The 69838-nt window shown below is 38.6% G+C and overlaps 7 protein-coding genes across 18 annotated transcripts in view; 5 read left to right on the top strand and 2 right to left on the bottom strand.

Moving 5' to 3' along the window:
- The window catches only part of LOC111268662 (GILT-like protein 1), a 23496-nt gene extending 16352 nt beyond the window's left edge, over positions 1-7144 (top strand). For all 3 annotated transcript variants that reach the window (XM_022847788.2, XM_022847787.2, XM_022847789.2), the window contains 6 exons: positions 613-717; positions 1077-1167; positions 3133-3251; positions 3443-3502; positions 3944-4048; positions 6068-7144. In XM_022847788.2, the coding sequence (XP_022703523.1) occupies positions 613-717; positions 1077-1167; positions 3133-3251; positions 3443-3502; positions 3944-4048; positions 6068-6148 (561 nt within the window). In that variant the 3' untranslated portion in view covers positions 6149-7144. The remainder of the gene's footprint in view (positions 1-612; positions 718-1076; positions 1168-3132; positions 3252-3442; positions 3503-3943; positions 4049-6067) is intronic.
- A 2147-nt stretch (positions 7145-9291) lies between these two features.
- bonsai (28S ribosomal protein S15, mitochondrial) lies at positions 9292-13830 on the top strand. 4 transcript variants are annotated; one of them, XM_022847786.2, is made up of 6 exons: positions 9292-9462; positions 9941-10310; positions 10647-10780; positions 11464-11611; positions 12434-12554; positions 13452-13830. In XM_022847786.2, exons 2-6 carry the CDS (start codon positions 10045-10047, stop codon positions 13617-13619), a joined length of 837 nt encoding a protein of 278 aa, XP_022703521.1. In that variant the 5' UTR covers positions 9292-9462; positions 9941-10044; the 3' UTR covers positions 13620-13830. The 4 variants fall into 4 exon arrangements, with proteins under 4 accessions (XP_022703521.1, XP_022703520.1, XP_022703519.1 ...); XM_022847785.2 differs by having other exon boundaries at positions 9934-10310; XM_022847784.2 differs by having other exon boundaries at positions 9292-9587.
- Positions 13831-13929: 99 nt separating this feature from the next.
- Positions 13930-23187, bottom strand: LOC111268660 (uncharacterized). Of its 3 annotated transcripts, none has more exons than XM_022847778.2 (9): positions 22699-23187; positions 21937-22014; positions 20940-21392; positions 19116-19190; positions 18474-18548; positions 17140-18036; positions 16791-16928; positions 16295-16378; positions 13930-15587 (listed from the first exon to the last, which is right to left on the bottom strand). In XM_022847778.2, exons 1-9 carry the CDS (start codon positions 22721-22723, stop codon positions 15484-15486), a joined length of 1929 nt encoding a protein of 642 aa, XP_022703513.1. In that variant the 5' UTR covers positions 22724-23187; the 3' UTR covers positions 13930-15483. The 3 variants fall into 3 exon arrangements, with proteins under 3 accessions (XP_022703513.1, XP_022703517.1, XP_022703514.1); XM_022847782.2 differs by having other exon boundaries at positions 20973-21392; positions 22699-23186; XM_022847779.2 differs by having other exon boundaries at positions 17140-18033; positions 22699-23185.
- Positions 23188-25746: 2559 nt separating this feature from the next.
- Positions 25747-32985, bottom strand: LOC111268668 (mitotic spindle assembly checkpoint protein MAD1). 3 transcript variants are annotated; one of them, XM_022847810.2, is made up of 13 exons: positions 32778-32985; positions 32257-32401; positions 31580-31862; positions 30982-31128; positions 30442-30785; positions 30044-30175; positions 29730-29871; positions 29196-29345; positions 28667-28942; positions 28154-28343; positions 27656-27829; positions 27205-27349; positions 25747-26815 (listed from the first exon to the last, which is right to left on the bottom strand). In XM_022847810.2, the coding sequence occupies exons 3-13, from the start codon at positions 31802-31804 to the stop codon at positions 26674-26676; spliced, it is 2067 nt and encodes a 688-aa protein (XP_022703545.1). In that variant the 5' UTR covers positions 31805-31862; positions 32257-32401; positions 32778-32985; the 3' UTR covers positions 25747-26673. The 3 variants fall into 3 exon arrangements, with proteins under 3 accessions (XP_022703545.1, XP_022703544.1, XP_022703546.1); XM_022847809.2 differs by having other exon boundaries at positions 31580-31858; XM_022847811.2 differs by lacking the exon at positions 32257-32401 and having other exon boundaries at positions 31580-31858.
- Positions 32986-34092: 1107 nt separating this feature from the next.
- Positions 34093-38110, top strand: DCTN2-p50 (dynactin subunit 2). 2 transcript variants are annotated; one of them, XM_022847812.2, is made up of 8 exons: positions 34093-34200; positions 34316-34469; positions 35137-35331; positions 35472-35607; positions 36133-36323; positions 36707-36970; positions 37271-37417; positions 37694-38110. In XM_022847812.2, exons 2-8 carry the CDS (start codon positions 34332-34334, stop codon positions 37826-37828), a joined length of 1206 nt encoding a protein of 401 aa, XP_022703547.1. In that variant the 5' UTR covers positions 34093-34200; positions 34316-34331; the 3' UTR covers positions 37829-38110. The 2 variants fall into 2 exon arrangements, with proteins under 2 accessions (XP_022703547.1, XP_022703548.1); XM_022847813.2 differs by having other exon boundaries at positions 34126-34200; positions 34305-34469.
- Positions 38111-44620: 6510 nt separating this feature from the next.
- Positions 44621-53225, top strand: LOC111268653 (protein kinase 4). 2 transcript variants are annotated; one of them, XM_086971766.1, is made up of 8 exons: positions 44621-44673; positions 45270-45374; positions 46069-46141; positions 46778-47840; positions 48235-48436; positions 49571-49769; positions 50410-50514; positions 52230-53225. In XM_086971766.1, the coding sequence occupies exons 6-8, from the start codon at positions 49620-49622 to the stop codon at positions 52404-52406; spliced, it is 432 nt and encodes a 143-aa protein (XP_086827892.1). In that variant the 5' UTR covers positions 44621-44673; positions 45270-45374; positions 46069-46141; positions 46778-47840; positions 48235-48436; positions 49571-49619; the 3' UTR covers positions 52407-53225. The 2 variants fall into 2 exon arrangements, with proteins under 2 accessions (XP_086827892.1, XP_022703500.1); XM_022847765.2 differs by lacking the exons at positions 44621-44673; positions 45270-45374; positions 46069-46141; positions 46778-47840; positions 48235-48436 and having other exon boundaries at positions 49403-49769.
- A 13458-nt stretch (positions 53226-66683) lies between these two features.
- Positions 66684-69838, top strand: part of LOC111268652 (uncharacterized) — a 4275-nt gene continuing 1120 nt past the window's right edge. Inside the window, exons 1-3 of the mRNA XM_022847764.1 lie at positions 66684-68623; positions 69226-69408; positions 69712-69833. Coding sequence (XP_022703499.1) covers positions 68618-68623; positions 69226-69408; positions 69712-69833 — 311 coding nt within the window. The 5' untranslated portion in view covers positions 66684-68617. The remainder of the gene's footprint in view (positions 68624-69225; positions 69409-69711; positions 69834-69838) is intronic.

Raw genomic sequence — 69838 nt, 5'->3', positions numbered from 1 at the left:
ATCGTATCTATTACGGGCAAAATAAGCGGCTTCGAATTGCTTGTGTCATGTATCCAGCTTTGTACAAATAAAAAGCCCAAATGATTTAACGTCCGAAAACTAACCAGAGGAAATACTGAAGTGGCACATTGAAATGTAAAATGGAAGAATTCAGCTTATTTAAGGATCATGCAGTGATTTAGGGTTATGGCAATTCGTAGAAGGAAATTTTCTGATTGCAGGAAAACCCAAGCGTGAACGAGCTAAATCAAAAACAGTCTTATTGTCGTATGGTTTGCCAATTACTGTTACGTGAATTGAATGAAATTGTTTACGAAACATCCTTAACTTTGTAGTTTCTGTACATCAAATTTTCTTAACGTTTTAGCTCACTTTAATATTATAGTATTGGCTATAATAAATTATTCGTTTGTTACAGCCGGTGCCGCAGTCTTAGTTAAACATTCGTCCAGAGGAATGGCCCCTTCCAGTACGAAGTGTGCTTGTGTCCTGTTTCGAATCTAAACAACTTCTGTCCTTCAGCTTACTAGGCAAACGCGCCATCCCGACAACAGCTGTAAATTAAATGTTTTACCTCCTATAATAACGCGCTTACTTTTTTGTTATTTCCAGGCCGCGGCAGTGACTCGAGTGGAGATACTTTATGAGACGCACTGTCCCGATTCGCAGCAGATCATGAGGGAAGGCGTCAAAAAGAGTTTGTCTTTGCTTCCCGAGGTGTGTTTATGCGCAGTGGCTTACCGCGTCTAGGTTAGCCTTGTGCGGACGGTCGGTTGATTCTTAATATCATTAGATGAAGCCTCAATATGTACCTAACGCCATGCCTAAGGAATTAACATAACTATATCAAAAATGAAAGATTAAAATATGCCGGGGCCATTCGTATAGACTGCTGCTATTCGCTTTCACAGACTTTGTAATCGATATCGAGCCTTTATCAGTAATTTATTTTCCTTACTTTACAACCTTTAGTGATGATTATAAAGTGCGCAGCTCATCTATGCGCTAGTCATATGACTGACAACTTGGAACTTACGTTTGCTTGATTGTGCTTCAATTTGACGTGTTTGTCTTAGGTGGAGTTTGTACTGGTTCCCTACGGTAAAGCATCTACCAGCGGAGAGGGCCCTTCACTACAATTTCAATGCCAACACGGTGTCAAAGAGTGTAAGTAAACCCAAGTTGCTACGTTGGGTCGACTAGATTTACTGGTTTCATCTACATACAATACATAAAACGGGGCAAATCTGAGAATAGGTTGAAAAAAGAGTGCAACACCAGATTGCTTCCTTTTTTTCCGTTCTTTTTTTTGACAGATTTTTGCTTTACCTTTCACATCTATATAAAATACGTCATCCCGCGAATCTCACTTGAATCGAACAATTTTATTAAGTTTAAATGCACTGCTGTAAATATTCATACAAATAGAAATCACTACTAGCACCATTAGTCAGGTACTAAAGAAGAACGGCTAGAGCTTTTTTTGCCCAATAATTTCCCAAGTATTTAAATGATACACCTATTATCATGAAACTGCTTATTATTATGCAAAACGTTATTTACCTTCGTTTTGACTTACTAAGTCGTTGAGAGACCGTTTCGTTGAATGTGTTTCGCTTGTATAGGTTGTGAAAGCACAAGTGTGAGTGATTTGTAGACTGAGTACCCACTATCAACCGCTTGATTGTAAAGATACGATGTTATACCAGACATACACGTCTTTTGTTCGTAGACTTGGTCTCAGGATTGTATTAAAGCATAAGCTCTACAAGGAATTGTAGGAGCTACAGTGACGTTATGGGCTGGCTTATACCAGCGCGTGATTCAACGTAAAATTCTACGACTAACAGCTATGAACATAGGTCACAGTTGGCAACGGAATAGTTGTTCTTTGCGAGTGAACTATTTACGCACACACATTACACTTACAAGTAGGCTTAATTGTAGATATACTCTGTGCAACTCCAGTGTAAAAATTTGTTGAGCCTTCCAAGAACTGAACTTGCTTCTTATCGCGATGTAAAATGCCAATATGATATCAGTACACGTTCCATACAAACTAGATAAAAATACAGGTATGTATGCAAATGAAATATATATGCCATGTTGGAAGCGTGCAACACTAATACTTTGAAAAATTCCCTATTGGAAGCGTACATTTTTTTTCGTTGCTACCCTTCGAATATCTAAAGTGCGTAACGAATTTCGGTAGCCTTAAAATTGTCTAGGCGGTACTACTACGATAGGAGCCTATGACGTGCTTGCGTTCTACCCTTCAGCATTACAGCCTTCATATGGCCTATTCTTATGGGATTTATCTTACTCTTTCCTTACTGTGGAGGTATTTCCTTGAAAGAAGCCCTTCCGTAAAAATGTTTTGTGCAGTTTTCCAAATTCGAACCCACGGCATATTACACAAATTCGACATACTATACCAGTCTCGCTATTGCCTGACGCCTGTCGCCAAGAAAAGGCGTACTTTGTGGTTGTATATCTATAGTACATAAGTGGACTCCTTGACAGTGCGTGGATAGCTATTCATATGGGATACAATGTCAAGGGCAGAGTTAGATGAAAATGAACTTGGATAAATTAGTGCAATTTTTTCTAAGAATCAAGTCTGGATACCAGCGAATTAGCATACATTGGCCGTTAGAATCCCTGCTAGCCATCCCTATTTCGCCCTGATACATCCAATTTGAAAATCTTCTCAAATTTAATGAAGGAACGAACGAGCTTCGTTATATAGTACTAATTAAAAGATCGTATAGTCACGGAGTACGCGACACACACTGCTCGGACGAGTTCTGTAGAATATTCCAAAATGCTGAAGTGTTTCGGGTTTTACGTTCAATACCGATGTTTTAGATTACTTCGAGCGTGTGGCTTCACTATTAGCATGAGACAGGACGTGCCTATACTCGGTTTCAAACCCAAAACCATCTTACGTACCCCTGAGCATAGTAGGTATTTTTAATCTAGGGAAAATTGGTTTATTTCGTCGCCTACGATAACTGAATACTATATCAGGTTCAGATAATTTAATTCTATCTTCACTTATAACTATTCTAAGCTTTTAAGCTATCGGTTTGGACCATAAACTCTCCAACAATATCCCAAATTTCATTCCAGGCGAAGGCAACACCTTCCACGCCTGCGCCATCAAATTGCACCAGAACAAAAAGCAGGTGATCGAATTTGTCATTTGCACGATGAGTTATCGGCAAGACGTGCGGCAAAACATTGAACAGGTAGAAACCATCTATTTAATTTTGTCCTAATGTGTTCCTACTTGTACAAGAGAAACTGTTTAGACATTATTATTCATTTGTTTTTGCCTATCATAATCGGCGTTTTTTGTTCGCACTATCGCAATCACGAGTCTTAGTCCACTGAAATTTTATGCGATTTCTACTCTATTTCGTATCAATTTTTTTTTCAGTGCGCCGCCAAGAACTCTATTAGCTATGAAGTTCTACATGCATGTGCGAAGGGTCAACAGGTGAGTCAAAAAAGACTTAGGGAAATTTTTAAAATAAACAATTTTATTTTTAATTATGTACCTTTGTCAGGTTCGCGGTCATAGTAGATTAATGTGGAGGTGTTATTTACCGACAACAAGCCTCAAATCTAGAGGTACTTTCCACGGCAGTGTAAGACCTTGGCCTGTTATTTCTAAATGCTGTACCCGCTAAGCTTATCCGTCCCTCTATCATAGCCCTAAATGGGTATCTGTCTTAATATTGCTTCGATTTGTGGCGCCTACGGTGATTTTTAAAGAAACAAAACTAGGGAGAACGAGAGTTCATTGAGTGGGTTATTTTGCGTTGGATATATGTGCGTGATAGCTCCGATATGAAAATTGCGATTTGAATGACATACGTGTACATCTAAACTCGTGCGAATAAGGGACGATTTATATTTTTTAATGCTAACTTTTCAGGGCAAGGACCTTCTGGCCAAAATGGGTGTAATGACTCAAGCCACTGCGAAGGAAATCAACGGTGGAAGCCAGCTCGATTTTGTGCCGTCCACTCTCATTGATGGAGTATGTATTTTGCCAAATAAGTTTCTGATGAAATATGCATTAACAGAACGGCTGGTGAAAGAATAGGTCGTTATGGGTATTCTATGTTTCAACGATGTTTCGTTCAACGCGCAAGTGTATCGGACTAAGACCTGCCTAAATTTTATCAAAAAATATTTTTTTTAAGAGATTTGGAAATTGCAAATAGTTATAACTCTACACAATGATCTAAATATGTATTTTGATAACCAAGCTGAATGCAAAGAATAAGCGCTAAATATAGATGAACTCAATTGGGTGTAATACATTTTCGTGTAGACCGTTTAGCTTTCCAATATTATTTTCTCACGATACATACTGACACCTTTGCACTAGCTACGTCTAAGCTATTGTCTGCAGTGTTAAAACGTAAAAATAATTAGATTATTTTGTCGTTATTGAACGGTAAACCCGTTCACAGAATACAACTGCTTTTGGGTTAAATTAGCATTTCGCATCAATTCGTTAAAATAACCTCAGAAGAAGCAAGAAAGCTATTGAACCCTATGTTTTTTTATGCGATTCGTTCTTAACAGTTGAGGTATGTTTTAGGAGCAGAACATAACACACGACCAAGTCTAGTACTATTCACGTGGACGGACCACTTATTCCGTTTTAAAGACGACCTTTTTTTTTACAATGACACACATTTTATGTCGAACTAGCAGACATTTCATCGTATAATTCTATGGTCAGCAAAATTGCTAAGGGGTATAACTTCGATGTTATATGAGAACGGCATAGCTAATCGGTTGCGGAAAAGCGGATCAGGACATTGAATTTAGAGCTGGTCAGCAAATTTTCTCAATGTGGCCTTTAGTCGAAGACCGAGGGACTAGGATTTTTGTACTTGAAACGTATCTGAACTAAAGCTGTTTATTGTTTAATGATTATGTGAACGTCTAAAACGTTGCCTAAGGCATCATTTTTGACTCAGATAAATATGCTAAGGTTTGTCGTTCTGTGCACCCTCAAAATTGTGTTTCTAATGGTGATCGGGTATCATGGCAATTCGTTCATACTATTCAATACCATACGTTAAATTAACATTTGAAAGGTACAGATTTTCTAGCGCTTCAGATTTATCTAGCGTCCGCTAGGCAATTAACGACAATTTATAGCTGCAAATTCGCTACAAGCCAATGTTTTACCTCTGTCTCGTTTTAGTTGAGTTGTCCAGATTATTCCATTATGGATTCTTCTGTTAGTTGCTGGATAGTTGCTAAATATCATTATATGGTAATAAGATGTTCTGCGTTCAGTTAATGTCAGTCAATGTTACTAACAATCAGCTGTGAATGTTAACGTTTGTACTGTAACTATAGATTAGACTACTATCTAAAACTTTACAATTTGTAAGCGCCATATACAACGCCACTAATCTCTAGTTTTTTGCTTACAACAATAAGTTTTTACTTTATTTGAATATGTATCATTTGTTAATATCGAAGCATACGCCCTACACCCCAGATCTGGCTTCTCAGTATGCAGCACTTGCGAGATGCGGGTAACAGTGAGGCTTTTCAGCCCCCGCAGGTTGCTCGTGGAAAGCCTGGTAGTAATGATCGAATACTGTGAAGCATTAGCGGCAGTTAAACATCTGAAGGCGCTTGCTGCCTCAAGTAATTTGATTCATTTCATTGTTTGGGTTTTTCTTTGAATTATTATTGCCTGTTCATGTATGACATATTATGATTTGAAGAGAATAATTACAAATTACTTTCTTATTCAAGCGACTGGGAAAGAACATAACCCAAAATGACTGAGCTTAAAATTTGGCAAGCTGATCTGTTTGTTTGAAACGCGATCCACATATATATATATATATATATATATATATGAGTGACAGAGAGAGAGAGAGAGCATTTTGTTAGTGTAAAGCATAGAATGTAGGTGGTTGTTTTGAAACTTTATATATTAACCAATGCATGCATTTTTGGTATACTTGTTTTAAATTATGATACTAATATTTCTCTTTTTCTTTTAAAAATCCCTATTAAGGAGCCGTTCATCTTCGAAGCGTACAATGATCTCTATAAAACAATTTGTGTTCGTGCCAAGCAGAAGCCCTCAAGGTGCTGAGTAAATCTAATTACGCCGCAGACTAGAACCTCACTGCACTCTGAGCATTACATCGTGCTATTATCCTTCGCTAGATATATATATATATATAATAGGTAACGGATCAAAATTTTATTTTTTAACCGGGCAGTAAAAGTCAGGAAACAAGGGAAAGACACAAACTACCTAGTAGCAAGAAAAAATGTTAGACTTCATTATTCCATCTTTGATAAAGTGTCATTCTCTTTCAACAAGAGTTTCGTTTACAGCTAGATCTGTTTCACCCGTCATGAATTATTGGTGTGAGTCAAGGTACAACTTCTTCATCACAATTATCCAACTGGCCGGTGAATTTTTTACTGATGAACAACGGAACTGTTACACTTGTATATCAACTTGCATGTATAAATGAACCAATAGGAAGAGTCAAATCTCCAGTGTATTTTTATCGACTAGCAAGCGGCTGCTAGGCTTTTTGAATATAGCTATTCTGTTAGTGTATTTAGCTCGGCTATGGGCTCAACAGAAACGCCAAATTATGTGAATGCATATATGCGATATTGCTACTGTCTATACCATAATGATAATAATTATGACAGCTTCTTGCCAATATAAATAAAATAGGCGACCATTAATTAGTAGGTACGCGTATGCTAAAAGGGAATGAACGTTAATTAGCCAATGAATTCTACGAAACAGGCACACAGTTACACTGCTAGAATAAGGATGTACCCAATGCAAGATAGCCGTTGTCAAAGCATTATCCGTGGACGCAATTTTTATTACATCCTTCTAATGTATATTTATATATATATATATGATGTAAGTTAAGGGACCTGAAGAGCTCCTGGAAATAATCGATAAAGTTAAAACTGTTGACAGGTAAAAAGGGTTGTTGATTATAAAATAATAATAGTAAAGTAGTATTATTAGTATATAATAATGTGCAGCGAAGCATTTAGGGTAAAATACCTGTGTACAATATAAAGAATTAAATAAACGAGCAATTTAAGCCGACATTGATTTTAATTTAAAGGATACAAACATTAGAAAATACAAGAAACGTTTTCAATACTATTTAAATCGTTGAAAAAAACGACAGAATTAGGTTAATTTATAATATGTCAAATAACGGATATTTCAGTAAAGAAGCACAACTGAATATAGATTAACTATTACTTCTACGAAGCCAGTGGCCGTTTAAAATGCGAGGCTTGCGACTGGAAAACAAATGTGTCCTGCTAACTCCATCAAAGGGCACTTGAGCGTACATATTTTGTAGAATGTAAAACGGGACGGTTCTAGTGAACAAATAACCGAGTTCGAAATAAGGGGTACTTCAAAGGACTGGAGTAAGAATGGAAAAAGAGTAAGATAATGTGTAATAGAGAAAAAAAAAGCTATGTGCATATCGGTACAGATATATGTTCTTAATAAAGAAAAGAAGGATGCGAAAATTTAAGCCATAAAAAATGTCTTTTTGCTTACCATTTCTAGCGTATATATATACGTAGTACACTAGGTAACTACTCATTTAAAAAAAATAGCTGAACATATTGAGACAGGCTAAAGAAGAAACTACATAAGGGAAACAAATACGTTGAGCACAATAATTGCGATGAGATAACTGTTATCGTGTGTTCGACCCTTTGATCTTCGTTAGCCTGGGGAAAAAATCTTTTAACGCCAAAATAGGCATGGGGGAGGCCGCAGTTCGTCCTGTACTTCTATTATTATCGGCCTAAAGATATATTTGTTGTAAAGTATAAAACAATATAAGTCATTTAGTATGAAACGTAACGATTATGAATCTCATGTTTTAGCATGACGATATTTTCGAACGGTGCGACACAGCTTTTGTATTAGAGATATACTCATACTTTTCGAAAATTTAAAAAAAATTCGAAATCGAAAAAAGTTCCAAATTTAATTCAATCCTTCATAGTTATGGCACAGGTTACGTTGAACAGTGTTGTGTGTTAATTTTTGGTAGGTATAAGCGGAGGCCTATATATTCTTATATTTAACAATTTACAGGCGACTTATATCGCAACATATAGATTTAGTAACTTTATACAGGTAAAATACAAGAAGAACAACATGATCGAGGGTTAGTCAAAATACACACAGGCTTCGATGAACGACTTGTGATTTATTTCTTTACAGTTGCACCCATCTATATTAGCAGTCTGCTATACAACGTAATTAAAAAGGACCATCGGCGCTTTGGAAAAAGACAGCCATGATTATTATTGACATCTGCCTTATGGCAATGCCACACTCGGCACGGTATTGCATGCTGAGAAGAAATATGAATTTCTCGATGAATTCAAATATTTTTTTCCGCTTCACGTAACTGTTTCTCCTTTTCCCTGAGATGCGTATTAATATCAATCCTTGAAGTTAAATAGAAGACATTACTTCCTTGAACATATTGACGGTAAACGCTTGCACCAAGTCTCAACGATTTTATTTCGGCCTGCTGAACTTCAAGGATTTGGCGTTCACGATTCAGTTCCTTAACATCCATAGCATGCAAGAAATACGTGAAAAAGTAGTTGATGACCTCAAGTGACAAATGTGTATTTAACAATGTATCCTCACTTTTCACCTCACAAAAATGCCACGTCAATTAAGCACTTCAGAAAAGCAGATTAACTGTGTTCAGTATGGGCTTACTGTGGCGGTACAGTGGAAGATAGAGTAAATGCTTGGTATATATTATTTTTAAATCGAGGTTTTTGTGATAGAAGTTTCATCGTGAAAAAGCACCTCGAACAATCGGTGCAATCCGTGAATATCAGAATGACGGATCGTTTTTCCTTAACAGCGAATTCGATGCTTCTATGCATAAATAGACATTATTCGTTAAATAGCCTGATTGATTTGTTTACTAATAAAGGATCAATTTTAGCACAACCTTCTTCATGTGCTGCATTTTCCTTTCGTCAGTAAGATAATATCACCAGAATTAGCCATTCTATTACGACATTATTCTCAGCTCTATCCAGGTGATTAAAGCCACATCAAATTGTCAGCTCCAAATAATGGAATGGTAGCAGAAACGTTTTTAGGTAGTACTTGTCGCGCACACTACTCCGTACCGTCCACACCGGCGGATCTTTGCAGACTTGATATTCAGATCAATATAAACACAGCCACATGTATTTCAGAAGGATCGTATCTGTTCTATAATAAAGGCAACACTGTGCGCGGTCGTTTCGGACCGGTTTCGAATGTTAAATAGTAGTGGTAACAATCCACTTAAATATCTCTGGATAACCAGTCTTATTCTAATTTGATAGATTCACCATTCGATTTTACCGTAAAAAATTGTAAGAAGAGATTTTTTTGGAGATTTCATTGAAGTGTAGCGAATGTAGATGTTTGTGACATAAAATGCACTTTGAAATGTTGTATTTAATATGGCACAAATGAATTTCGTTTATTGAACACCTTGGTAGGTTTTACTTAGTAAACGACTGTTGTTTTTACCACTTGATTTTCTTGTATGTAATTGAAAAATGCTTTGCGTATACCAGCTTTCATATTCGTGTACACACGGTTCCGTAGTCCGGGCACGTTCCTACTAAGAATGATATTTTAATTAAAAACATAATACATAAATATATTCACCAAATATTCTTTGATCCAGTGATTCACTGATGTTCCCTACCTTATTGATTATTATTACCTTATTCTTTAACAAATAAGGAAAGAACGCGATAAATTTTTAGTGTTTTTCTGCCGACAGTGAAGAACTAACATAAACTTTGCACTTTTAATCCGTTGTATTCTAATTTGAGGAAAAAGTCGGGACTGCGGCGTGGACCAGTGCAGCGCCACACTGAGAACAGTCAGTTTTTCACCTGCTACGTGCTCTTTGATTGTGGCTTAAGGTCACTGTTATTTTCAAGATGTTGCGGCAAACGTTCTATCGAGCCATACTCATGGAAAAGGCAAAACTAGGAACCAGAAGGGCTAATGCCTTGTTCGAGGTTCCAGTTCGGTATACTCGTACATTTCGTTACCCTAAAGTCACCTATCTGCCATTTGACTGGGATTACCCCCCAAAGAAGGACTACATAGATCTTTCTGGAGATCGGACCATGGATATCGGGTTCACTAAGGACGTCTTGAAGCGGCCCAAACTCCCGTTCTCGCGGTTACCTGAAATAGACGAGTGAGTACTATTAGTTAGTGTAGCGGCAACTCACAGCCAGCAGTTACTGATAGACAAAGATACAGATACGTATGCTTCCTACAAGCCAAAAATTTGCCTAGAGCTATATGTACGTTATTATTACCACTATTATTAATAATATTAGTTTATGTTAAGGTGAATATTAGTTTATGGTAAGGTGAAAGAAAAGTGAATGGGTTATAAATTGAAAACACAGCATAATGACAGTCTTCTTTTTATTTCTTTGTGAAATCTGTTTCTTATTTGATTATTCATCGAGTATCTAGCTTAAACTGCTAAATGTTAACATCTATTGAAAACGTTTATTGGTTTCAGAGCCCCCGAAGAGATGAAGAAGATTTTCAGCGTTGAATTCGCATCCTACAGTGACCAAAGAAAGTCTATAAAAGACGAGTTCTTGAATCGAGTCCGGCGACACCCATACGATACTGAATCGTTTGAGTATAAAAGTGAATCGTTACTTTTACTTTTTTTGACATTTTTTCAGCTAATAATTATTTTGTTCTGCATACCTTTCAATTTACAAACTTTATCAGTGAGTGATGGTGAACTGGGGTTCGACTGTATTTGTCAGAATCTGTCCTGCAGAGGTGCGATAATTATGCTATGGTATCATGAAAAAGGGAAATATCTCTCAAATTAAAAACAAAAAATAAATTAAGCTTTAGATATTACTTCGTCTATTTGTTTGCATTGTATAGAGTAATTTTGTTGTAATGCTGACCAAAGTATGATATGATCTGATCTGATCAATATCGGATAAGTAAACATGTTAAGCATAGACTAATAAATACAGGGCAGGTTATCCAGTATTATAGATCACCCGTTCGAGATTAATCATATTTGGTGAAGTTGCTTCAGCCTTCTTACATATCTCGCTTATATGTACGGAACAGATAGAATCGGGGCAAGATTTCTGACGCGATTAAATGTTTGTTTTCGTTGACGTCTACCTAGTCTCCTTGGTAAGGGCGATGGATAATTGAATAATTTAAAGTATAATTATAATAGTGACAAGGATTTGGCAAATAAAATTATTATAATGTCTGATTTCCACATGTATACGTTTCTTGAGAAAGCCAAAATCAATATTTTGTATGCGCTAGTAACTTTTTGTAATTTCTACTTACAGTCGCAAGGGACACCTTCTTTATACGCTCGTTTAAGGAGGTCTATAAGACATCATTCAAAAAGTCAAAGGTCTGGAAAGTCAAGTTGTTAGAGGCAATCAGCCGTCGCAATAAGCAGTTGAAGCAACTGGGACGATATGACTTCGAGAGGTAAGACAAACGGTAAAAACTGTGGGTAAGTGCAAATCAACGGGATCCTTACACCTTTAATATCTAAACAACCTAAGAGACACAGATATTAGGGCATAGTTTTCAGCCATTGTAAACATTTTCGCTATTGTATTTATCTAAAATCTTTGAGCTTAGTTTAGAGTATATTACGTAAAAGAGTAGATAATGCGCAGCACGTTACTTAAACCTTGGTTAGGCTATAACAACATGACTGATGAGATTCTTTATTAAGTAATTAGCAGTTAGTAAAAAACATTACTAATAATTCTAAAATAGGCATTTATGTATGTATTACTTTTATGCATGTACGTAAATCTCTGTGAAGTACTTGATTAAAGAATAGGCGCCGCCCAAAAAACCCGGGAACTTGTGTAAGAGTCCGATGAACATAATCCGAGTGACAGACACTTATTTAAGTGACGAAATTTATAGGTCCTCATAAGGTAATCATATATAAGGTGACTCATTATTTCACTTCGAACTTGAGAAGAATCGCTTTATGTGAGTGGGTCTATATGTCTTCGACTTCGTTTTCGAGGACGACTGAATTCTTGCTACTAATATACAATAAAGTAGCCTACACCATACAGAATACAGTAAAAATCCCTCGAAGATGTCAAAAACGGCATTTCAGTAGTATGAAAAATGTTCTTTGTATTTTACTTTATTTTTTAGCTATTCGGAGACTTTTTTTCGAACAATTCATAGACTTGCCTAACCCTCAATAGTAGTACAAAGTATTTTGTAAGTAGTTTGGCCTATAAGTATCATAGAACTTCGCCTTGTTTTCGTCTTGCACAGGTACGAGTTTGTAAAGCAAGTACTGGAAATTGAGCACTCGTATGCGCCTTTAGAAAGAACAGCTCCTAAGGTTACTCGCAAAAGCGAGCTTCGACGACTGACAACCGAGCATGCCGAGAAGGTACGATTAGAGAATAGAAATGGAAAGTGCTATCTATTAAAAACGATAGTAGCATGCTTTTTGTCCTCTGATATGTTCGTACGGCCGTGGAACAGTGAACCGTCCTATCACGCGTGGCGGTATTTTGTCTGACATCTCAGCCAGACGCAATTGAGAGAGAGTCCCCCTCAGGACGGAACTTCTTGGCGGGTACTTTAATTTTATTATTGTGATTCTTATATAAGGCCTTAGTTGGGCATAAAAATTTGAAAAAAGTTTTATACAAACTAAAAAAGGCTGAAAGCGCCACACGGATCGTCTTTTACGTAATCGTGAATATGACGCCAGCTTTCAAGGTTGCTCGCAAAGATTTCGACACTCTCGAGACAGCTGGTGGTCGGCATGATCTAGCGCATGGCGATATACCCGCAAGCCACAAATATGCGAAAGCTAAAATCTAATAAAAGGTTCAAACAAGAACGTAAAAGGAAGGCGACCGTCTGGGACGCTGCTGAACCAATATAGAAAAAAAAACGATCACTAGCAATCTTAATAACTGAACCCGGCAACAAATCCGTGATCTTGGTTGCGTCTCTATGCGAAATCGCAATAATATGCAAATGGTTTCAATAGCGTTGAAAAGAAAGGGCATATGACTGACGTTTAGCGAGGGTGCAAGTCCCACACAGTAGCTATGCCTAGGGCTTGGAGTTCGTTATTTTGTACTTAGTATTATTATTATTATATAATTTTCTACATATTTCAGCACGTGCTAGAAGGGTTTGAAAATTCTTTGAATAAATAAAATGTACAATTAATGTTTCCAGGCTACCTTGTTTAAAAGTTTTAGATAAAATACTTTCTAGTAATTTATTCGTTACATTAGACACACCGTTACCGTTGTTTGTTGTTTTACAGATTAAGCAGGACAAACTTACGGCTTATCACGAAAAACTTAAGGTTCTCCAGAAGGAGTTCGAGGTCGAAAAACGTGAAGCCGAGGAGTTCATTGTAAGAGAGATTGCGGAATTAAAACTAACTGATGAAGAGGTTAAGAGCCTTGAATATGAAAGAAAGATATTTTAGTGAAACAGCGACGCTGCACATTATTACTGTTGCTTCGCTAACCTTTTATGTTTAAACGCTATTTTTGTGTAAACAGCTAATTTGATATTAGATTGATGAACTTCAATATTTAAATCATAGATTCTTGTAGATTATATCTTCATTTGTCTTCGATTGTAAGTGGGTTTCCTCAGATTTGAAAATAAATGTCTCCTCGTTTTACAAGTCGCAATTCGGACTGCTTTTATTTATCGCAAAAAAACGCGAGAGTGTCTTTTATATTAGATAGCTTTAATCGTATAATGTTTGAACATAAATAATGGACCAGGAATAGTTGGAAATGTTTCTTTTCAAATTATTTTATTTATTATCACTTAGCTTAGTGGTTATTGGTCGACACGGCACCTAGGGCCGCCCGCTCGGGTCATTGCTGTGTTTTAAATTGATCCAGCATAATTAAGCTCTCACAATGAAAATAGACCTGAAATTAAACGCTTGATTTTGAAAATCCATATATGAATTTGCGATAACTGTGGAACACGTGTTTCTATATTTTCTGATTAGCTATCATTGACCTACCCTCTATTCGATCATAGCCGAGGTATGCAACAGGCCAAATACGAAATTGGGTAGTAAATGACTTAATGAATCTTGTACGGTATTCTTTATTTTTATTTTACACAAGAAAAGTATTTCTATTTCACAATAGAATCAGCGCTTATTATCGCTTAAATAATTATAAAAAATTCATTATTTATAAGAGGCGACCTCCATAAGAACACGTGTAGTTATGTATCGTATAATGTTCGTAAGCGGGGAAAATAATGCGGTACAGCGGACGATTTAATCTCGTGTTTCTCGCTACAGTATTGATTGCAATCTGAACTCCGTTATAAATTGCTACTGCCGATAATATGCAATACCTTTCATTGTTTTATGAGGCGCAAATTTACAAGTTAGTTTCTACGAGAGTGAAGTGACAATGTTGTTTTATTCATCTAAATGTTGTTATTATCCAATTTTTGTTTCTGTAATTTGTGGTTACGGGTTCGGCTGTGCGCTACTACTTTCATTACTTCCATGGTCTGTTTTATGGTTAAATATTACTAACGTTTGAGACAGCACATTATTGTTACTCAACTAAATAATATTCTGGATCTTCGCTCGATGATACTTGCTCGGCGCGACTGCTGTGCGCGCTGTAGTCTGTTATTTTCTCGTGCCTTTTTTCTTTAGTACTGCGTGAGCTTTGTGATCCTTTGTGAAGCAATTTTTTATGAAGTTTTACTAAAAAAAAAGTAGTTTTCACAATACACCGTTACTGTAGTACGTGATACTTGATCAAGTGTGGTGACAGATTTGATGACTGACAGGGACAATTATTTTCAGTAGAAGAATGTAAAACGGAAATGTATATATATATATAGTTTGTTGGAGTTTCGAGGTAACATATTACCGTCCGAATGCAGCTTTACTAAATTTTTGATGGAAATTTTGTCATCTGCTTATGTATATTCTGCTTGATTTTTTTTTTGTTTTATCGGATACATCATAGGAGCCTCAAATTCTACATAAAACATCTCCTGGAAACTACACCTGACACGAAAGAATGCCGACATGTGATCTCTACATAAGATATGTCGATGTTTTTCAGTGATCATCTACCACTTTCATCGACCCAAAATGCGTAAATCATCATATGTAACAATTACGGTTCATCAATAGTATCCATTACATATCCGCTGACAATTTTTATCTATCAAATCGTAGAGATCTGTGATACACACAAATATCTGTGTGTTTGTTATGCAGAAATCCTTTCTGTGGTAGAAGTAACCATGGTTGAAGCGATTCTATGGGTCGTTCGGCTGCATAGCGTTGATCTTCAATTTATGTCATGTCTCTGTTTCATATCTGGGACACTCCCCTCTCGAAGAGTTTCCCGCAACTGATGAATTTCTGCAGTGAGGTCACCTAGCATTGCCGTGTCTGCAAAGCAAAGCACATGATAGCACAATTCAGAAGAGCAGTCTTTTACTTACGTTTAGGTTAAGTTCGCCCTCTACCTGACACTGCACCATTTAAGCACTTGTACTTATATATCGTCTGCTCTAAATTGAGGCAGCTAATATACGCCGGTCTATCAAATAAATTTTGAATCTAGACAAAATACTTTGTTGGATTGGACGTGGAGGGTGGGTCGCATGACTTCAGCAAAACGCAGCTTGAGTACGTATGTTCTCGGAAAATATAGCAATCTTTGAAAATTGCTTACCAAAACCTTGGTAAACGATTACTTTAAAACAAAAACCTATGGATAGCAAAAGGACATTTAGTAGAAACCGTCAAAACACCATCGTGTCGTCGCGTAATGCACAAATGCAGCATTTCGCCTTTGAAATCTTCTAAACAATTTCCTCTTTAAATTGGGCTTCGGTATTTTATTACACTTAGTTGACGTTCCTATGGTCTTTCATTGAAAGTGATAATTAAGCATTGCTTCCCCATTAAGAAAAGTAAAAACCAAAATTAATTACAAACTTCATCAAATCTATTGTTTACTGACGAATGACATCAAAGACGTATTTTAAGAATATAAATGTATAGGAATTATCCGAAAAAAGTAAATCTGACTAACGTCATTAAATCTTTTTTAATTGCTCATAATTTAACTAAAAGATGTAAAAATTGCTTACTGCGTGCGATTGCTACGACCAGTTGTTTGACAGTGGTATGTAAGCTGCCTCCACGGTTGAAAAGATGCCCAGCAAGCGACACTTCTGAAAAACAAAAAAAAAATAAATTACTGACACTATTGAATGATACCAACATACTGTGAATACAACCCCAAAGCTAATGCCTTTACCGTACAAAAATATCGGACATGGACTGATAATGATTTCGAGTGACCTCAATTGTTTGCGCTTGTTAAGATGTTGAAGTAGCTATAAAACAAAAAAACATGTTCAAAAAGTTCTTCATATGTAGGAGGTGAATTTGCAGTTTTCAGATATCAAGACGACATCCACGCATATACGTTAGTAACGTAATTTAGATACTATAGAGGTAGTGTCAAACGCTGCAGCCTTACGGGATCAATATTAAACGCTAAGGACCTGTAGCTTATGGCGTTTGCGTTGAAACGAATGGAAAATAACCAATTATAAATTTAAATAGGGGTTTAGTACTTACCACTTTCATCGGAACTATCCTCACGGACAGCTTTATTCTGCCTTCGCAGTTTCATAGACGCCTTGCGCTGCGCAGTCTTTTTAGCTGCAGAGAGTCTCTTCGACTTTCTGTTCTTCCTATAATGTTTGGCACTTATACCTAATGGGATAGGGGCAAGGACAGAAAACGCTTGAAACAATTAGAGTTAGATTGTTCACTCATTCCCCGAAAGCGCACTTACACACAGTTAACTACTCTGCCCCCATACAAAAATGATTGTTCCACAAACAAATATTTGATGATTTGTAAAAACTGGTTTCGTTTTCCGCAGAACCATATAAACATCCTAAAATAGCTTAAACCTACTTACGTGCTACGAACGCTTCATCATCTGAAGGTTCGGGTGTTTCACGATCGCTCTCCTCAGATCGATTTTCTACTGTTGCGAATGCTTGAGTTCGAGTACTTCTTCGAAGTTGTCCAAATGACTTTGGCACTTCCGCCTTAACCGTGACTATATTCATGGCTTCGCTAGAACTCAAAAGGTCAGCGTCGTCTTTACAATCGCTATCGCTATTATTGGTCTGGTTGGATCCCTTGCCGTCGTCTAACTCGTAGTTTTCCCCCTGGTTCGGCTTCGGTTTGGCTGTCTTCTCGTCTACATTATGAATGCTGGTAACCTTGCTTTTAGATGTTCTTCCCGGTGCTGAGATTGACTTCGCTTCACTAACAAGCGCAGCCGTAAGCTTACGATTTGCCTCAAAGTTGTTCGATTCGTCACTCAGTTGTTCTTCATTATGGTCTTGCTCCTCTGTCGCTTTTTTGCTTACGTTCGACTTTGCCTGTTCTCCATCTTCATCTTCATCAATGGCAAGCTTCCCGTTATCCTTTGTAGCTTCTACCGCTTTATCCTTTTCACTGCTCGTGCCAGATGTGCCTTTCTGGGGTCGCCAACGAAGCTTCTTGGTTGCTGGGGTGGATTTCTTATGATCCGGTTTGGCCGTCTCGATTTGACTTCGGCCGCCATGTTCGCTGTTTTGTTGGGCACCTTCGTTGTCAGCTTGTTCATCGTGTGGTTTTCCGTTCGTTGACTTGCGCTTCGCTATGGTTTCGCCATCGCTGACAACGTTTGAGCTGTTCTTTTCATTTCCGGAAGTGTTAACAGTAGACTTATCTTTCGCAAGACGTCCTCGACCCCTCCGGGGTGTGGGTACAGCCTTAGTAGTGCCGTCTGCCTCAGTTACCGTCTTCTGACGAGCGGCGCCTGCTAAGACCATTGTACGATACAATAGATAAGGCTATCGTATGTTAAAGTATCACAGAAATGAAAACAGAACACGCTAACGACATTCAAATTAAAGCGAGCATTTGAATTGCGTCTTATTTCAGAACAAATTGCACAAGAGTAAACGTATAAAGCTTGTATACTACAAATAACTGTAACACGTGTTACAGAAATAACGAGCAAATAAATTGACTTGTGCTGCCTGGACGTTGGAAAAGATGGTACAAAGCAAACTTCACTAATATAATATAATATAATATAATAACTTTAATAATAAAATATAAGAATAACTAGTTGTACATGACACATAATGTGTCACCAAGCAAACCATGCCTGGCATTCAAGGCCAAATAATCCGCGTTACCCGCCGTACACATTCGGAAACACTAACATAGATGTTTTTCATGCTATAGACTCACGTTTGGCAGTCAGCGGGTCCTCTTCGGCATCCACAGATAGCTGTGCGTTCTTGCTATGTCCGCCGGCTGCCAGCCCTGTTATACATAACGAGTTTGAATGGCATTGAAATTAGTAGACTACTCGGAATCCTTTACTAATATAACATGAGATTTATGTGGATATAATCACCATATAGCTACCCGAATTTGTATCATACCTTCTAAGAAACAAAATAGGCATGTTCTACGTGAAGTCACGTGTGTCGTCAACCAAGATTTTGTAAATTTAGCAGGAAAGAAATGATTCGAATACATATTTACTCTATTTTTCACCCACGCCGATCTCAGTGCTAAACGCTTCGAATTTTATGTCGGATTTTACCGCATAAGCTGAACATTACCTCGGAGCACTGGCTCCTTTTAGCAGCACGAAACGAACCCTGCTTGTCTGTTTATGCTACGTTAAGATACCCAGATGTCGCCTTATAACAAATATTCTTAGGGGCTACTAATGCAGCGTCAGCCCTCTCTAGTGAACCGAGAAAGCGTTTAGTAGTCAGTTGTTTGTTCTGTTAAAATTTGCCTCGACTTATGACAACATTAAATGTCCCCTAAGCAGAATCTAGTTATCTATGCATTCTGAAGCAAAGTCAACCAACGTACGTTTGGTTGAAGGTTCGTGTTCTTCTTTCTCGGAGCCTGTGGGCCCCGGTGAACTCTTCCGGGCACGTTTTTCACCTGAGAAAGTACCGCAGACGATGGAAGACTTGCTATATTAATAATCTCTTATCAATATACCGTGTGTAAACGTATATAGTGAGATAGTATGTGTAGTTCCAAAGGTGGAACTCTGCAGTTACAACACAAAATTCAGTCAGCTACGAAGAAAAAGTTATTTACAATTGTAGCAGTACTAACTCTGCGTAGGAATCTACTTATTTTTTCTACTGAAAACCGACTTTTCTAATTATTTGCCTACATATTTCCCCATTGTATTCTGTCCCTAGATTTGTAATCCAACAGAATTTTGTTGAACTGTTTCGTTCACGAGCAACTACCTTAGAAGAAATGACGAACTTCGAACAGGGCCAACACTGGAATCTTGTTTAAAAACCGTTTATAACCAACTTCACTTTATTTTTTTACCTCACTTTTCACCTCGTTTTAAAAGCACATGCTTTTTCTCCTCGTGTATTTGTGAAAAGCCGATGTCATTAAATAGAGAACCATTTCATCAACACTGCACTCGAAGAAGGGCTGTACTATTTTGTAACCGCAACACAGTACACGTCAATTCCTATGGTTCGAATAGGGAATATGATCTAGTTATCGTTTATATCGAGCGTACTTTCCTTATGCGCGCTTTGTCCTGACCGCCTATAAGCCTCTCGTCCTGTCAGAAACTACCAAATTCTTTAAATATGTGCTTATGATTGACAATTACTATTTTCAATATGAATTGATGAAAGAAGACGCCCCCAGCTAGCCCCAGCTAGAAACCTGCTAAAGCCGTCTTTTTAGCCTGTCTTCGTTTTTCTTGTTCTGGTGCTTAGAATACAAAATAAATTGGTGTAAAGACAGGAGAACCTTTTGGTATAAACAATGATTTAAAGTATATTGTCGACGTTTTTGGAGGACGTTTGCACATAATACGAGGCATCCTATCAATGATCAAATGATCATAGCAAAAGCGATTACCTTTCACATAGAGCAATTTTTTCAAAAGCCTGACACTAGATCGAACTATATACAACACATATATAAATGTGTACAACCATAAATGTCATGAAACGTCACACCTGAATATGTACAGCACAGTTTGGTATCGAAATAACGTAGCTCATACAGAAAGCTTCAATGAAGTCATTGAAGACAAATAGATATAGAAATTGAATTTATATTATAATATTTGCTGTCTGAACGGTAGTGCCACCTGCGACAAAACAAGAAATACGAATAAGTGGAAAGCGACATTTTGAAGAGAATGTTTAATGTACTTGGGAGCTACAACTCACGTAAACAAACAACAAGAAAACATAAGACCTGTATAGAGGGATAGAAGCAAAAAACAAAATACTGTATTGTCCCATGCAGTGATAAACATTGTCAAGCGAACCCACACTTCAGGCAAACGACAAAGTCAAGAATATGACTCTGCTGGTAACTTAGTCATACGGGTTTCTGTTTTCAAGGCTGAAAACCATTAATTCGATTGCCCAGGGCTTAGGACGCTGAGTATAAAGTTGCTGTGACGTTAAAAAAATAATGGCTTAATATTTACTAATGCATTCGCAGTTAGCAAATGTAAACCCACTTTTTCTTAATTGCATACAAACTTCTTGATATCCCCTGAGAATTACTCGTCAAAATCATGATTTATAATTGGGTAATAAAACATGGATGAAAATATTGTTCCATATAATGCAACACAGAAAATCCATCCTAAAACCCCAGAACGGCTGACGGCAACTAAAACAAAACACGTACATGTCGGTTCAAACACGAGTGAAGGTGACCTACTTCTCCCTGAAGACTTGGTGGCCATCGAACTAGCTGGAGCTGTCTTGCGACCTGACGGCGTTCGACGACCCTCATTAACATCCATTTCCGAATGGCTGTCGTTCTCAAGATCCTTCTCGACATCGCTATGAGTTCCGTCTTCGGTTGCACCCTTTTTTCTGTTTCCATTGCTGCTGTTGGTTCGTTTTCTTGTCAAGTCAAAATTCGTCCTTCTCCCTGACACGTCGTTGGCGACCTCAACACGCTCATCCATGTCGCTCTGCGACCCACCGCTGATCGCCAATTTTTTACGGCTCTTAGTGGTTGCGCTTGTCGTTGAGTTGTTATCGTTGTCATTTTTCTTGCTGTTGCCATGCTGGGTCAGCTTAAGCAGAGCTTCGAATTTGTCCTGCTTAGGACCCGGCTTTACCTTTTTTGAGTCTGAGATACAAAAAGAGAGTTTTACGGTTGGATGGAATCGTATGTATAGGTATGTATAACTGGTAAATACTATGGCTATGTATAGACTTGTGTTAGTTTTGTAGAGGATCTGTGTGTTTAGAAAATGTTGACGGTGCTGCAGAAGAGAGAGCTTTTATGAAATTTCAAAGTTTTGTTTCGCCGAAGCGTATCTAAGCAAGATCAAAAGTCTTCAGTTCTTTGAGCGACTGTGTGCATCTGTGTCTGTATACAGGTTCCAACTAATATCTAACTAAAAGTATCATTATATATGCGAATATAACGTGAAGAATTTTAGCATGTATTGAAGAAGATATTTTATAGCGACCTCGTAATGAATAATCACCAACTTTCTTTGATGTTTTATTCTAGCTGCGTGAAACGAAACTGAGTGAGCCTCACCATATACTAAACTAACACGACTCTTATAGCCGCGATATACTATCCATTATCCTATTTGTCACGTGATATCGGTAGCGTATACTTTGTAGACAAAAAGAGTTTTGCTTCTTCATTAGACATTTACCTGTTGTGTCACTATCAGACCCAAACAGTGGCGATAGTTCCCGTTCCCGGCATGAAAATTTTCGCGCGCTTTTCAAATCTACAAGTACAGACCGCATAATCAGAAAGGAATAACAACAACAACAGCTGGTAAAAATGGAGAATCTTGTAGTTTAAATCAAGTTCGATGTTCATCGGATTCGATAATTAAACAACGATCCAAAGAAACTGGCTAGCATTATCCAATTGACAGATATCAGCTATTCAAGTTATTGACGACTACAGCAGAAGTGCAGTTGAAGCAGTTATTACATGTTTTCAATAACAGAAAATCTTTACACGTACCGTTATACTAAGATACCCTCAACTTTATTCCAAATGATTTATTAAAATTGTTATTATATTGGCCTTAAACATGTATCGCAAAGCTCTGTTTTAATATATTGATTCAAAGACAAAGTCTTAATTAGGTTTTACAATAGTCAATGTACTACGAAATGTGATAATAATATTAATAATAATAATGTGTAGTATACTATATCGTTTAAATTCAAAACTCTCGCCCGCTCACTATATACACACATGTGCATATAAACATTTGGCAGTACACTTCGTCAATTCGCATTAAGAAGAACAGATTGTAAATAGTATCACCATGAATTAAGTTTTTCGGGTCTATATACGCTATTAGTCCTTTTGTTACAATGCTTTCAGCGTTTTTTAAAAGTAAGGTACTATGAATTTAATAGCGTGCACGATTGCTTTTTGTTGAATGATTACTTACCCCCGTCGCTGTCGGATTCAAACATGTTACCAAGTCAGTCGTGTAAAGTACGCTATTGAAATACGAACACTGGATCACTATTGCCTGCGCTCACGAACCAAACCAGTCCCGATAGCCCGTCTTCAGAAGACGCGAGACGCTCTGATCTGGGAGTGAATTGGAAGTCCGATTTATTGTTGGTCAGGCTAAGGTGGCATCATGTCATACCCATAGACTTGATGATCGATTTACCGTCACTAGAAACAAGTTGCACATAAGGTTTATAAGCAGGGCAGGTTGTAGCTTCGCTGCTGATTGTGTCATTTATCAGAAGTAAACTATGCTGGCGTGCAATAGTAGCTCTGCACTGGTGCTAATCGGCCATGTAAACTTGTGTTTGGGACAAGCGGTGGCCCCCAATTCATGGAGCATAGAGAGAGAGAGAGAGAGAGAAAGATACACTCCACGCATCAACCTCTCTCGTCGCTGCTGAAAAGGTCCTGTTCAGGATTTAGCGGGCCGATCAAATAATACATCTATGAATTCAATAGTACAATAAAAATAAGAATTAACAGTATGAATTGTTACGGCCCGCAGCATTAATCCCAGGTGTTTTATTGCTGCTATTATGTAAAATCATGTTGCTGGATGAATAACTAACATTTGTGCTGCCACTAATGCGTCATGATTACAATTGGTGGAAACGAGAAGAGAACGAATCGTCGAAAGAGAGAATCTAAGTGATTTGACGACAGACGAAGTGGGCTAGGTCGCGAAGCTAAAATTGGTAGTCGCGCGTGGAAGAGACTGTGCATGTACAAACACGGTCCTCATTTTTTTTACCACGCTGTTAATTATTTTTACTACGCTTTGCGCTCTGCTAACTTAACGAATGGAAGATAAAGATAAGAAGTTATTAGAACACTTTTGCCTAATCCTGCTTCTTGTATATCCTTTATAACACAACAGCAGTTCCAAAGTAATTGAGTAGAAACAGCAATAAGAAGAGCATAGAGAATACAAAAAAATGTATATATCTATATATAACGGATCTCGAAAAAATTCTGAAAGAAAACACCTAAAAGCGAACAAATTGCAAATAGTGAACCTTGCGAGGAGAAGTCAATTGAAGGTCAAAATATAACAACCTATAACAAACTATTCGTTTAATGAAAAATAAGTTAATGTAAAATAAAAGTTACGGAACTTAATTGTAGCAACTAATGTAGAACTTGTAGCAAATAAAATATATAATGACACTTCACTGCCGCTATAACATGGTGAAAACCCATAGTTTTCGCCAAGAAGTATTCAAGCCACATATGGCGCAAGAAATTCGGGTAATGATATCGCTGCTATAAAGATCTGGTATTGCCGTACTATATAAGTTGATTTTTTTATTTCTGAATAGACGAATGAAACCTGTAAGAGATTCATGTCTAAAAGATTCAGTAGGAAATTTTATTGTCATTACAATGTGGTTCAGATGCAATTTCAAGGCCACTTTTATAAAAACAATTGATATCCGATGCATACAGCAGAATAAAAACAACTAGAAAATTGGCACTTTACTAAATTCTGAACCCATTTGACCAGGTCTGCGCATTAAGGTATAGATTCGTCTCTTGGTGAGTTCAAACTGCCACAGAGAGAGCGAGATCCTGACAACACCAACAAAAACATTTAGCAGACCACCAAAATGCTGTCATAGGTAAACAAAGCTGGCGATTCTCGAAAGATAAATAAAAGCGATTCCTGCGATTAAGCGAAAAAATTCTTCGAGAAATTCTAATTTTATTATTTAATTCTAATTAAATAACGCATAATAATAATAATTTGTTCTAGCCTAAGGTCAGAAAAAAATTGCTTATAGTCCCTACTTAAATAAAGCTACGAATTTTGTACTAATTTAATAACCATAAACTTCCAACAACCATTAACCACCAGTTAGAAGTACATGCTAGAGAACATTAGCTTTGGTAAGGTATAATGTGCTTCGCTTTCTGTGTAAATAAATCGTAAAAATGTACTGGTGTAGAAGACAACACGTTTTTGAAATTAAACCCTGCGACGCTAATCAGTAATTATCTACTTTAATCATCATAGCACCTGGGTAGGTTGTGGCTATACCTTTACCTATTTTCCAGCTTCAGTCTATTTTCTTTAGCGGGCCACCCGTTCCGACTTTAATGTCAACATACTCTTCTGCAGTTCAACTTGGGTAAATGACTGCCATCACTTGATAAAGCCTGGTAAATTTGACAGCGCTGTTGACGACTTGCATGGTACTCTATCTGTTCCCCTAAATGTATGAAAGCATTAATGAATGACTATCCAAGCGGTCCGCTTGTCTTCTGCATTATCAGATAAAGCGTCCTGTAAGCATCATGGAAATATAATTTCTTCAATTAAATTAGCTGGATTTTTTAGAAAATACAGGACATGAAATGATTGGAAAATGATCGTTCGGTTCGTTGGTTCATGAAGCGGTCCCTTGATTTCTAATAAGCTTAATCATCTGCTTCAATACAGCGGTCACGAATCTCAACACATCGTTAACTTCATAACGCTCTAACGTGTAACCCGCTTAACCTGTGCTCGTTCACTGCGAATAATCATTTCTCTACGAGTGCTTCCAAAAATTTTACGCCTACTAAAATTGGAGCATGTGCTCTTATCTGAACCCTGTCTACATAGCGTGACACTCTCAGATGTGAATACGTACAGTTGCTTATTCTCGGCTCCTCCAGTTTACGCAGCTGCTTTTGCTACCTGATTACCTTAATGACGGCTAACCTTAACACTGGCGTGATCCATCCAACAGGCGTTGTAAGGAGTACAAACCAGTCTGTTTTAACAGCTCGGAACGATCGATGGCCGGGGTGACCGATTATTGTCTCGCCCGATGGTGCTCACCAAAAAATCGATAATACAATGTTTCTGAGAGATATTCTACTAGGCATAGCTATCAAGGTTACCCAAGCAGTAAGCATGAATCCTGTCTACTTAGTTTGTCAATAGAATATCAAACAATAACAACGCGAGAACAAAGTAATGACACAGAAGAGATATCTTAAGTAAAACACGTCTCGGATTATTATCTTTATCTAAGTTTTTTTTATCATCAACATCGATCAATATCAAGTCCAGTTATTTTCAATGTACACCAGTTAAAATGACAATGCTAACCTTATACCTATGGTTAGCGTACTGTCACCAAGTCTACACCTCTAATGTACCATAAATGCTTGTTCACACTGCGAAAGTAGACGATGGATTTTATTAGGTAAAAGAAAATGTTACATTTTAAACTTTGTTTATTATAACAACTTGTTTTTCTTATGTACGGTAAACTATAGCAGAGGAAGCATACAAGTATAGCGCATATATTTGTTCACAGTATCTTCAACTACTGGACATCTATACTCGATTTATTGGATTCACAATTGATAGGCGTACGGAAACGAGAGCGCCGATGGATACTAATTCACCATAGTTCCATATGGTTGAGAACAAATTTGTTTTGTTGTCCGTTTGCACAGCTACCATATAAGGCTATTTATAATTGATAACGCTGGCTTATTTTTTTAGACACAACCCCGTTTTCTGTTTCCTTCTCTACCAATATACGTTACAGGAAGGCTTGCAATGAGTAATAACGAGGAGTTCTGGCATACGTTGTGACTGGAAAAACTGTTTGTACAACTATGAATAGTCAACTATTAGTATGCGTTATTGTATTCAAACGGAGGTCGACATTTTTAATCGTTTTACTTAAACATAGTCATGCACTTTGAGTAAGTTAGTTGAGTGTTTAAACGCGAGTCTATTTATGCTTATATCAAAATCTATCAGGTACTGCGTCCTGCCTACGGCTAAAACAAATAATTAACACTTTACTTGTTTGCTTCGCTTCTTTTTAATATGAAATTTAAGCAAAAGGCCATTTTCAATCAGAATCCTATTATCTTACGACAATGTTTTAGAATTTGAGCCCTAATCGGTAACAAACATCGATGGTTGTTCAGCCGACTGTATTATCATTGTTTGCGAGTTGAATAGCTGTAACGTTAGGGCAGCCAAAAAAGCTGGAATCGAGTCCATTTTTTCCAGATAGTCTGAGGTTAAGCTGTTAAGTCTGAAAATCCAAATTATGCAATAAGAAATAGTTGATAAAATCGATTGTATATTGGAACCGATCTCCAGTGCCACTTAATTGCTAAGACAATGACTATGAAAACGCGGAACTCATTACAGTTAATTCCGTATAGGAGACAAAATTTAGCACACGGAAATAATATGTGGCACATCAGTAACCGCTGCGGTTATAAGACTCTCTAACCACTAAACAGATTTTCTTCTCAAATCGTATAGTCAGAGGGTATTACTGTGCTAGCCGTAATTATGAACGTTAACTGTCTAATTCGCCTTAAAGAATAGGATCTAGGCCATTATGAAATTATCCGTATTAGAATTTTTCAGCGATTTAGAAGTTCAGGTCATATCAAGTCTTTCTCACTGGCCTACCTTAATGAGTAATCATTACTAAGTAGATGTAGAAAACCGTTAGCGCCAATCTCAAATTCGAGTAGGTCGTCGGCGGACTCCGCGTACATATGACGGAGAACACAGGCGTTTCCATTAGCGCTCGACTTCATATCAATCCGGTAACCTGAAAAGGAAATAAATAAATGAAAACGAGTTGCAGGATTATTTCAGCATTTACTGCAAAATCAAGAGATGGCTAGAGGGAAGACAGCGTATTCAGCCCGCCGATTTGTCATGTTTATGATGTCATCAGTCAGATTATTGGATGGGTAGGACCTGAACAACGCTTTTTTCCGACTCTCGTATTTCATGATCACTTCTTGCATAAGAAAATATATATGCCCTTACGAAGCTCGTTTCCTAATAAGGACCGAGCGGGATTTCATGCAGCGGTTAGTATTTGATAACCTGTTAGTATTGTCAGTCGGACCTGTTAGACAGTAGACGGCTTGTCTAAACTCTCTGGAAGTCTTCTTAAAAGCGGCGAGAATTTTCTCCATTTTTTTATTGGCTGATTCGAGCTCAGCGCGCAGCTTGCGCGGGTCATCACGGACAAATTCTAACAACGTCGTTTCGCCCGGTTGCTGCATCGAACCCGAGGCGCCTTGAAAGAGTGAGGATTGTTTGCAAATAACAGAACAAGGCATTGGTTAGTCCAAAAATAAAACAAAAATAATTTGTTATGATTTATCGGTATTTAAATCGAGGTCAAGCCAAAAGAAAACATTCTTATTTTAAAGAGTTCCAACTTCACGAAAAAAATGGCTGTTCTATAGCCCTTATCAGTTCCTATTCCCATCATATCATACGTAAAGAAGCTTTTAACGTTACATCTCAGCTCTTGGGAGGTCATCTTTTATTCCATCTTTTCGATAAACATTTTTAGAAACATTTATTTACAGCTTGATTGTCTGCGTGTCACGCTCACCTTGTTCTTCAAAAGCCTGGACCTTCGCCCTTAATAGCTTATTTTCTCGGTCAACTTCTTTCATCTCGGCTATCCAGGAGTTATGGGCGACATCAAGCGGGTTGTTCCTAAAGTGCAGTATACGATAGCCATATTCCTTACAGTCACCAAGCGCCGCCGCACCAGTTTGACCAGAAGTTTCAGTTTGAACCTGTTTCAGGAATTAGTCTTTAGAATTTATCGTTCTCTCTGTCACCTGCTCACTGCGTAGCGTTTGGGTAGAACTACGTCTAAAGCCCAATACAACTTATGTAATAAAAGAAGGGCTTATTAGGGAACAAGTTTATTTTCTTTACGATTCAGTTGCGTAAATGATTATGGTTTACTGAGTATGTCCTTGCTTGCGCAGTATACTTAGGAAGTCGTGTTGACGAAAAGAAGCATATAACGCTATGCTTTATCATAGGTACGGCAAATACTTCGGTTCTCACGACAGCCCAATGATGATTACAATACGAGCTCTCTGAAGCTTACCTCGATGGTGTTTGTTGAAATGCTCGACTTCCGCTGGCCGTCTCCGCGGAGTTCTGCGTCTATTGCGCGGTACTCACTTAGCGCCGCCTCTAATTGAACGATACGTCGAGTGTGCATCGAGGCTGGATTGATCGTGACGTCGCTCTCGTACGAATCGAGCACAGCCTTGTAAGAGTCCCTCTCCTTGGCGACTAAGCGCAATCGACGCTCTAAGCGTTTTAAAGATTTTGCTTCTTCAGCACCCTCTAGTCGCTTTGCATTTTGCAGAACTGCCACCTGAACCCCAACCGGACCGTGGAATTCGATATGATAAACAAAAGAATGGTGGGCAATGATTAAAGAGTTTGTTTAGCCAAGCACTGTTTGATCAGGGTAACCCATTCTTTCAACGGTGTTTAGTGTCGATAATATTACATAACCAAAATTGGAAAAATAACGTTGTTTATTTTTAATTATTGTTGTTGAACTTTTTCACGTTAGATGCATACGCAGAAATTAACATAAAAATGTTAGATTATAGTAGCTGTACCTCCGTTTTGAGTCCGTTGTTCTCTTCAAGAAGATACAACTCGCTATCCTGAAGCTTTCGTAATCTCTTCAACACAGCTTCAGGCGAGTTCAGTGACGGGTCAACCTCCCTGAGGGCATTCTCCCATTCGGAATTTAACTGTTGGCTTAACTACAAAAAATAGAAGAGCATTATTTAGCAGAGCAGTACACTCTCGGGAGTAAATAATAAAAACTAAACCTACGCCGAAATAATAATAATAAAATGCTGGCTTTTTCTAAGATATATTTTATGATGAATGAATATAGCTTCTAAAATATCTTATAATACAATCTTTTCGCCAAAATTTCGCGAAAAATTTTTCGCTAGTCTTGAAACGAGTAAAATTTTTTTAATTCTAGCATTGCTAACCGGAGCGCTAATGAGACACAGGAATCTTTATTAAGAGAAACATAACCAACCGGGATTATTTAACTTGAAAAGGAACTTGGGTCTCGACTAGTGTTCCTAATAAATAACGAACAACAATTAAGAATTTTCTCGCATTGTTATTACATTGAGATCGAATTCGAGCTCGGCACAGCGTTCTCTCGTTTTGTTAGCGCCCTTCTCGACATCCTCCAGTATGCGAAGCTGCTCACGATAGAGCAACACGTTCGATCGATCCTCGCGAAGCTTTCGGTTTTCTTTACGAAGCCTAGGCACAGTTCCAAAGGTATAAACAAACGTAGGATTAGATCTGTACATAAGCAAATAGCAGATTTAATTTCTAAAAGAATATTTAAAGCATGCTTTATACACACGGTACACAATTATATAAGCCAATGTATAAACTAGCTATACAAGAGTTAATTATGATTTGCACTTACTGATTGAGCTCGGTTTCCCACTCCGCCATAATTTTCATTTTTTCGGTAAGTTCTTGGCTTCTTTCAAGAAGATCCGATGCCCAGTTATGATCTTGGATTGATTTTTTTAGCTGGCTTACCTCATTATTAAGTCTGAAACCATTTATTAGGTGAGACAAGTAACGATTTAGCAAGCAAAAGTATATACAGCAGATTGAGCGGCATGCTAATATTATAATATGTGATTATCGGTTAACCCAACGTGTGCAAAAGGTGCACAGGGCGCCGTAATTCTAATATTTTCTATAACAAAATAATAAACAGTTTAGCTTTTGCAGCACTTCTGTCGGTAGGTAGTATCAATTGTTAAAGGACAATCGGATGGTTATTATTATCTATAATTGTATTGAATAGAACACCTTTTATTTTCCTCTTGAATGTTATCCAGGTCATCTTGCTTCCTTCGAAGTGTCTCCTCGACTAATCGAAGTTTGTTTAACGTCTCATCTCTTATCATCTTCGTCTCAATAAGCAGACGTTCTTTTTGGAACGCGGTCTCTTCTTCTTTAAGTCGCCGTTCTTTTTCCCGCCATAAATTCTGCTCTGCCTCCTTAATCGAGCTGTCCCGCGTTTTTTCAAGATCGTCAATACGCATCCTTAGTTGCTGTATTTCGCGTTGCAACGACTGCACTTTTGCCTGTTGAAGTATCCGCTCTTTGGATACTTCCTGTTCTTGTTTGGTGCGCATTTCAATAGCGACCGTCTGTAAAGATTGCATTGGAACCTAATTAGCCTAGTCAATTTTGACGAAGCTATATACTGCGCAACGTAGTTTACGTGGTTTAATGACGCCCTACTTTTTTTTTTATACTGTACATATCTAAACAATGGTAATAGTAGCAGTAATTAGTCTTCATAATTACAAGCTTTAATACGTTTCCTTGGACAAAAGGGTATACCTTTGCGCGCCGAGTCGCTTCGAGATCTTTGGACAGCTCCAGTATCTTTTGCTCTTTCTGGATAGACTCCCGGTGTAGCAGTGGCACTTGCATCTCTTTCTGAGCTTCAAGAGCGAGAATCTTCGTCTGATACTGAGCCAGTTTAATCTATGATAAATAAAAATTAAACTAATTTGTATGAACAACATACTCATAATCTGGGAAAACATCGTCGTCATCAATCTACACCAATAACAACCGTATAATGAATAATGAAAAAGATAAAAAAAAATAGAGAACTTGTTTGGCGACATTTGAATATCTAGAACATATGAGATAAAAGTAAACTTGTCTTAAAAATTACTGATTATATTAATATTACTAACATTCATTCATACCTATTTTTAGAAAATTGTGCATAATTCAATACGTATATTTATAATAACGTATAAGAAAATATACGTATCAATTTTTTACCATGCACTCTAGTACAGGCTGTTTCTGGTCATACTTTTTTGCAGACATTTACTTATGTATATCTATAGTTACAATAGCGTACCATAGTGGTTCAATCCAACAGAATTCTGATAGCACTTTAACACAAAACCCTAATACGCACCTTCAGCTCTCGAACGCTTTCCTCATCCGAGATACAACTTTCGTCCTGGGTTCGACGTCGCTTTGCATTGGGTCTTACTTGATCGGCCCTAAGTTCATCATCGTCGTCCTGACCCAGACTCACCTCTTGTGAAGAACTGATACTTTTATCTAATTCGGCGCAAGCTCCTCGTAAGGCCGTCACCGCATCGGCCACTCGACCATTGATCAGCCTTTGGACGCTCATTGTGCTAGATCCAAAAACTTTCGAAACCCTCGACTATCGGCTTTGTTAACTAAACTGGCTTGTTGCCAATAAATATTGATTTCACAAAAAGTTACAAAAACACAATAATGAAAATAGTTTATTCATTTTACAAATTCCTAATTTTTTTTCGATAGATTGATATAATAGGCTTGGTGTTTGGACGACTAAGTTTTTCGTGAAAGAAGACGAAGAATGACTGGTTCGAGTCAGGCCGACAGCACATGTTATACCGAAAATCAGCTATCCATTTGTTTAATATCAGAATGGAAACGATTGGATTGTTGAAAACCGTATAATAGCACAGTTTCAGTTTTAAATAAAATGCGTTAGTTTTTTTTTGTTAGCTACCATTCGGGAACTAAAAAAATGGAGCAATGCAATTCACTAGCAACAATGCATTTGATAAGACAAGCCAAGATCAACGTTTTCACCTTTTAAAATTGCGTATGCTTCTCTGTTTTTCGGTGTAGCTTGTCATTACATCTCTTGTGAAATGAAATAACACAATATTGATCATATATTCGGCTGGGTGCTAATGATGGACGGCATATTGATCACATGACGACAGACCTTAGCCTGCAGGAAAGAGAATTTCATAAAATAGTAATGTGTGCAATGCAAAAAGTAGAAATAAGTTTGTATTAATTTTACAGAATGTCGTGTTTTGATCAAACAGCTAATAAAATATCAAACCTTACGAATACTGACAAATCGGACGAAAAAATCTCACTTACAGTATACATTCATATGACCACTGAACATACGACAACATACATTAATATAAAACCGTTTTAACTGTGAAGAGAAATTCAATTACTACGGCCTTCATAACCGATATAGGCGTAGGATTATAGTAGATTTTAGTACCTAACACAGATAAGGTTGAGATAATATGCACATTAATATGAATAAAAGCAAATTGCACGAAATGCTTCTTAATGGTTTAACAAACCCTGAGTGTTTGAGGCGAGCTCATGAAATGCATACGGTAGAGTCACCTCGTCGGTTTGTCCTTATATAACGCTAGTTACTTAGTCCACATAATACTTATAATTAAACAAATGAAACAAAGTTCTCCGGTATTCGTCCGGCATCACAAACGCTATATTAACAGTGTCAACAAAAACACAGACACCGGAACCCGTGTGAATGATCATATGCGACTAAAATTTAAGGCGCTTCGAATAACCATCGTGCGCATCGCTTGCGTAAAATCCAACGCCGTTGAGCACCGCTCAGAGACTTTTTGTCTTCTAGACTGGTGCCATTTTGTTTTTTTACTATATGCCCATGTTAGATATTTTAGATTTAATGTGTATTACTGCTAATTAATGGAAGAGTGAAACACTGCGCAAAAACTGTAGCATAATATGTTATTCTGATAGCCATTTGTTTACGAAATAAACAATTTCTGATTTGACCTAAAAACTTTGTGGCCGAGCGGTCGAACTTTAAGAACTTATTTATTTTAGGGGTTTCTTTGTGCTATTAGGCGTTATTGTTGGCGGTTCCTCTTAAACGAAAATTTAAGTTACTGTGTTTGATTATTAGTCCATAAGTACGTTGACATCATGCACTGAAAATCTTAGGCTTGTAAATCTAGTTGGAAACTATGCCTGCGACGATGATAGGCAAAGACGAAAATTGTAATAGGATTTTAAAATTGTAAAAATTGTAATACAATGTCGATACAAAAAAGGTATATGCCGACAAAAAGTAATCTACTCAGATATGAAGTAAAATATACTTAGATAAACTCGGCTTGGATTAATTCGAATTTATATATTTTTTAGTTTAAAATTTCTTTTGCAGCTTAAGAGAAAACTTGCCCGCCTCAGAAAGCTTTATCTTAAGACTAGGAGAAAAAAAACCTAAAGGGCATTCTCGGACTAATAAGACTATCACATTAAACTACGCAAGCTAATAAGTGATCATTAGGCCACTGTTTTTACCATTCCACATGATGTAAATCGTAAGAAAAGGTATTTTCATACGAAAGATTCACAGACAGAGCAGAAAAATACCTCTGTGAAAAACCTCTCAACCCGCCGGCGCTTGCTTGAAAATAGTCTGAAAAATTATTAGTTCACACGGGACAAAAAGCCTTTCTCTAAAAGACCAGTATCATTTTGTTTAACTTTTCAACTAACTCAAACGGCTTCTTAATACATATTTTATACATACCTTACCAGAACTCGGACTGCACTTCGAGAAGCTCGACGGCCGCCCTGTGAGACAGCATAAAGAGCAACCAGTGACCGTTCTCAATAAACGCCAAACCACATTCGATTTCAACTCAAGTTGAGTAGGGCGCATTAACCATCCGTTCTGTTTCTGTAGATGCAAATGGGTTTATCTCCCAGTGCTCGATTCAGGTAACCGAATTGGATTTAGGTTGTTGTTACTCATCAAAATTTTCTGGCGCCGAGACTGGTTTTTACTGTAATAATTTCGCTGTAAATCATTGAAGTATCAGTAGTGTTTTTTAAGGTGCCTGTGAATTCGAATGGTAATGGCGCTGAATTCGAAGTATGCAGAACTGCCAGGATTCGCCCATGATCAACCGGACCTTTATGAGACGGACGACCTTCCCGAGGCAGAGCAAGCAATTGAACCTGCCGGAGATGACAGTGAAGCCGTTGAGGTATGCAAAAATTGAAAGCGAAAATGATCGCAGCTGACGCTTTGTGTGGTAAGGAAATGGTGTTTCTACGTGTTCATATGTTTGAAAATATATTCCAAGGATCACTTACGTGCGGCATCGTTTGCCCTGTGAAATAGTCATTGCAAAGCAACAAAATGTTGGACGTTTTGCATCTGCTATTGCCGTTAGGCATTTTATCAGACGGCACATACAAATGTCTTCGGGCAAACACTATGGTTATTTTAAAGTTAAACACAAAGGCTATGTGACTTGGAGTATATATATGTACAGACTGTATTGACAACAAATTTAATAGGCATCATTTACCATTGTTGTAAGCCTCTAACACTGTGTAGCTGAGCTATATCCTAAAGTTAAACCGATGCTAGCGCCGAAATGGAGAGCCTCGTAAGAAGCAGTGTACATATGTATAGAAGACAGTCACAGACTGCTGCAAGAATCCTGCATTATGGTCCTCCAATACTAAACGGAACATGTACTGAGGGTAGAAATTTCATCTTCCTATAGAGAATCACATTTGAGGATGAATGTGACGTAGAAAACTGGTCGTTCTTGATAAGACCAATAACAATTAACTACTAATACTAAAGTGTGATTTAACAAGCTTCTTGTTGCCTGTACACCTATTATGTTCTTAATGTTGTAGGTTTTACATATCTCGACAAAGGATGCCTACATCAAATTCAAGGGAAGTCGTGTCGACACATCCAAATCGGACTTCACTGATAGTATTGCTCCTCGTCGAAAGACGGGATTTCACGTTATTCACGGAGACTGGGAGCTTTCGGATGATAAAGAGAATGAAAGTCTTCCCCAAAGGTACCACCGTATCAAGACCGAGGTTTGTGATTATGCGATTCTGTTGATGTGAGATCCTAGTTGTGATGTCAATTTTAATTGTTTACCCTGTTGTAACATCTATTCATCCATGAAGTTTGTGCTTTTGCTAGATCTATGAATTCTTATATTGACGATTCCTAGGTCAAACAATTTTTGGAGGATGTAGCAGCCATTGAAACCGAAAAAAGGCCTGAAAATCATGAGGTTCTACTGGCAGATATGGAAATGCTGGAAAAACTATTAGCTGACGTAAACCTCGACGCCGTAATGGGTGAAGGTACGCGTGGTTGATGCTTAGATTATTTTCCAATAAAATATTAACAGTGGTAAATGTTGTGTAAGCAAACCAATGTTCTCTTTTTTGATGAACGCAGCTTTCTTAGCCACGTGGTGCCAATCGAATGTCCTTTTTCAATGCACTCCGTTACTAAATGACTTTGTACACAGCGTTCCGTAATTCTTAAATTATAATGCGTTCTCTTGCTTTGTTCCCTACGAAATACATGTCTAATATTCACCTACCTTTTGAGTTTGACCAGTTTTTTACCGCCGTTAGGCATTCCATCAGGTGGCTATACGGCTTCCAGCACGAAATAGGGTATGTCTATGCTGGGGTTCAAATCTAGACTACAACGTGTCCTTAAGATTATCAGGCAAATACGTTATTTACTAATCAATCACGGGGACATGTCTAATGCTTTTGTAAAGAAAAAAAAATCAAAATATGACTTCTTCCTAAATCGCATTTGTGTTCTGTTTTATGTTCGATCAAATTATTTGTTGCCCTGGGCACCTATGACAGGTCACAGCGGGGATCGTAATGGTCAAACGATCAACCGACTCTTGGGGCAATTAGCTTCGCTGAGAGGAGACCCACAAAACAAAGAAGCTCAGGATACGGGTGTTAAGAAGACTTCAGCTAAAGAGAAATCTTCGCTCACTTACGAACTCTACTACAAACCCGAATATAGCAAGCTTCAACAGGCTCAGCAGGTAAAACTGAACATCTTTTGGATTACTGTGGCTTGAGTAAGGACATCAAAAGACGACGTTTAACGAATTTCCCACTCTTACATTGTAGATAATGTTCTACTGCTACGAAACGAAGAGGTGACACTGGTTTGTTCGCAAAATCTCTTGAGTGCGCACAGAACGAATAATTGAAATATATGGCTATTTTACGGATTTGTATACTTATAAAATTTTTAAAGCAAATGATTTTACTTATCTATCTTTAACTTTAACCCATATTAAGGAACGGAATTATTGATTGATTAGTGGCTACCCGAAGCGATATATTTCACATGGTGGCAGTTATGGGGCTGGTGAGGTGCTATGAAGTACTTGACCTTTGTTTACTTTCGATTATTTGATAGGTGGCTGCTTTGGAAGAACGATTACGGCAACTCGAAGCAACGGTCGGTGATACAAGGACAGACAAGCTTTCGATGTTAGCCACATGTGCGGGCGTCACAGGTCGGAGTCTTCAGGACGCTTGCGATGAGCTCAGCTCGAAATTGTACCTACTAGACCCTACAAACATTGAAAGAGTAGAGAGTCAACTAGCCGGTCTCCACGAACGACTGCTTGCCGTGTCTGAGAGAAAGACGGCTCTCGAAGAAGCACAGAGAAGCGATAAAGTTTGTAAAATTCTTCGCAAAGAAAATTGAGAAATAGTTTCTCGCCGAAAATAATGACACTGTTTGTTTCTGGTAATAATATTTTTTTAGAGCCCGTTATTGGCTCTGTCCTGACGTACAGTTTTGACTTCGTCTTAATGGTAAATTTAATTTCTCTTTAGAGCTGATTGAAGAGACTAGTTAGTATAGCAAATATGTTATTTTTATAGGTTACTTGAAAACTCTATTTTTTTTAGAGAAAAATAAAGGATCTGTTTTGAAAAACGATTCATCTTTGAAATTTATTCGTGTTTTCAACAGATTGCTCAGATGTATGAAGTGTCACGCAAAGTTGACCAGCTTCTTCCAAGCCTTTCAAATATCCTCCAGTCGCTAACCAGTCTACAGGAACTACACGAACATGCATTGCAATTCTCAAAATGTCTAACTACTTTGGAAGCACAACAGGTAAATTCGCATGGTTCTGCGGTCAATTATAGCTGAGAAAATTTTACCACCTAGAATTAGAGTAAGTTTTGCTGCAATATATTTATATGTACAAGGCTATTATGCAACGCTGAAGTGAGGCGGAAGAACATTTCTTTCGTACAAAATGTTGCGGTACTTTAGAGACTGTGTCTCGAGGTAATATCCGAATGAGCTTCCCGTGCATTTTACAAGCATGCGTTCGCAATCTTATTTAAACTTTACCTAAATACTGCTTTACATTTCGTATGTTTGCAGTCTCTGATGATGAGACAATTAAAGGGTGATGAAGATTTAGTTAAGAAGCTTCAGGAACGAATCGAAAAAGACGTGGAAGCTGTGGCTGACAACATCTCGAAGCTTGAGCTACGCATGGAGGCGTTTAAAAAATAATTTCTTATAATAATGCGGACAAATGATAGTACATTTGGATTAATCAATTCGTAATGCATCGTAGAATGTATGCAGACGCGTCCTAAGAAATCTTTATAATGGCAACGTTGCATACAAACCATTTTAATAAGTAAACAATTATGAGGATGCACCTCTAGTTATAATTTTTTTTTGATTAAAAAAAATTTTTCTTATTTCTATATATACGAAGGGAAAATCAGTTGGTATATTAAATGAAGGCGGTTCATTGATATTAAACGTATATATGTGGTAGAAAACATAGTGGTTGTCTATTTATTAATAGGTTTCGACTAAGGTCGTTTTGGAAATATAGAATAGTTTTAAGCGCATTATTTCTTATATTTTTAATTTATTTATACGAAGGATACTTACTATATAGGCTGCTGCAAAGTAAATCGAACACTGTGAGAGTTACAATATGCAGAAGCACTCCTTTAGTATGACGTTATTGTGTGATTTCTAATCACGTTTATTTGTTATACCGAATACTTATAAAACTGGTTTTGTTTTGAATTTATATCGAGGACGATCAAATCGGCAGAAGCTAACATTAATTCTAAATATTTGTAGTATTCTAAGGATTTGTAGTAAATGTTATTTGTTTTGAGTCCTTGACACGAACGCTTTATCTAAAGCAAGGCCTGATACCCAGCTACTTAATCTCTGCCGATGCAGGAAGAGCCGTAATATTTTTTCGGGACTAAACTATTCGTCAGATCCAACTCAAAGGAGTTTCACCTTTAGCTATAGCACTCTTGTGGATGATCTTCAATAACGCCTTCTTGACATTGTTTTAATGGCCTATTAGAATATATCGTACGTAGATTCTTTGCGGTTTTAAAGTAATTTTCATCTCTCCCCATCTTTGTGTAGTAACTTATTTCTCATTTTCATTTTTCTGTCCTTCAATTATAGTAAGTATTACGCCATTTTTCACATACTAGAGAATCGAACGAAGGCTGACACGTTTCGACTATATAGCAAATAATCACTTAGTGGTTTTCCCGTTGGTCAAGCGAAATTGCCCGGCTAGTTGATGCTAAGAACCTGAAAATCTTTTTTAAAAAGTCACTGATGTTTTACTGGAACCTAACATTTACTTATATGTATCTACTAGTCAAAGGTTTTGGGGGATTTGCTTCAATGTACAAACCTGTTATCTTTTTTTGCAAGATATAATGTGCAGCAAAGCTGCTTTCGCCGAGGCACGCTTGTGTCGACAAGGTAGTCACATCGGTGATTGTTTTCTGGTTTACATGTACCACGAACCAGGCTTTCCTCACAACTATGTCTATCTTCATAGACTTAGCAAGGTTAGCTGATAATAACCATCGAAATAATTCGTCTCTGTTTGAAGGCGTTTGAAAATCTTTCAAGTAGCTCATAAACTGAAGTCTCTTTGATAATATGTTTACGAAATCAGTAATGAAGTTGTTGCACCTGATATCCTAATGCTGTTTGTTGATTTCTTGTCATTTAGAATAGAAGTTATGTCTCTAGAATGCAGTTATTTGACATGAATTTCTCATCCAACGGGCTGACATTCAACAAGAGCGGTGCAGGCCTTATCAACGAATTGACAGGTGCAAAACCGTGTCGATTCACATGCGTCCTACGGAGTAAGAATCAGAAATACTAGGTCATTTTGTGAGGCATCTGAGGTTTTCAATGTTTTATAAGTTAATATATTGAGACTCACAGAGTTGTCATTCGGATGCCACCGTCCAAATCGTTAATAATTTTTGTACGTACTTTATATAGAATAGAATCTTTTGGCACGTAATATAATATGACTTTGGTTCAGGTTAACAGAAGCGTAGCGCAAGAAGCTAGTAAACTACCGCTGCTATAGCTTATCGAAAGCTTGCAGCACATGCATACGCGAGGATGCATTCACCAGATATCAAAACGCCTGAAACGCAATTTTTTTACATGTGTGCATCTAATCAGAATCCGATGAAAAGTAGGAAATTTATTAATCCAAACAGCCTTCTTTCTAGATTTGAGTGGGTGCATACGTTCATTCTAAAAACGGTCAAATTTGCACATTTCTACGCTAGCCTTCAAACATGATGGTAACACCAGGCTGCCAGATCAAGCTGATCTATCCCGATACACTGAAGATTTGCATTTTAGCTTTCTCCTTCGAATATCGAAACTCTTCAGTGAACTGAGTGCTCGAGAATTTTTAGATCGCGAAACTATTGGCACGATCCCGTTTTTTTCGCCTGCAAAATAAAAAAACAAGCAGGAAAACGCACAATGGCCTATTGGACTCTAGACGTTTGATAGCCTTTAGCCTTGCCTTCGGTATGCCACTGTTCGCAGGAAATAAAAACGATAAGGGGTTTCGTGAGATGTCCCATGAGGTACGTGACTGACCAGTTTAAGTCGCTAACGGATCAACTGCTCGAAAAGGAATGCGTCATGGAGTGTATTCGGTAGCCCACGACAAATGACATCAGTTTTTTCACGATCTCAATTGGAAAGACTTTAAGCAGGGGTAATCAGTTTGGCTTTGTCACAGACGAGATGGAATTCGACAAGCCGACAGGATTTTGGTCGTTTCAACTATAGCAACTGCACGGTAAATATTTATTGCAACTGAAAAATGAACAGGTTCAGGTTTTATTTAATTGATCTGATTTGGCAAACGAACGTTAAAAACATTGAACGTCATACTTTAAACATACTTTAGAAGTTGCCTATTATATGTTACGCATAAATGTTGTGTAACCCACAATGTAGTCTTACGATTGTATATTATGCGCAGTGTGTGATTCACGTGTGTCTACTCACGTAATGTTAACGAAAACAGTAGGTTTCAGGTTTAGCCCCGCGCCGCCAGATATTGAGACCCTCTTCATTGTCAAAGATATAGTTTTCAGCTTAATTTGCTAGTGTATGAGAAAAGTAAATAATCTGTTGACGTAAGCTTTGGAAAGTATCGAGATACAGCAAAGCCTCCCATTCGCGTTGTGACATGGCGAAATGGCCTGATTTCGTTTATTGGGTTTTTTTTTTTCTTAAATAGCCTAGTTGCAATCCGACTCTGCTTTTAGATGGCTATCATTAAACTCAGAGGGTCGAGCAAAGCGGGGGATCATACGATTTTCAAACTTGGAACATACACTAGAGCAGTCCTTAGAGTTACAGCGCTATTACCACGCACAAGGCAAGTCCCCGTGCTGTTCTGGCAGCATTTTGACCTTGACAAACTATATAATAGAGAAAAAGTCGAAAATGCCCTTTTTTCCATCTGGAACATCTAACTTTTAAAAGTTTCTTCCAAGTTAAAGTTGTGGATTCGCAACACAAAGTCGTTTCAGCACGCTGATAGAAAGAGCGCTTTTGAAGGATATTTCAGAAGTGGACAATAAATAGGGAGAACTGTAAAAAAAAAACTTAAAAGAAGCGCGGGATCTTTTATTGTATATGTGGAGGGCTGAAACTGCACTAGTATATATATATATATATATATAACTAACGTAGTTCATCTTTGGATGTGCGTGGACGTTAATTATCACTACATTGCACAATAACGACTAGATAGTTGAGTGACTGCCCGAAACCAATTAGCTAACGGAGATGTTGTTGTAATGATGCAGCATTAACTTAATGAGGTATTTTAAGTTTAAGGTCAAGCACAGATACGCTTGTTTATTCCGTATTGTGGGGCCCAACCGTGTAAACTGACGTTCGACTAAGGCAGTATTGCAGGTAAATGTAGCATTGTGGCGGGGTACCTGTCGAAAATCAAATGCAACAGGGTACCCAAGTTAACTGAAACCAATAATCGAGTAGGTTTACATCCGAGCTGAAGTCAGGCAGGTTGTAACACGTCGACAAGGTTATGCAACAATTTTTAAATCTCTGATGCTAAATGCAGAAGTATTCTAATGAAAAAAAAAGCTAGTCAGAAGTATGGATTCAAAAAACAGCTGCAATGGGACAACTCTGGATCTTCCATAGGGAGAAAGAAATCTTTTCGAAGCTGGCTTCTATTTACAAAGAAAAACGGAGTGCATTCATGGCTACAGAAATACAGTCAACTGAAACCAAACGGTTGTAGAACAGAAAGGAGATCATGAGCTAAACAATTTGCTGCTTTATCGGGCTTCTGTTGAATTTTCCTCACTAATATGAAATAGCGATAATGTGATTTACGGAGGGTAACTATATAACTGTGCGTTATCTGCATAGTACTATATATGAAAGAAAAAATAATTTATTTAGGATCCCAACGATTCTTGGAGTACCTATGCAAAGATGCATCTCTTTTAATCTGCAGTTTTTTTTTCAGATCTTTTCAATATAGATTTACGATTAGGAGTGAACCGGAGTCGCACGTAATTTTTGAGACTTTAAGGAGTCGAGTCTAGTAATTCTAACGTGTCGACTCGCATCTCAGCCAACGCTGAGCCAGCCTGTGCTGCCTCCTACTATTTTTATTTTAGGTAAACCAACGCCATTTTGCAAAACTTGCACAAAGTTAGCTTCAATACTAGCATATTTCGTGCGGCACTTCTTCGTTACGATTGTAGCTTAAGAACTCTAAAACGTACGTATTCACTCATTTGATCAAGTATAATAAAAAAATAATGCTGATGCCCGCCTTTGGGACATATATAAACCGAAACTATATTATCATATCTGTATATCTAGACAACCTGTATATGACACTTCCTATTTGTCTGTAGACGCGATCTAGCCCTTTGTGGGTAGATTAGCGTGATTGTAACATACTTACGTTGACGCGGTTACATTTCAGTGTATTATTAATTGGCATTTGTGTTACGATAACGTTGTCCTTCGCTTGACCTATCCTGCTTTTTTTTTTTCGGGGGATGAATTGAAAACATTACTGCAATCGGAAATTCCTTTACCAGAACATATTAGTGAGGTCGACTTTCAGCTTTGGATCTGGCGATTGCGGTTAAATTAATTGTAAACAAATGTGCGCAACAAATGCGCAGAGATCTGTTTCGGGAGATGATATTTGTCGAATTATCGTTTGAATTGCGTGTGCCACGCTGGCTAATCCGGCCTACAACGAAGCGGCCATCATAACGTCATGAGCAACTATTCGAATTACGCCCGGTGTAAGTATTTTGTGGCGCCGTTTGTGTTCGTTTAACCATTTCGCTGGCGTTAATTGGAGTAACGACTAAACATTTTACCCTTCGTTGATCGTCTGATCTCGAAATTCAGTGATCATGCTCCCTTTCAGATTCAGTTTAATACTTCCAGAAAGAATGAAGAGTTTGAGGCTGATGTCTACAAAACGCAATAGACGGGCGTTGGAGTACCTTGAAGTCGTGAAAAAGACTGACTGGTACCTCTTGGCGAAACAATTCGTCGAAATGCGGAATGGGTCTGACTCTAATAAGCTGGAAAATACTTGATTGCCTGGGTGCTTTAAACCGTCAAGGTATTTTGCGGGTCCGAGGGTAAATTAGGAAATTAAAAACAGCGTTTACCAGACCTGGTTTCAGCGTGATTACTCCCGGCGATCCAACTGCTAAACGAGAATATGTGTTGGTTCGTAACGAAATAAAAAAGGGGAATTGATAATTAGTGGTGGGCAATAATCTCGGCAGAAATACATCTAACTGTCGGGGCTGAGCTCTGTACTGAGCTTAAGTGAAATAAAAATTTTTGGTGATGCCAGTAAGTAAATGTAAAAATCAAAGCCTGTGTAAAAGAGATTCTTCAGGTTTGGATATGAGTCATAAACCGTAATACCGAGCTACAGATGACGCTGCATGAGTCGAATAAAAGTGAAAATGCCGTCGCCGAATGCTTATTTGTACACCATTGATTACAAGACAGATTCTGTACAAAGTCTGCCTTACGGATGAGAAAAAGAGCTACAATACTTAGCAATAGAAACAGTAGTTAAATTTTGGAACTGGGCGATCCTAAACAGAATTGCAGTAGAAGCTTTTGCAGCGATTGCAGCGTATGACCCGATTTCACACGTCAAGGACGGTCAAAATATTGATAACAAAGATCTTAGTGAAGCAAGTTCCAAGTGCTTTCAGCTACCTGCTACATAATTCGTTCATGGAGCGTTTGGAAGACCGACAAAGCGTTTGTCCTCTGATAATTCGGATTCTGCTTCACCAGATTATAGCTATTTGGATCCATCCCGCACGACCTAGAAGCGAAGAGACTGTAACCCCACAATAAGGCTATGCATTTATAGATGCTCTTTTCGTTAGCCGAAGATTCCTCAGTCGTTTGCATCGTAGAAAAAGGCAACGGAAAACTGAAGTAATACTTTAGTAGGAATGGTTAGACTTCTCAAAAGATGAGAATTGCAAAATTAAAAAATGTTAACTCAGTAATTACATTTCCGACCGAACCACTAAAAAAAACCGAAGTTCGTTAAGTGTATGTATTAAAAAAAAAACCGATGTCTTTCTCTTAAAACTTTTAAGTATCTCGAAGTGAGTTTCCGAAACATCTGCCTCCACCATATACAAACTGATATGTTGGCGCCAGCACCTTTATATTTAGCCCCCATATCAATTAACTTGTAAGATATTGGTTTAATTACACGATGTTGGCTAAGGTAATTTTATTGCCTATTTCATGTGCCCCGATAACAGTTGATTGGTGCGTGGCTCTAAGCTCGTACAATGTATCATGATAGTAAATTATATAGAAACAAAATTTCTGTATTTAACTAATATAAACAAAATCAGTAAAGCAACGCGTCATGTTCTGCTTTTTAGTAAGCGGGATACAAGACGAAAAGTATGATCTCGAGCATAAAAGGGAGAGTTTCGACAATGCCATAGATCGATCTTTTTCTAAAGGTAAGTGCGTTTAAACTTGTACGATTTGATAGTACGGTAATGATTTTATTCGATACTGATGTATGGCTTTGGGTACGGTATTTTAGTAGGAGTGCCCCCCCCCCCCCCCTAGTACCAGGCAAATAGCTGCGAGGCGAGGCTTGGTTTGTAGTCAGGCGTTTGGTCGTTGACCCCTAAATAAAGGAGAACAAATATTAAAATCACCTAAATCCATCGCTGGCCAAGTCGGGCAATATACGGCGCCGCTTGGTGTGCTTTAATCCATAATAGAACATAAAACCTCTATGAGCTTCGAACTAAATGACTTCTTAGTAATATATTGCATGAACATTATGAAACGTTTTATTCTTTTGTCACATCACACACAAACTCAGGAGACAATTCGACTGTATATTATACATGTATACATTGTGTGGTATGTATCAAGCTGTATTCGTTATGATTAGATTTGTACAGACTGCGCGTACCACCTTGCCACCTGAAATATATTTAGGTCAAGTAACTTAACATCGTTTGAGGCAATTATGTCTAACTGATGTACTTGCATTAATGTTCTTTATTTTTCTTGTATGAACGTTTTTTCCATTTTCTTTTAGATCTTCAAATATTGCAATCCCATGGCAGCCATCAGCTGCCTCTGGAGTCATCTGAATATACGGGAAGCCGAAAGAAACTGTTTGGAGAAGCTGAACGCTCCCGTGGTGAGAATGTTACTAACTACTCCAATTTGTCACACTAACATAGCATAACGAAGCATAGACAATAAGTGTGATGGCACAATTTTACCGTCCTAAGTTAGGAATAATTCGTAAGGGTTGTAGATATTTTTGGGTTTTACGGTCGGAACTAGGTTAGCATTGCATCAATACATTCATCTGTATCTCGGAGTGGGTAGAAAAAATAAGTGCGATCGGCAGGAAAGTTAAATAACCGTATTCGTATCGAACAACACTGAAGAATTATTCCAGCCATGTTTAAGAATGATAATGAAAGAGATCGAACTGATTGGATGTTGCAATCAAATTTGTCCGGATCCGCTCTTAGATTTAAAAACTGACCTAGGACCCGATTTAGGGGAAGAACGTTTTAGGCATAGAGGTGCTCTTTTGACGTTTTTTTTTTGGTAAACTAGAATACATCCCTTGCGAATAATGTCACAGTCGGTAAGCACCATTTTAATTTTTGAATTGTTGAAGGAGCAGATCTTTGTCCATTCAAAAACCCAGATTTAAAACGAAAAATGCTAATTGATATATACGGTCCAAATAAATATACCCTTACCAAGGGAAATCGGCGGTCCCCTCCCAAAGACGCAGTGTTTGGAACAGCTATTTTCGTTCTTAACGTTCTTGATGTAATTGGACAATAATAGTATTTTATCGCATGATCTTCTAGTTTTCAGGAAACGAAAAAAGACCATGCGATTACGGAAGCAAGCCTTCAGGAGATTAGTTAGGAAGGATTCAAGGTGAAAAGTAATTCAGTCACTATCGTTTCGTTGATCGCATATGCTGTACACGCTTTAAGGAAAATTTCTTTCAAAATTAGAATAGCTTCAGGTTTTTGATCCGGGTCATCGGTTGTCGATGCTCTCATGTATCGATAACCTTACATATTATTGAAGCGTACTATGTAATGGAAAGCTGTTCACGCGTATTAGTGGCATTAGCTTTGTGTGTAGAAAAATATGTAGAAGATTCTGAAAACATTTTTCTTTCTTAGGTTAACATGGTATTTGAGACCCAAAACACTAACATTACTAGGCGCTGGGAGTTATTGGTAAAAACAGTTTAACGGCGGGACTATCGGTAGCGTTAGCTGGCGTAGGGAAAGACGTTTTATTATCGAGTCCCTAATTATTGTATAGTTGCTTTCGTGGGTAACCGGTATTAGGAACAGGTTTTTGTACGAATAACTTTGCTCATTTGTGTGTGGCATTTAGTCGTCCCGTCGAGTTAAAATAAATAGCTCGATTCTCTATCACGAAAAATCAGTAGCAGGGTATCGCTAGAATTGGTAGACCAGGTTAGAAGTTAGGCCAGATTCGTAGTCGTTTTTACGTTTGTTTTATTGATTAGATACTAAAATGTTCAGTTTTCTTCAGAGCGATGGCCAATACGAAGCGTTTACTGCAGTCATTCGTAGCAGCAAATCGTAAAGTGCTCGTGATACGACTACCCAGGGAGCACTATGCGATGGAACAGACGACCTTAATTATGGTGGAAATGCTCAAATTAATCAAGGTTATTCGATCATCTCCCAGATGAAACTGGTTCGGCCTATAATAATTAGTAATATTATTTTTTATAGTACATTTATATTCATAATTAGCCCACATGCGAACGACTGTAATGAAATTTTTTTCATTCAAGACTGTGGCACATCAACAACCACGCTATCGCTCAACATTATATAACGTTTTTATATATATAAGATACATAAGCTATATCTAGATGAAAATGTTTCTGGAAAGTATATCCCTCACAGGTGCGTGCGTGCATTGTAACTGCCATACGTAGCCCAACCATGATATCCGTTTATGGCCTACACTGCTTGTAAATTATGGTCAAAAATGTTCTACAATCAGATAGATACCTTTTTTTTCGAAAATAGCCCTAATCGCGGCGTGAACATTCCGGAAGATCAGAAATAGCTTCTCACGTCATTCAAATGATTATTTGAGCCCCTTACCCATAATCTCTGTTGGGATATAGCGTCAGCGCATGAAATTCTCGATTCTTCAGAAGTCATGTAGCGACTAATGGCGATGTAGATCGTCGATTTTGGCTGACCAAGGAAGTTCATAATTTCGGTGGGGGTTCAGCTAACGTAAACTCATCAGATCATTGCTAATTTGATTTCACATTCCGAACATTTTCTGAATTTTCCGCCTCCGCCATGCTGACTTGTGGTGTGGTTCTAAAAGGATTAGACCTTGGTCTGGGGCCAAAAATTGAATACCAACTGCGGCTAACAGCCCATAACAGTGTGCCCCCAGTTACTCTGAAAATCTTACATAGGGGCTATTTTGTGGAAAATAAATGTTGGCGTATTTCTGTTAGACTCGTACCTTGGCGTATGATTATATCCGAGAAGGGGTTGAAAACCTATTCTACCTTCACGACCTATTCAGCGTTCAGGAGCGACGAATTCCGCGAATACCAGCCGTAAGCAATCCGCTTTTCCATATTATTTGTAACATCAGCTGTATATTAGTACATACATTCGACACCGGAGACCTTAATCAACGTTAAAAATTGTAAAGCGACTTCACATTTAGCTAAAAATATGCTATACTCATATAAATTGGTTCTAATTTTTTGTTTTTAATTTAATCTTTAATACATATTTCTATAATAAATTACACAAATTTAGTTTATAACCGATTAATTTTTTTTAATGTAACAACAACGTTTACCAATATTCGCTTCATAAACATGTCATGGAACATCTCGTTATTCTAGTAGGTTCCTTTCCTTCTAGATTCTCTTCCTTTTAACGTTACTAGATAAAACTGACTTTCAAATAAAATAGGCTGATTCTACTATCTCCGTATTTTAGTTCTTGGCAAATCTGATCTATCAGCTTCTGACCATGCTAGAGGAAATCGCTCCAATGCTTGAGTTAATAGCGAAGCAGAGACCCACAGACTGGACCCAAGTGCGCGAACTTCTCAGGACATATCAGGAACACCAGGAGTCGTTTTTTGATATCATGAACATGGTGCCGCCCATAGACTGTATAGCTCCAACGCGACTTCTTGGTAGGTGGCATCAATCATAATTGGGCAAGAGGACTGGGCATTAGCTTGGAAGTGAGTTTGATGTTTGATTAAAATTTTTATGACACAGGGGAAACATGTAAGTCATACGTAATGGAAATACATACGACTTTAGATGCGAGCGGTCAGATCAATTCTAGTTCGATATGTCGATGCAAAAACCTCTTACCGAGGCTTCTCTTTAGGGTCATGAAGCGTGCGCAAGTTCGGTCAACTAGACGTGGTAGTCGCTAATAAAAATTATACGTACGTGATATAAACTAATAACCCGAGCCGACCTTACGTTATGCTGGCGACGATATTCATTTTAAAAAAGCATTTTTGGCATTTTTTAACCTTAACAGGTTCTTCAAAAAATGCCAAAAATGCTTTTTTAAAATGAGTATCGTCGCCAGCATAACGTAAGGTCGGCTCGAGTTATTATATAATAATAATAAAAGTTTATATAAGCGTTTATTCCTCATAACTTGATTGATTTTGTAACCTTGGCAAAATCTTAATTTTTCTATACCTCCATTTCTATTTACCTGAGATCGATTTGGTATTGTATGAAAGCCGATGCCAAAGTAACCTACAAGATGTTACTTTGACATCAGCTGCTTTATCTTTCTTTATCAACTTTTCAATTTAAATATAAATAGTAAGTAATATCAAGTAGGCACAACTATAGCTGGTTAAACATATTATAAGGTATAAAACTGAATACAATACCCCACTTTTGCAATTATAAATACATGTATTTGTACTTGAATCCATAAGTGTACGAAAAATACGAAGGCTGTAAGTGGTCTATCTGTATGTTTAGGTTTTATATTTCTGTTTTTATATGAGTTAGAACCGAAGCTACACTACAACTTCTTAATAGGCATATAAGTCACCATTGCACCATCTCAGGGGACAAAGGCTGCGCACAATCGGTACCAATAATCTTACAAAGAATTTAATTAATCATTCCTGAATTATTTGAAATCATTAAGCGTGTGGAATAGTTAGATGATGACGGCCAACATTGCGAACCCAGCTATTTCAGGAAAGCATTAAGCCTCGGCTAAGAAGTATTTTTTTTACTAAAGGCGTTGGCGGATTTGGCTCTGTTTACAAAACTACTGTCTTCAGTGAAAAGATCACCTGTACAGTCAAATTGGTTCCACTCACGAAGTTCAAGATGCCGAAGCACGCTTGTGCGGACAAGGTTGTAGCATCGATGACAAATAATCGATTTCTTGTCAAGTATTATTCAACATTCGCCACGAACGAGGCTTTCCTCACGATAATGGAATACATTCGAGGCATCGATCTGCATCGTCTCGTGAAGGTTGGTCGATTTTGTTGCATCGCAATAAGACTATTACAACACATCCAGCCTAGTATGCTCCGATATAATACACAGCCAACCAACACCGACAGTCATTCTTTACTCAGCCTTTATATATATAGAGAGTAAAAATAAGCTATTTACGAATAAGGTCCGTACATCGTATATTCTCTAGTTCTCATGCAGGTCCTGTGTATATTATCGCGTGAATAATACTAGAGATATCTCTGACGTCGTCTTTTCTAGGTCAAAACATATCGGTACCTCGAAGGCGTATTTAGAATGATCATCCATTACTAAGTTCTATCGCCATCTAAAACGATGGTCCTCATATCCAAAAAAAATTAAGTGAATTACTGAAATAGTACGGAAAGAACAGTGAGGTACGTTAACCGAAACGGGAACAATTGGAGAAGTGTGACACGACAATTGTAACAGGATAACTAAGATTAACCCAGTTTAACGGGGGTACAACTACAGAGTAACAGAACAATTTAAGCCTGAATGCAGATCGATCTGTCTTTAACTTGGTTAGGTTTGACTGAAGTAAAGGTAGCATAAAGGATTTTTCTTTGGTAGACCCTTCTAGCAGGAATTTATATAGGAACTCATTAAAAATAACTCATATACATAATTTCAGGCTAACAGAGGGGTGTCTCACGATATTTGCCAGGTTCTACTAGCTCAGTTAGGCGAAGGTCTGCAGCACATGCACCTACGCGGATGTATTCACCGAGATATCAAGGTGCCTAAAAATGTCCGACCTTCTTCCTAAACATAAATTTCTGCTTACTAATATAGACAGTTATCATATAGTCGTTCTTGTCGATTTGTGCGTGTTACTCATATATGATATTAAAAAATTAAGCTTCATTAATCAATCTTTCTTATACAAGTCATCTTAGTCTCTTCAATCTAGAACCTACTAAATTCATCGTTCCTCACCGATTCCTCATCTTCAATCTTTCTTCGAACCGTCTTAGCCTTCAAATATAATGGTGATGCCCGGCAGTCAAGTCAAGCTGATCGACTTCGACACGGCTAAGATCTGCATTGGCAACTTCCTGCCTCGCTTATCGAGATTTTTTGGCGAACGTAGCGCGCGAGAATTCACAGACCGGGAAACTGCTGGCACAGTTCCATTCTTTGCGCCTGAGGTTCTCACTGGAGTTGGTTACGGACGCGCCTTGGACTGGTGGGCCTTAGGCATTACAGCCTTCAATTTAGCATTTGGCATGGTGCCATACAAGGGTAACAAAAAAGACAAGGAATTTAGAGAGAAGGTGGCTCACTCAAATATACCATTTCCAAAGGGTGTCTTCATTAGCAGTCAATTTAAGTCGCTAATTAGTCAGCTGCTTGAAAAGAAACCAGCAAAACGTATGTGCTCACTGACCCTTGAAGAGTGGCAACGACATTCGTTCTTCCAGGATCTCAATTGGGATGAGCTAAGAGCGGGTAGCCTAAAGATTGACCTACCAGCGATTACCGACGAGATGGAGTTAGATAAAGAGACGGCATTATGGTCGCCTAAACCACCGAAAACATATGATAAGGGATTGCTGGAACTGGAAAAACAACAGGTTCACCCTTTAACCATTCGATAAATAATGCTTAGGGGCAGATCATACGTTAGCAGGACGTGTTTGAACGAACTGCTTCTATCGTAAATTTAGCTGAATACACTACATTGAATTTTCCATATTGACTAACTAGAAGACCCAATTGGCCATTTGTATTCTGTAGTACCTACGCTTTCATATAAAGACGATTCATTGGGTAACTTCGTTGTTCCCAGTATTTATTATTTGACACTTTGTGACCTAACGTTTTTGCTTAGAGGTTGTGAGAGTAGTGATACAGGGGGGCAAGTCTCTGAAAACCATCATGGTAAAGCCTCTTTCTTAGTGTCAACGAGGCGTTGCCTCCGCTTCTATGAAAGAGGTTTTTTCTCTCTAAAAAACAGGCTAACTATTTATCGCCTGCTTGCCTCTTGATAAGCGGAATCTTTATCTTACGATCTTGTGGATCTTACGAAAGGACATAACAGCTCTTGATAAGGCTCTTGTAAAAAGGATAAATAACCAGGCAGTAGTAATTTTATACATGAGTTGTAAACGATCGGCTCAGCTAATCAATCAAAAATAATTGTTAATCTCGTTACTGGGGAATCTTAGACATGATCTTTTCGCAGCTAGATTGTTTTGGGCTCTGCAGGCAAAATAACGAAAAATCTAAATATGTCGTTAAATTGAGTATTGTCGTAGCAAACGCATGTGAACTATAATGTATGGAGGCAAATAGTTCCATATTTAAATGTCCTTTCTAGTGCTGTAATAAACCTCATTCGTTGACTTTTTAATATGCCATTACGCCACACGCATTTTGCGTATATTTTTAAGTGTTACCTAGCACGACTTAATCAGGTTTTGATAAACGCATATTGTATTACGTCTACAGGACAGCGATATACAGAGTCCACTGTACACATACGCATCATCAGGATTTCAACGCTGCCTTGATATTTACCGGGCAGGTCGAATCGCCATTGAAGATGACATTTTGGATGCACCCTATGAAGACGTGCTGCCTAGGTGTTCGAAGGAGTATCGTTTTCAGAAATTTGTCGAAAGATAAAGCAATTCATACTGATATTTGGCAGCTTTAAGCCGTTCTAACAGCCAACGCCTCCAACGCCTAATACCTATTTTCTTTGGAAGCCAAGACGCTATTGCTTGTGTGAAACGGATTAGTAACTTGGACCCACGAAAAAGAGTGCTCTTTTTAGAGACATTGTTCGTTATGTACTTGCACATAGGTGGCAGAGTGTGTACCCGAAAACAAGCAACTGTATTAATTCTGAGGCTTTTATATTCGTCTGTTAGTTAAGGTGTAGTTGCACTATGGCGGTAAATGCGTGCCTGCGTTTGTGCATAACTTTCGATGTGCGTACGTTCGTCAAAAACGACTGTCTTACTGCTCCAATATGGAAATGTAGCATAGTCAATGTATTGATGCTGGTATAGTGTTATGTTATGAAGTGGTGTATAAAGATATATGGACATACACGGATATATGTAAAGGCTACTGATTCTTTTCATTTACGTTGTCTACGTTTATTGTTATTAACACCGCCATGACGACTCACCATTTGCATTGTACGACGAGTGCTGCGGTAAAGGACAATAAGAGCAGAAGTGTGGAGCAGAGGTAGAGGTATGAGCAGGGTATCATTACTCGGCCGAGTTATATTTACAGACCATCAAATTATAGATTTAGCGTGTAACTTAGAATATTGTTGCTGATGACATTTCCGATTGACGCCGTTAAGTTGACGAGTGTTCAATACATTAAAGATATAAACTTTGTTTAACCTTAACTCTTGTTTAGAATCATTGTCATATCACCATTTAGAGGATTCGGGACGAAATGTTATCTAAACATTTTTTCTTTTGAGTTCTAGGCTTCGAGTGCGTAGAAGTTGGGATGCGTCCCAACGACAAGTTAGGAAGAAGTCTACTGTCGTCTGCTTAGCAGACAGTTTCATGTAAGAAACTGGGATACGGTTGAGCCTACACAAAAACAAATAGCTTAAAGCGAAACAAAGTAACGTGTAACGAGTTCGTCTTCTCGGCACTAACGATCAACCGTATTCTACACAACATAACATTGTTTTAAGAAGCTGACCAGAGATCCGTGAATCATGATCAAGGAATAAGTCGCTAGTGATCTACAAAGGAGTACACCAGAAAGCAGCTAAACGCCGCCCTCGCTGCTGATAATTGTGCTTTATATTTCGAACTTAGTGCAGACGATGCCTACAAAACTACAAATAATTGTTTCACCCAGAACGCCAGTTCATTGTTTCCATATCAGAACGTATGCATGCTGATCCTAACTGCAAGACAATGGCTATTTTCTAATTAGAAAATAGGTACATTCTTATTTAAGGTGATAGGTATAGCCGTGGAAGAAAAGGGAAACTTAATGTATGCCTATCTTTAAGTTTCTCTTCCACAAAGTACTGGTAGGGCTTTCTTCTGTGATTCCAGATGGTAGGTTCTCCTTTTTTTTTTTCTTATATTATGCAGCTAACGGTTTGCCTCAGAACTTCCCGTTCCATCCTTTTGGACAAATGCAATTCAGTTGTTGATAGTTTCTCGAATACGCATAGAAGCATTATATTCACTTTTAGGCCCTGACGACCTTAGCCGGTCGACGTGAAGATTTCTGAACTGCTGCTCTTATTCGCACACGCTCTCTATCTTCATGATGGTGGTCTGAAAAATCTTTCTCCCCTTGATAAGTTATCCTTTTTATGCTGTTATATTTAGACTGGCACTATATTACAGTGTCACAGGTGAGACGGTTCAACCATACGAGGCTTTTCTTCGAGTTGGCACAGCTACGAACAAAACGTAATGTTCAAACTCATGCCGTACTTATATGCACCTTGGTATCTATGACAGTATACTCGTGTTTTGCGTCCTCTACAGCTTTGCAGATGATTGGTTTCCTTTTAGCACTAAGCTGTGCATCTGAGTCGGGTTTCGAAGGATTTTCTTTCAGATTTACTCAAAACTAGACCACGTCATTAAGCGTTCCTAAGCTGAGTAGGCAAAGACATAATCACTGCACTATAGTTGCTAATCTAAATAGTTCGAACAAAAGTATGCAGTGTATAGAATTGATTCATGCATGTTTTGTTTCTGCAGACTTATCGGACATCATGGGAATATCGTTGCTTTTATGTACTAGCACAGGTTAGGTGACAAGTAGTAGCTATAGCTGAGTATATATTTCAATTCGCTAATAATGTTTTCCCTTATGTTTTGATAAATATTAAAAAATAACCGCTGTCATCCGGCTGTCCCGAGCTTAAAATGGTGCTGGAATTTACTTAAAAATATGATACCATGATGGTAATACGCTCGTAGTGTTTTAAAAATATTTCGATTTTTTTTTATATTGGCGAACTGATATTTGAGGGAAATTAGTAGTTAAAACGGAATGAGAAATATGCATTTTTCAACCCCTTCCTAATACTAAATTTAATATGTATAATAATAATAACCTCGGAAGTCTTTCTCATGTCTGTTGCTCTAGCCATCAGAGTGATCTTGCTAAACACTTGGGTTTTTTTTCGCTCCAGTATGTGTATGAAACAGAATGGTGATAGTATGCTATAATAACGATCTAGCAACGCTGAACAGATGCGCAGTAATCATCCAAACTACGACGCCCTTTGAAAACAGATTATGAGCATACAAACGGATAACTACACGGTGGCTAAATGGCAGTTTTACAAGTCGCTTTCACGACAATTATGTGCCATTTGCCGGCAACCTATAGCAGTGCGTACAAAATGAATGACCGTTTTGGGTCCTTACCTTCGTAAAAGAATTGCTTCAGGCCACAGGACCTTAGAACAGATTGTCGTGTCTACACTCGATTTCGAATCTTGATCACCTTGCTAGATCGTAAGTTTCACAAGTAAACACGTTATCAGCCCTAGGACTATTACGGAGGCTTTTTATGCTATGCAGCTCTATTCTTACTATTGTTGCAGTGTTTAGTGAATGACCGTTTTGTGTGAGTTCGACTTTTGAAATGGGCCCAAAATTACTGATAACAAAGGCTGGTGAAAATATCTTACTGTAGTAGTAATATGGCGATGCATTTTCTGAGACTGATAATGTGCGTCGTTCTTAGAAATGGCGATGGATTTTATCAGCATTATATATCATAGGTGTTGCCTTGCTGAAGCGTAGCTGCGAGGTCTCCATATATTTAGTGGACAAACTGTTATCATTATTGCTAAGTCGACTGCAAATAGCAAACAAATTAAGGCAACGTTCTAACACAATTTTTTATATATTTTTTCTTTTCGATACTTAGTTTTACGTTTGTTTTTTCTAAACAGTAGCCACTACATCGATCGAGGGATCGAGTAAAATCGATGACAGGGCGACGATATAATACCTAAAGAGCGATGAATGAGCTTTTTTTTGAATAAAGATGAAGGAGTCACTAGGAATCTATTTGTGTTCATGATACAAAAGAGTCTTACGGATTTCACAAACGAGAAAGTGTCATGGAATATACCCCACCGAAAAAGCCATACTGTATCAACTAACGGCAAAGATTAGGCGATTTTAAATAGCCAATATCTATTTCTAATATGAATACAATAACATAAAAAATATAACATACAACCAAGTAATTTATACTCATATAGTGAAATCCTTACACAACCCTTAGTGCTTTTTTGAGTATAAAAGAAAGTGCCTTCATATGTTGAAGTTGCTCCTTATTATAATGGTCGTTCTGAATAAGGATACACGGCTTCAGTGCTATAGTACGTGTAAATGTGCCTCCAGAGCATGTGCATACGGTTTACGTATGCAATGTGCATCAGGCCTCGCTGCTGCATTGTCAATAAGGACAATTTTGGACACTTTAATCTTCTTCAACTTTAATAGCCAACTTTTCGCTACTTGTTGTTTGTGCTATTCATCCAAACTAGCCAAAGTTGTCTGATATGACTTCGAATTACACCTTGAATGCAGAGAACTTTACAGTATACGATCGCAGTGTCTTCATGATTTTCAAAAAGATGCGAAAAATGGTGCAGTTAGTAGGACATGTCACTTACTTTTTGTTACTTTATATAATATTGGAATTTGATATAACTATTCTGTAATACATTGTTAGTAAAATCAAATGTACACTATATTTTTGGCGTTTTCTAGCTTAAGTAGCGAAATTTGTCTGAATCATATTAAAACTTCGAATTTGGTAAAGCAGAACGTACGCCATGACATAATGAAATTTTAGTGCATGAGATGACCGCAAGCGCAACGGATTTACGGCTTCCGCCTAGCTCTACATACAAATAACAACACGTCTATTTATCTAAAAATTTCACTGAATTTAGCGAGTAGTACTATACTAATTTTTACGAAAATGTGTCTTCGAACCATGGTTTTCCTCGGGTTGTTTTTTGGCGTTCTTTTGCAATTTTGTGAAAAGCATTTATTGTCTCTATTTTTCTATATGTCTCGACTGTATAATGACCACTCCTATTGTGTCGTATTACCTCCACTTGCATTAAGATGCTTTTTTTTTTTATCTGCTGGTATTATGTGACTGCATGACTGTGATACATAAAATGCACTGTACACGTTTGCATCAATGGGATTTCAACATAGCTTTGATTTGTATCGCGAAAGTTTGTTCGCTGTCGAAAACGTCATCGAACGATATAGTTTTCAGAAACTTCTTGTTAAAGGAAGTGTGCCTGATTGTACAACAGGTAGCAAGCCATGACATATTATAGGCGCAATTCACCTTCAGGTTCTTCAGTGACAATTGAGCATCAGTCATTATCAACAAAAGAATATCAAAAAGGTCTTGGTGAAACTTTGGCGGAGTAATCAGAAGCTGAAGAAGACGTTTCCCTTTAACGTTTATATATTGATTAGTATGGTGAAGGTGTTCTATATAATTAATATTCAATAATTAGCTGAGTAATATAAGCACTTCGTTTGTAATGGGAGAGATTGAAATAGCAAATGTAGTTTTCCGAACAAATTAAATAACTTGTTTGGTTCGTCTAGTTTTAGCATATGTGCGTATTGTACGAACAATAGCTATCAAGCCGAAAGATTTATGAGGAGAATGTATTTGCAGTCATATTTTAAAGGCGGGCTTTTTAAATTCAGGTTTTGGCTGGGCTTGGTTATTGAGAAGTCGCAGCCAACATTCATCAGGTCTTCCGTTCATAATGGTTGGATCGTCTATGTACATCTGATTAGAATTATAATACTAGAATAATAATAAGGTAAATTTTGTGAGCATAGTGTAACGGCAGTGCGTGACGTCAACTTTTCAAACATGTATATGGAAACTTCTATACATTACTTTACGTAACTGCATAGATCACGTTCGTATCGTAACGGAAGTTTCTGTATGTATCTTTCGACTAGCAAGCTTAGTTAAGAGTCCACGGAAAATATATTTTACGGATGGTTTTTTTTTTAAAAGTGTACTCTTGAACATGTTTGCGCAGTGGCTTTCCTGTCAACACCACCACCACCACTATAGCGTACTGAGTTCGATCCTTCGTATTGTCAGAAATGAGTAAAAAAGTAGAAGTTGTTGAGGTGAGTGCCAGAAATGAACTCGACAGATAAATGAAAATGAATGGATTATATTGATACAAACTTGATTACCAAGTAGTTTAGAAATCGTCTCGTATTATTAGCGCACTGCGCTTGGGGGAATCGGATCAGCATGAACAAGTACAACAACTCTTTGCGATGCTCGCGCTCCAGTAGTTGACTATTGAGCCATTTACGAATTATGCTTTGCTAAAAAAATTATGCTACCCAGTCAACTATTTTTCCCCGAGACTTACCGTACAACTAGTGGCTTAGTTTAGGCTCGAATCCATTACGTAAACAGCGTAACCATAGCTTGTTTCATGTCGGAAAGAACCAGCTTTCTAGAGAATGCTTAACAACGTAAGGCTATCGTGTTTACTCTAACACAATGATTGAATACAATCTTTTAGCATAGAACCTCAAGTTATGATCATTGTGATCATCAGTATCGTCGTAACGATCGCACATTATTAATGTAAAACCAACCACCCTATCTATTGTACCGTTTACATTCTATACATCTCTGTGACATCTTCCTGACGTAAAATCTTGTAACAAGCTAACGAGGTTCGATAATCCTCCGTTGTAAAGGAGTTATCATAGTTCATTAACAGTTCGGAGCTAGCACTTACGCACCTATCCATATAAATAGCGAAACCTGCCCTCGTAATTGACCTAACGACGTATGGGCACTTACGCATGAACCCGAGTAACAGCGCCCGTTTTAGTTTGTTTGGTCAATCTAACATCACCTTCTTAATTCTTGCCAGAAGTTACCATTGGTAGGTATACTTAATAACTTTAACCTACGGTCTATGATACGCTCTATCACGAATTAGAAGATCTCTATACATAAAATCAGCATTAGAATTATTTACAATTGATAATATCACCACATACTTACATTATACATGCATTCTCCTCCATAATTCGTACTATTGATACTAAAAACATTATACGGTTATTATTACGATACGTCGTCGTAGGAAATAGATATTATGACTAACAATTACTATTACTACCAATGACATAACACAAGTACACGCACTGGTCTGCACATCAATTGGCGCCGGGGTCGAGCCTTCTCTCTGGGTTCGACGTCTTGTCGCTTTAAAACGTTTAACTTCGTTGAACGCTTAGCAGCTTAGCTTTCCTGGGGGGCTTCTGTCTCGAATTTGTATTTAGGTTATGAGGGGTTCTAGTAGCTAGAGAATATACAGAGTTCTGATCGTCGAAGGAAGTTAGTGCTACTATAGGAAAATGTAAACTAGTGATGTTGACGCTCTAGAAGTACATGTGATCGTTTTGCCATAGCTATAAGAGAAACGAAATCGCCGAGTTGTATGTGTAGATTCTGCGCTAGATTAGATTCTGTCAGAAGTGATGAAGCACTTTCGTATGATGTTGATATGGGTTCTGTTAAGCCGTCCTCAAATTCGGTGCTGGCGTGGAAGTGGATGAAAACGGGTAAGTTGGCGCTAAACTCGGCGTTGGTGTGTGAGCGCCATAAGGGTTGACGATTAGCACGTGTGGCGCAAATGTTGGAGCACCTAAAGGTGTGCCCATAGGGGTACATTTGGTGCAGGTGTTGAAGTATCAGAAAGAGTCGCAACTGGCAGATTTGGGATAAGTGTTGGACCAGCTGAAGATGCGCCCACAAAGAATAAATTCAGAGCAAGTATTACACCGTCAGGAGAGATGGCAACGAAACGGGCGCGTTTCAGTACTTGTTAAGCAAGTCCACACAAAGCATCAAAAGTAACAATTGACAGGATTGACGCAGGTGTTAGAGCATTTGAAAGCGTGACGTGAAGGCTTCCCTGCGCGTTAAACATCACCACGAACTTGTTGCCCTCAGCCGCCTACTTGAAACAAATTTCAGTTTCTCTATAAACCTAGATCGACGCGTCAACTGACTTTCTTGGTTTCAATCCTGTATGTGCTTCCATCTTTAGCATCACGTCACCGGTTAGTAAAACCTATAGGATGGAATCACCTTTACTAAACGTATTGGTCGGCTTTACCTGTCCATCCTCGTCCAACATCTTTGATTTCACGTCATTGTATCATCAGTGTTACTCCTGTTAATTGTTTTGACTGGTTTAATACTACTAGGGCGGTCTATTTCGTCAGCTCTTTCTTTCAGTTTTGTCAATTTTTCCTACATCTTTATAGGTCTCTCTTACTGGCCTTAAAATCGGTTTCGACTTCTTCAGTTATCTTATCCAATCCACCCGTCAATACGTCAAGGGCGGGCTTAGCGTGTTCATCACATATTTTCACTGCTGCAGATACCTCAACAGGTTTTATTTCGTGGTCTGATTTAGTTAGTCCTACAGGTTTCTCGGTCGGCTTCGACAGTACGGTGACGTCCTGCCTAATTTTGGAGATCTGACTGTAATTTTTTTTCCGCACGTCCTCATCTGACCCCTTCAACCCTCTAACTTGACTAGCTAGATTGGAGTGCGGTTTGACTGCTTCTATCGCCTTTGCATCTACTTCTAGTTGATGACCTGGAACTTTATCCATTTCCGACATCTGCGTTACCTTTACAGGTATGTTCGTTGCTATAACGTGTACGTCGAGTTCAGCCTTCTGTAGCGGTTCCGTAACATCTTTTAGTTTTACGTCTTGATCAGGTCGAATCAGCTCTGCTGGTTCGACGGTATGTTTTGGTTGTACGTACTGACAAGGATTCGTTGCGGTTGTTGCCTCCTTGGGTCCTCCTTGAAACCCAGTTGCTTCCGGGCTTTCAGTTGGTTCCAGCAACAGTTTGGGCTTTGTTGGTTTGCTAGTCGACTTCGATCTGAAATCCTCGTTTGATATTACTGATGACGTCCGCACGTAAGGCGGTTTCAATTCAAATTCAGAGCTCTCGCTTATTTCACTGGTCGACGTCAATTTTGGCACTGGTTTACAAGCCGCAGTTGGCGTAGGTTGTATATTTAGATCAGGATCTCTAGTTAATGGTATTTCCGCCAACTTCTGCTTGACCTTGTCAGGCTCTTCGGAGTGAGGTGGCTCTGTCATTGCTGCGGGTATCTCAAGGGTCGGATCTTTGCCAGAAGGAAGTGGTTCAGCGCCCCTGGGCATTAATTGCGCAACTTGTTCCAATTTAACTTTGATGTGTGAGGCTTCTGAAGATTCGACAGTTGGCTTTGGAGGTATGATTGGAACGGATGCACTTCTTTCGGTCGAAGTACGTGTAGGCGCACTTGGAGTCGTCATAATGTTTGGTGTGGTATCTCTTACTATTTTTTCTTCTGGCTTTGATTCTTCACCTAGATTACATGTCTCGGCTTCTTTCACAGTCGATTCTGAAATCGAGACGCACTTTGTAAAGAGCACTTCTATTAATTTTTCAGATGGCTTTAACTCCAACTCCAACTCCAATTCCGGTTCAGCTGCTTGACCTTCTATAACTGCCTTCTCAGCTGGCTGTTTAGTCAGGATTTCGTCTTTAAGAGAAACGTCTATCGATTTGTCCGTTGCTTTCGTGATCGTGTCTGTGCCACAACATGTTTTTCCCGCATCTTGAACAATGCGTTTTGTTGCAGGGGCTTGTAAGAGCTCCTTTGTTGGTTCTATCTTTACATCTGAACGAGAAAACTCCAATGGTTTCTCGGTCAAACGTGGGATATCTGAAATAGGCACAATTGGCAGACCTTTAGATGGAGTAAATTCTGGTCTAAAAGTAGACACTTCCGTTGCTATATTTGGAGCTCGGCTTTCTTGCGATCCAGGAGCTGTGACGCCCGATTTCACATCGAATTCAGTGGAGGAAACGTCTATTAGCTTATCACCCGGCTTTAAAGCACTCACACCAATTGTAGAAGCCTCAAAAGAGCCTAATGGCCTTTCGGTCGGCTTCGAATCAGAGTCTGTATTGGGGCCTTCCGTAGTTTTGATAATCAGCTCCTGAGGTTGGATCAAAGTGGTCGGGGTGGTTTCTACTGGCTGCTTTACCGCCTCACACGCCTGACCCGTGATTACGAACGGAGTTTCGACTTCAGCTTTAGCTGGTTTCGAGTCGTGGTACGAATCCTGTGAAGGCGCTTTTGTTTCTGAGGCTTGGGGTAATGCCGCCAAACAAGCTTCTATAGCGACTTCAGCTGGTTTGTGGAAATTCAACGGAGAAAACTCGGTTGATTTTTCAATCGGTTGCAGAGGTTGGGGTAAAACTGGATAAGGAGTGCCTACAGGGACCTCAATCGGCTTAGATGTTGGTAGTAGGACCTGTGAAGGAGCTTCCATTGCGATCTCCGGCGGCTTAGGAATTTGAGCAGAAACCGACAAAGGCACGTCTACTAAATTCTTCTCTGGTGTGGGAGTTTGGGACACTGTATAAGAAGCATCCATTTCCACCTCAGCTGGCTTTGCAAACTGCGGCGACACCGGCAAAGGCATTTCGGTTGGAGTCTCGATGAAACTTTGGGGCGTTGCTGGTGACAGAAATCCTGCTGTGACTTGATCTGGTTCTGAAGCTTGGGACGAGTTTACGTGCGGAGACTCTAGAAATTTCTCTAACTTTAGCGTTGGAGGTGAGGTGCAGAAATCAAGTTTCACATCCTTGTCGACCACGTTTAATGTCGAGGACCTAACGGGCAAAGACTCTTCAAATTTGTCAACCGACGACGGACCTCCAATAGGTATGACTGAAGGCGGTGTATCCATTAAAAGATCTATTCCTTTCTCAGCTGTTTCTAACGTTTTGGTGTTAGTTTCTCTAGGGTTATCGGCAAGATTCATTCCAAAACCTGAATAATGACGCTCATTCGGTGTTGGTTCAAAATCCACACCGGTTGCATTTACTTTCTCGTCAACGTTCGTAGTTTCGACGGGTTTAATCTCTTCTACCAATCCCTCAAGCAAACGTATAGGTTGTCCAGACTGAAGAGGGGGTGGCAAAAGGGGTCGTGGAGAAGGCGGCGGTAGGCGCTCAGTTGTAGTGGCTTTCGATGTAAATATACCCATAGCGTGACCAGATGCTCTGACACACGGCGTCAATAATGCCCAGTTTTCAGGTGTTAAAAAGATCTTCTAGTTGCCTAAATTGCTCAGTTCAGCGATCTATTCAGGTCATTTAACGAGGTTCTCTGGCTCGCACTCTGCGAGTGCCTTTGCAAAAAACACCCGACCTCGCCAAGCTTGACAGTCTTCAATGAGCTCACGCACAATGGGACTACCGGTGAAACGACAAAAGGGAAGCCAGGAAGGCCGAGATAAAAGTGAAACTGAATGCGCGATTTCGGTAATACGAATCGTCCCAAAGTATAGCGACTTACACTGCTAAATCGATTTAGGCTGTTGGCCAAAGAAAATGGACGTTGTATAAAGTCACCATTAATAGCTATGTAAGGCCCCAGTTCATCGGTCACGATCGAATCAAAGATTAACACGTTTTTAGGACGAAATACATTTGCAGTGGCAAGCCCTTGGCACTTGCTCATCACTAGTAGACGGGTAGGGTTGGTCGATTCTAGCGATCAAAATATCCAAGAACGTAAGTTAATACTAAGTAAAAAACGAAGTAACTATAATGTCTAAATCATACGAATCATTCCCCCCGGTGATAATGTAGTGATAACGTTTCTGTTTACTGAAATTGGCAAGGTGGGATTGGTTCGAGATCTGTGCCTTTCTGTAAAACGAGCCGCAAAAGCGGCGCTTAACGACAAGAGAACAGCGACGTAGAACTCGAAAACATCAGATGCTCAGACTAGTGCTGTTGTGCTGTGATATAGTTAAGGCTTGAAGCTGATTACAAATAGGTACATCATGATTTGTTGCTCTGTTTATCGCGATGATAAATTTACAAAACATGGGCGTAAGCAACATCGGTAACGTTTAGTGAGCAAGCACCATATTGGAGTCAAAGGCCTAATTTAGGCAGCTGATATGAGCAAACTTCGGGCAGGAAACGCTGGCGACAGCTTAGACACGTATCAATCAGTCTACATCAACAACAACGTCTTACAACAGGTCTTACAGTCAACAGAAGCAATACGACGGGCAGTACAAAGTGGGTTACATGCACTTAGGGGAATTATGTGGAAGAAACGTTTGATATCCATAATATGTCTGATGATAATGATAATCTTACTGTATTCTAAGAAATAGATGGTAATGCAACACACCAACTGTAGTGTTATACGCAACTAAATACTGTTTAGACGCAGGAATACACCATCCTTCATGGCTAGAAGTCTTTAAGTATGGCTTAGTTCTTTGTATAGCCTTTTACATGATCGCCCAATGTTCAACGAATATCATTCGCTTTGCGCGCATTGCATCAGCCTTCTTACGCTCGACGTGGAGCAATTATCGCTAGACTCGACTAAGTCAATTCTGCAGTGGGTCTATAATTGCGCTAGGTAGCCATAATTATATGCGGAATTGTTAATTGAACACGTTTGCAGTGACGCTATGTTAAGTTCTTCTAGGTGTACTAGGTACTACCCAAGGGAAAAAGTCGGTTTGTTTTATACACGTTTAATTAATTATACAGCTTTATGAAGGATGCTTGGCCAGAGTACTCTCACACATATATTTGCCCTCGACACAAAACACGCTTTCGTGCAATTTCGATTTACAGACTACGTTGAAAACAGCTTGAAGTCTATCCTTGTCAATTTTATGTAAAAAAAAAGTTATAAATCTTAATACTATTGATTTTTATTTCCATTTACGTCATAAAAATACTGCGACTAGGAATTTTTCAGCTGCATTTTAACGTCGAAAACTGTATGGGAAGAGAGGAATACTCCTTATTGGTCGCTGTTTGAAGCTATTAAAATTTATAAGCATATTTAGATCTCCGGTGCTACTAGGGGTGTTAGCCTCCTTAACGAAGCACAGGTTGTCATCATTATTTGAATAATTGTATCAGATGCTGTATTTCTCGATTAGGTTCTAGACGGTTAAATCGACAAATCTACAAAGGGCAATTATGTTATACACTGATTATGTTCAGCCAGAATAAATCCATTGGTTTCTTCCAGTTACGATGATGCATTGAACATCGACGCTCACAGGTCACCCTGCTGAACGTAATTGCATTTTGGTCATAAATTCAACTATTCTTCACCCTTCAGGAGCGTATCATAATTGCCCCGCGGATAGTTCATTTACCCGAACTGGACCAGTGAAGCTTTCAGTGTAGCGTTCTTCAATCGCTTCAGCCTAAGATAGTGACGATTATTAAAAACGCACATGCTGCATTCTGCAGTATTGTTTAATGAACAACCTCATTGCTGGACAACTAGCAATCAGGACCGCATTCCTAATGGGGTGTGCCTTGCGAATTCTACACGTTTAATAGAGACTGATTATAATTTCGTTACCATACTTTCTTATGCATGCGTTTTCCAAAATAAATGTTTGTTTGTTTTTGGAAAACTGTAAACGATAGGACGCTTTTTGAACTAAACATTTTTCTAATTATAGCGTATTTCAGTTAGTGTCATCCGCGTACTCTGCTTACGCTCAAAAAAATTTTTGAGCATAAGCAGATTTGTCCTTGAGGGCAGAATTGTAGAAAGCAAGGTAGTGCGCATCGTTGATGGGTTGATCTCCCTTTTGCAAAAAATTCACGAGGCAATTCAGTAAGCAATGCTAGAACAGATGGGGTCTGCAGCTATTTTTTCATAACAGCATCCACACTCACCGCTTTATGAATACTGCTACTACGACTAAAAGTAAGCGGTATTATAATGGCCTTGCATACAGGGACGCAGAGTTGGTCGTTTGCTTCCCAGGTGACGACAACGGCGTTTTAGCTCATTACGAAACGCGTCGATGTAACTGACTTCACCCCGTTATTGTACTGATGCTGACGAGGACGCTAGAAAAAAATAAATCGATTTTTGACAAGGTCTAGTCACTGAAGAAACAGCTGACAATCACGAACAATTGTGGTTTTGCTGAGAAGAACCGGCAGGAGCGGACCACCAGTGACACTGGGGTAATAATAATAACACAGTATTTTCTTTTGAACGCGATTGCCGAGCAAAAAATCTTTTCGTTTATTTCGCAGCTTATCATGAATATTGTAAGATGATTGCCGAACATTCGATTCATTGTGGTCTTTCAGTGTTTCCGTGACATAGTCTGCATAAGCAAATTATGAAATGAGATAACACGTAAGCCTTAATTTTCGGTTCAGAGAATATGTGTAGATGAAAGGAACTGATCCATCGTTAGTTGTAGTTTATCTAGATTATTGACTAATTCAGTATTTAGAAACAGATAGGTGTACGCTTATTTTGATTCGTTTGATACAAATACAAATGTTCCAGCATTTTATTGATTCTTGCTAGACGAGAATGTTAAAGTGACCGCTGGTGGAGAAATTCGTTTTTTTTTTTTATGCTATATATTTAGACACAGCAAAGTGACATTGATATGCCTTTTTCCCAAATAAAGGCTAGACGGGTTTACGGGAACGCACAGATTCTGGGCTACAATGGAGCTTTTATGAGACCTCAATTAACCTATAACCTAAGCTTTTTTTAGTTTCTACAAGCACCTCCTACACAGCTTAACACGGGTTCTGCCATATTTAGCACTATGTTCGGGGTGAATTTGATAAATTCTTTTTAATAGAAACTTGTGATTATCTTATTTCAGTTCTGCCATTACCCGCTGTCCCAACTAGCCTAATGCATTGATGTAGTCATCCCAATGCGCCGAATCAGCCATCAACCGCTTTGTAGCTTCGGTAGTATATTATGTAATAAAGTTACGTTAGCTGACCCCTAACGCACTGTTATGATTACTAGAATCAATAGAAAAAGAGGACAATGTGTCGATATCAACCCGAGTATCGATGATCTAAATGGATAAAGAGATGCCTGAGGGCAAAATAAGTTCGGTGGGGCATGAAAGGAAACATTGGTCCACTTCGCTATTATAATATCCAACAGCCGCAATCAGATGCTTCATTGCACGTCTTGTAGAGCTTCAATGTAAACAATTTATATGGAAAATATAAACGGTCAGTGACTAGAATGAACGAATCACGTGCATCTCAACGTAAATCTATTACGATGGATTAATACCGAGCTACCTGTGTCATAGTGATACGTTCTGAAGATCGAAATACATTTTATTTACTTATTAATAACGGATTTACCTCTGGTGAAAATTTTGGAACTGGAATTCGGGAAGCTGGCACCCGATGTGTGTTTCGCCTGTGCTTAGCAATAACGGTGGTCTGAGCGTTATTCAACATTCGAGGCGAACATCCCTTGCCTCTTTCTAGAAAAGCCCTAAATAAATTAACACACTTATTTTTTAATTGAATTTTACTAAGCTGGCTGGTCCTTTTAATTCTGAAACACGCAATATTCAGGAAAACCATTCAGATTCCAAGAGACCTTCTTATAGTAGATAGTGCAAATCTAATTCTACATAGCGTGTTTTCACTTACGATCATCCGATATGCTGTTCTATACGTATATTTCGTTTGCCCCCGTTACTAGGTTCATTGTAAACAATGCAAACATCAGTGTTACCGACAGAGAAATACGTTCCCAGAAGTCCCGCCACCAGACTATGGATAGGGCGAAATGTTATCAGAAGCGGCGTGATTATCCATTACACTGCCGCTTCTGTTGCATTTCTTCTGCTTTTATTGTCTCTCGTATGACGGTGTATGAGAATAATGACAGTGAAAGTTTTGGGTGCTCCACCGTGAAGTTAGCACTGCAAGGCGGTTTCCCTTCGATGAGCAATGTATTGGATGTTCAGAGCACGCTACTGTGCTCTTCTGAGAGTCTGTTGTCTCGATGTATTCTTGTTGTTTCTGTCGTTGTCGTCCCTTTCGTCAGTGATATATGGTTCATGGAGCGGAGTTACTCCTAAATTTCCATTGTGTACATCTCACGCGTGTAGATGGCTTTAAGCCCTTTTCGGCGACAGACGGGTTGAATGAAAATGCCAGGGATCAAGTGACCTCTTATCACGCGCGCAGTTCGCTAAGCCTTAAATATTTCCATTTGTCGATTAACGTTTCGGTTGTCATTCGCTGATTGTTTTGGCTATGTGACAGGCGCAGATGGATACTTTTCGATCCCAATGACACTAACGGCTTTAGCTAAAAGTCATTAAACTGAATGCAACATCTCCGGCGCACTACAGATGCCGGCGGTCGCCGGAAGGCAACACCCTCTTCTGAAGGCTCTCCTTCAATCGTCTTCATCTTTTTTGTGTTTTTCTTTTTTTTTTTTTATCTTCGCGCGCAGTCGCGTGATTACTGCTATGTTACGGCGTCCTGTGCAAATGGTTGATTGTGTCGTATCTGCTTTTAGTCGTCGATGGCTACAACAAGGGGAAATAAGCGTATGTATGATGCGCGCAACCATGCTGGCTGAAGTTCCAGACTGCTGCCCTTCGCCTTTACGATCGGTACATACCCATGAACGTTGTCTATCGATTTTTGGGCGAGTGCTTACACGACAGGCGGCGGTTCTGCTTACATCCTCGATGCTGAGGATGTTCATCACTTCGTCGTTGCAGGGCTCTGGCGTATAAAAAGTCTGACAACCCTTTATTTGTCGAGAGATGCTCTTCTGAAGTAGCACATACTGTGTGAAGAAAAATTTCACAGAGAGAGGTTCAAGAAAAATTTCACAGGGAGAGACTCCAAAACGTTCACGCTAGAGCGTTATTTTGTGCGACGAAATGAAGGTTCGTGTAGTGTTTATTAGTGCTTTTGTCTCGATAGCGGCATTTAAGTTTATATCAAGATTGGTGATTAGAAAATCGGGAGCCAATATCTGTAAAGAGTTTCTTGGCTCTGAGGCGCAAAGCTTCAAAAAACATGATCAATGCTAGCGGGAGATTGTGGATCGCAGTGAGCGCTTAGAAGTCTTGTAGTTGCCAGTAAAGGATGCCCGTAGCAGATACCTGTTCTCAAAAATCGTTCTCGAACGATTGAGGGAGAAGCCGAAATGATTGCATGGTTAACCTGGCTATGTTGCAGGCTTCGTTAAGTCAGCTGGGATTGACGTCCCGAAGTATAACCTATGTTTATATGCAATGTAAACACTACATGAATCCAAACCTCGCTCGTATAGCACATGTGACAACCTATGGTTATTATTATTATACATATAACAACAATATAAACTCAAAGGATTTAAGTGTGATTTAGTCTTGGCCCTATTTCGTAGACACGGAAGTATCATACCTCTCGTATGTACTTAATTACGCAAAATATGATTATATCTTTAATTATTAATGTTTACTCTACAATGATCTATCTGACGGAGAGTTTTCGCTTTGTTCAGGCTTTCCGTTCTATTTTCTGCTTTGGAGCATTCGCAGCTGCATCTGCAATCACTTTGCCCGTGGGGCAAAACGCTGCCTCTTCCCAGCCGGTGGGAATCCGCGCCGGAGATGAATCCACTCCACGAAAATTTATTACACTCGCAGGAAATAACCACCATGCCTTTCAACGTCAAACCGTCCCCGTAAGTTATATGTTTGCGTTAAATCGCTGTTACATACTGAAATAATAATAAGATCACGTTCATTCTTTATGTTGGTGGGACGTTTTTATGCAGGCGATGGGAGCACAAACATGAATGGAGTCGGCGTTCATGAGCTACTATAAAAAACAAAAAAAAAATGCATAAAACCCGGTCAATCCGTAGCAATCCATTGCGTAACTGCTTAAATTACAGCAAAGTTGAGTGCAATTAGGGTATATAGTAAGCCGAATAGTCGACAATAAATAATGAAGTGCCTGCTCATGTATTTTAATATCGTCACAGGATGGAGGCAGTGGTATTTTACAGCCCTACGACTTCGGATACAACATCCAGGATGAATACGGTAACAATCAGTTTCGTCAGGAAAGCGCGGATAATCAGAGCACCGTTAAGGGCAGCTATGGGTAAG

This window comes from Varroa jacobsoni, unplaced genomic scaffold (assembly GCF_002532875.2).
Source record: "Varroa jacobsoni isolate VJ856 unplaced genomic scaffold, vjacob_1.0 scaffold_1306, whole genome shotgun sequence".
Classification (NCBI taxonomy): domain Eukaryota; kingdom Metazoa; phylum Arthropoda; class Arachnida; order Mesostigmata; family Varroidae; genus Varroa; species Varroa jacobsoni.
Note: the sequence above shows the minus strand (reverse complement) of the source record. Positions and strands in the feature narration are given on the sequence as shown.

Bases quoted from the DNA above. Each gene is read 5' to 3' on its own strand.
- DCTN2-p50 (XM_022847812.2), top strand. From the start codon at position 34,332: ATGGTAATGGCGCTGAATTCGAAGTATGCAGAACTGCCAGGATTCGCC. The intron at 35,608-36,132 runs GTACGCGTGGTT...CACCTATGACAG, and splicing joins CGACGCCGTAATGGGTGAAG to GTCACAGCGGGGATCGTAAT. The intron at 36,324-36,706 runs GTAAAACTGAAC...ATTATTTGATAG, and splicing joins AGCTTCAACAGGCTCAGCAG to GTGGCTGCTTTGGAAGAACG.
- LOC111268668 (XM_022847810.2), bottom strand. From the start codon at position 31,804: ATGAGCGTCCAAAGGCTGATCAATGGTCGAGTGGCCGATGCGGTGACG. The intron at 30,176-30,441 runs GTGTTCTATTCA...AAATGGTTTCAG, and splicing joins ATTCAAGAGGAAAATAAAAG to ACTTAATAATGAGGTAAGCC. The intron at 27,830-28,153 runs GTGAGCGTGACA...CACTCTTTCAAG, and splicing joins CCAGGCTTTTGAAGAACAAG to GCGCCTCGGGTTCGATGCAG.
- LOC111268660 (XM_022847778.2), bottom strand. From the start codon at position 22,723: ATGTTTGAATCCGACAGCGACGGGG. The intron at 22,015-22,698 runs GTAAGTAATCAT...CTGTACTTGTAG, and splicing joins TGAATCCGACAGCGACGGGG to ATTTGAAAAGCGCGCGAAAA. The intron at 19,191-20,939 runs GTACGTGTTTTG...GTACTTTCTCAG, and splicing joins ACTCGTGTTTGAACCGACAT to GTGAAAAACGTGCCCGGAAG.
- LOC111268653 (XM_086971766.1), top strand. From the start codon at position 49,620: ATGCCGAAGCACGCTTGTGCGGACAAGGTTGTAGCATCGATGACAAAT. The intron at 49,770-50,409 runs GTTGGTCGATTT...ACATAATTTCAG, and splicing joins ATCTGCATCGTCTCGTGAAG to GCTAACAGAGGGGTGTCTCA. The intron at 50,515-52,229 runs GTGCCTAAAAAT...TTACGTCTACAG, and splicing joins GTATTCACCGAGATATCAAG to GACAGCGATATACAGAGTCC.
- bonsai (XM_022847786.2), top strand. From the start codon at position 10,045: ATGTTGCGGCAAACGTTCTATCGAGCCATACTCATGGAAAAGGCAAAA. The intron at 11,612-12,433 runs GTAAGACAAACG...CGTCTTGCACAG, and splicing joins GGACGATATGACTTCGAGAG to GTACGAGTTTGTAAAGCAAG. The intron at 12,555-13,451 runs GTACGATTAGAG...GTTGTTTTACAG, and splicing joins CAACCGAGCATGCCGAGAAG to ATTAAGCAGGACAAACTTAC.